The sequence below is a fragment of the Talpa occidentalis genome, unplaced genomic scaffold (genome assembly GCF_014898055.3).
Source record: "Talpa occidentalis isolate TD23 unplaced genomic scaffold, MPIMG_talOcc4v2.1 talOcc4.12, whole genome shotgun sequence".
In the NCBI taxonomy this organism is placed as follows: Eukaryota; Metazoa; Chordata; class Mammalia; order Eulipotyphla; family Talpidae; genus Talpa; species Talpa occidentalis.
The window spans coordinates 3,972,473-4,026,258 of record NW_023601212.1 but is presented as its reverse complement, the minus strand read 5'-3'; the positions used below and the strand labels follow the sequence as shown (position 1 = coordinate 4,026,258).

The 53,786-nt window shown below is 43.1% G+C and overlaps 5 protein-coding genes across 5 annotated transcripts; all 5 read left to right on the top strand.

Annotated features, from left to right (window-relative positions):
* Positions 1-566: 566 nt before the first annotated feature.
* Positions 567-5,899, top strand: LOC119240303 (olfactory receptor 7A10-like). Its single transcript, XM_054692923.1, has 2 exons — positions 567-598; positions 4,948-5,899. The coding sequence occupies exons 1-2, from the start codon at positions 567-569 to the stop codon at positions 5,897-5,899; spliced, it is 984 nt and encodes a 327-aa protein (XP_054548898.1).
* A 6,054-nt stretch (positions 5,900-11,953) lies between these two features.
* On the top strand, positions 11,954-15,570 carry LOC119240302 (olfactory receptor 7A10-like). Its single transcript, XM_054692922.1, has 2 exons — positions 11,954-11,982; positions 14,619-15,570. Exons 1-2 carry the CDS (start codon positions 11,954-11,956, stop codon positions 15,568-15,570), a joined length of 981 nt encoding a protein of 326 aa, XP_054548897.1.
* Positions 15,571-26,781: 11,211 nt separating this feature from the next.
* On the top strand, positions 26,782-27,714 carry LOC119240301 (olfactory receptor 7A5-like; the record flags this gene model as incomplete). The annotated part of the gene is made up of 1 exon (XM_037504657.2): positions 26,782-27,714. A coding segment is annotated over one exon (933 nt), but the record flags the coding sequence as incomplete, so codon positions are not given.
* A 4,794-nt stretch (positions 27,715-32,508) lies between these two features.
* LOC119240300 (olfactory receptor 7A10-like) lies at positions 32,509-39,641 on the top strand. The gene is made up of 2 exons (XM_037504656.2): positions 32,509-32,601; positions 38,690-39,641. Exons 1-2 carry the CDS (start codon positions 32,570-32,572, stop codon positions 39,639-39,641), a joined length of 984 nt encoding a protein of 327 aa, XP_037360553.1. The 5' UTR covers positions 32,509-32,569.
* A 6,781-nt stretch (positions 39,642-46,422) lies between these two features.
* On the top strand, positions 46,423-53,594 carry LOC119240299 (olfactory receptor 7A10-like). Its single transcript, XM_037504653.1, has 3 exons — positions 46,423-46,453; positions 49,311-49,440; positions 52,643-53,594. Exons 1-3 carry the CDS (start codon positions 46,423-46,425, stop codon positions 53,592-53,594), a joined length of 1,113 nt encoding a protein of 370 aa, XP_037360550.1.
* The last annotated feature ends 192 nt before the right edge of the window (positions 53,595-53,786 follow it).

Below are 53,786 nucleotides of genomic sequence, written 5' to 3'. Positions count from 1 at the left end.
TGAAGGTTTTATATAGAGGGCTCGTTTCTCTGCTTTTTGAGAGAGGAATAGCACTACTGGACATATTGGGGGGGTCTTTGCCCCCACCACACTTGTGCCTTGATGATCTAGGGTATCAAGTCAAGATGGGCTCCTCAGCACAGACATTTGGAGAACCTGAACACAGAGTTAGAATAAGGCGCTGGGTGGCTACAGCTCTGGAAGGTGCAGGAGTTCATGATAAAGGAGTAACAAAAATGGATGCACTTGAGATCTGATTTTTCTCCTGGGATCAGAGAATCATTAAGAAACTTTCCTCTGTCCAGTCCAGTGTCCACAGGGAAATCATGAGCTCAGAGCTTGGAGCAGGAGAGTGAGGTGTGGCTAATGAGACCGCGTGGAGGGCGGTAAATACCCTGTCTCCCTCGGTCCCTCAGACTGTCCAACCCGGGACCGGAGAGGACATGATTCCTGTCTGTGGAGCCCGAGCTCTGCCCAGGGACCAGCCCGTGGCGCCCTCCTGAGATCCTGTCTGGGACACAGCCCAGATCCATCTTCAAGCGTCCAGGAGGGACTCCGACGGCTACATGGAGAAGCCCCCCTCGCAGCCCCCACCCAGGTGAGTCTCAGAGCCCAGCAGGCACTTGGGACAGATCCAGGGAAAATGCAAACTGAGTTCTGCCTCAGGTCACAGGGATCAAACCAGGCCCAGGGACAAGAGGTTCCCCTGTTCTCTTGCTTGACTGACTTGTCAATTTATAACTAATTTACTCAATTTGTGACTAAGAACTGCCCACTGCTCTCAACAATACGGAGATGGTGCTGACAGTGAAGAGACAGGAAGGAAAATCTGTTAGGATGAGACTGAAGGAGGAGTCGGAGGCTTAATGTGGTTTCCAGCAATATTAGGACAGAGACAAGAAGGTTTGACGCTAAGGCAGCAGGAAAATAAAGTATTAAATGCGATGGGGTCGGCACTGAAGTGAGGGGCTCAGTTTTAGGATGGGGTGTGTGAGCAGGTGATCTGTATTAGAAATATCCAGACTAATGGAGGCAGATGACCTCACAGAGCAGCTGAGGAGAGGAACAGTGTAGTGTGTCCACTATATTAGGTGCTCACAGAAGTAATACTTCTTCTTCAGTGTCAGTTGGGGGAGACTAAAGAGTTTAACTTTGCAACCACTCTATTCCTGGCAAATCTGCATAGTTTTCCTTGTTAGAATTTTGCTTTTTCAATTATAAATTGTGCTCATTCCTACAATTTATTCACTTAGGGCCTGCATTTTTATTCTGGTCTTGATTTCAAATATTCAAACAGAATTGGAGTTTTTCAAAATAAGTGTTTTGCACTTAATTCTCCCACATATACATAGGCTTTTGGATGAAATGTTTAAAAGTTTTCCAATTGTGTGGGCCTCTGTTAATCTATTGTGTTCCACTATGTACTGAAACATGGGCTGTATCTTGCATTCTTACTGGTAATAATATTTAACACGCACTGTGTTCATGTCACATCTGTTTTCCCTCATTACTGTCTCCTCACTTTTGTGATTTGATTTAATTGACATGAAACAATGTTAAAGTTGCAGAAAAACATGTTGATTTCATATATTTATATATTGAAATACAATTACCGCTGGAGCACTAGCTGACACCTCCATCAATACACACAATTAATAATTATTTTTGTCACAAAATTATTAAGAAATAATCTCCTGATAACTTTGAATGTCATATGAAAATACCGTTGACTATGTACAATGCAGTAGATTCCACAATCTCAGTCATTCACCAGTTTCAAGTTTGTGTCCTGAAACAGCCTCTTCTGAATTCCCCAACCTGGTCCATGGAAGCTATTTAAGTCTGTTCTAGGACCACACACAGAAGTCATGTCCAGTGTTTGTAGTTCTCTGACTTGTGTCACGTGGCACAACGTTCTTAGGTGCTCGGGTTGTCACAAGGGCAGGGTGTCCTTCCTTCTCTTAACTGGATATTATTTGATATTTTATTATATAGAATGTGTTTTATAGCAACATGGTATCTTGTGCGTGTATTACACATTATATGTTTTACATAATCCATGTATATTCATTTGGACAATTAAGAGCAATTGTATACACGTATTGTGAATATATATTTTATATCTATACATGTACACATTATTTTCTTTATTCTCCCACTAAGAGACTCACAGGTTATTTCTAAATTTTGGCTCAATAAGCAAGGGGGAGTGGATAGCTTTTCAATGTCCTGTGTTCATTTCCTTTGTACATGTATAAACACATCACGGGGGAGTCTAACTTTGCTATTTTGAGGCGTCTCTGTTCTCTTACCCACGGTGGCTGAAGTGGTCTATTAGCCACTGACAGCACCCCAGAGTTCTCTGTGCCCCACTCCCACTGGTCATCTCCCTGGAGCTCTGTCAGCAGCTGTGAGGTGACAGCCCCTGGTTCAGATTTGCATTTCCCTGGTGAGTGATCCTCAGGTGCTTGCTGACCATCTAGGTGTCTCCTCTGTAAAATACATATTTGGGTGCTCTCTGCCATTTGCATAGGCAATGACTTCCTGTGTGACATTAAAAAGCAGGAGGCCACACGTGGTGTTACATAAACGGAAAAGCTTCTGCATACAAGAGAGACAAAGGGATGATGGGCAGCCAATTTGTTCCTGAAAAAAGCCCCCACCTTCCATCTCCTGGATCACATTCTTCTATATTCAAGTGACAATATCAATCTATTTGTCAAGCATTTTGCAATCCATTTTTATCTAGAGAAAATTGATAGGTTTGGATCAGCATTTTTCAGTGCTTTGGAAAAAGTGTCATTTCCATTTTTCATGTCCAAGCTTTGTTCAATTTACATTTAAGAGAACAACGTGGATGTGATTAAGTTCTTGTTATATCTTTTCTTCACAAAGTCTTAGATTTTTCCTCCATTGTGCTTAATGCATTCATGCTGATTCCGGTGTATTTATCCAGGCTTTATTTTTCCTTCTACTCAATCTATTGTATGGATTACAATTCCTTGGCATAGTTTCTATATGATGGAATCACAAAAGTGAGCAAACTAGCTGCAGTCCCTGCTCATGTGGATGTTACGTTATGACAGAGAGGGTTGAGCACAAGGAATAGCGCATGTGGGATATGATGGTCTCAGGAATAAACAACACGGAGGAAAGGGACAGACTGTCGGGGCACAAGCAGGATTTTATGGAATATTGTCTGGGGAGGCCACTGCTTGTTGGACAAGGAGCAAAACAAGGACCAGTTTATCTGTGTCAAAGAGAGATCAAAACCTAAAGCCCAAGGAAAACAAAAGAATCAATTCCACAGAAACAAAAGCCAGAGAAGGGACAATCTCACTCACTCTGCATCATGTCATAGCATGTGGTCACATAAGGGGGAAAAGGTAGAAAACAACACTCAGATCAGGATCCCACTGTCAACCCCATCACAGGCGAGTGGCGTGACAGCGGGTCAGTTGGCCTGGGGGCCCTGGTGTCCAAGGAACTGTTCTCCACCTGGCCTGGCTCTTCAGTTGGGGCCTCACTCACATGAGGTCTTCCCCTCATTAGTGAGAACTCACCTTTTAAACACTTCTCTCCTGTATGCCTTGGATGCCAGATACTCTGAGGTTGCCTAAAGTCACACCTGCCTTTTACTCTGCGATGTGGCTTACCTACCTACACATACATGCAGAAACGACACACACACGTACACACGCACACACAACTGATGGAAGAGAACTGTCATTGTCCAGTGTATTCAGACAATGCACTCGGACATTTTCCTACATGCTTTAATTATTCTCTTGTACTTCATTCATGTAAACTCAGGTCTGACCCCTGATGGATGTGAGTTTCAGGATATGGAAATTCCTCTTGCGTGTTCTCCACAACTATATTAGCATGTTCCTGTCTTTCTCAACTTGTCATTATTTTTTGTGAGACCATATTCTTCATCTAGCTCATGCAATATGTATTTATTTTTCTACTATTCCCATCTAAACTAAGTCAGGGTTGGGTGTCAGAGTATAGTGAATACATTAATTTCACACTTAAATATCATGCATTGATTCTTGGAAACTGCAACTCTAAGTGAAGTATATTGCAAAGCAAACTGTATCATGTACTTCTCATGCATATATTGTTGCCACGTGATGTCTCCTTCATAGATAAATCCTGCTGCCTCAGATTATTTTGTTCAAAGTCTGTTAATTGGAAGTGATTATACAAGCTTCCTCTTGATTCTAACTCTTCATCCAACTACATAATTTTACCTAACAATAGTAAGCACCATATGAAATATTATTTTCTGAGACCACACACATACTTCACAGAAAACTTGCTAGGGGATAGGATTTTTCTCTTTTTTTAAAAAATAAAATACTTATTTATGATGTATGCATAGAAGAACTAGGGTGCAGGCCAAAGTTGCAGTGGGTGAGGGCACTCACCAGAGACAGAATGGGGGCAGGACAGGCAGATCCACTGAAATACACTGCTGAGGGGAGCAGTGGGAAGATAAGAGAGGTCTGCTGTGCCATGTGGATCACTCCCTGGCCAGGGATCATACTCAGGCTGTCCCAGTGGTAGCTGTGAGACTTAGCCCCTAGGCCACCAGGGACACCCAAGGGCTAGAATTTTTCAAAGTCGGTCTCACTGCTTTTTTCCATGATTCCAACAATATTTGGAAAAGCAATTGATCAAATGTATTTAAAATAAAATATTAGGAAATTTTCAGATACAATTTTGACTTAGAAATATGTTTACATAAAATGTTAACAATGGTTAATTATTTTCAGTATCAGGGGAAGGTCACTTAATAGCCTTGAAAATTTTGGGTAACGGGCTCTAGCTCTAAGAAATGAAATTCATTAATGTATTTCAAATGAAATCACCCCATTTAAACTCATTCCATGATTGCTCTGCTGTGGTTAAGTTGACATCACTTCTGTCTCCATCCCCCAGGCTCACCAGTGACCTGGCGCCAGGAAACCAAACCCACCCCACAGCGTTCATCCTCCTGGGGCTCTCAGAAGAGGCCTCGCTGCAGCCCCTCCTCTTCGGGGCATTCTTGTCCACGTATTTGGTCACATTCACTGGGAATCTCCTCATCATCCTGGCCATTGTCACGGACCCCCGCCTGCACACCCCCATGTACTTCTTCCTCGCCAACCTGTCCTTTGCCGACATCTGCTTCACCTCCACCACCGTCCCCAAGATGCTGCTGAACATCCAGACACAGAACAAAGCCATAACCTACGCGGGCTGTCTCAGCCAGATGTTTTTCTTCTTACTCTTTGCAGGAGTGGACACCTTCCTCTTGACAGCCATGGCCTATGACCGGTTTGTGGCCATCTGCCATCCCCTGCACTACATGGTCATCATGAACCCCCAGTTCTGCAGCCTCCTGCTTCTTGCATCCTGGGTGTTAAGTCTTCTGCATGCTCTATTGCACAGCTTAATGGTTTTGCGACTGTCCTTTTGCTCACAGCAGCAAATCCCTCACTTCTTCTGTGACCTGGACCAGATGATCCAGCTTGCCTGTTCTGACACCTTCCTCAATGAGCTGGTGATATATTTAGCAGCAGGTGTTGTGGTGCTCATTCCTCTGAGTGGCATCCTTTACTCTTACTCTAAGATTGTATCCTCTGTTTTGAAAATCTCCTCAGCAAGCGGCAGGTACAAAGCCTTCTCTACCTGCGGGTCTCACCTCTCCGTGGTCTCCCTGTTCTACGGGACAGCGCTCGGTGTGTACTTCAGCTCTGATGCTACCCACGAATCCGGGGACAGTGCAGTTGCCTCGGTGATGTACACAGTGGTCACCCCCATGCTGAACCCCTTCATCTACAGTCTCAGAAACAAGGACATAAAGCAGGCCCTGGGGAGGCTCTTCAGCTGCAGAGCAACCCCAACGTGATGGGGGCCGCTTCCTCAGATTGTCTGGTCGGGAGCAGCAGGGTCACAGTCCATGGACTAAGTCATGATCCTGTCCTCAGTCAGTCAGAGATAATCTGTGCTTGTCTTATGTACACAGTTTGACATTAGTTTTTTATATATTATATATTATAATTTTTTTATATATTACAAATATCTTCTGTATTTCCTAAATTATTTTTAACTTTTCTGAATACTGGGTTTAGTATTCAGAAAAGTATAGTGTGAATGAATTTTTCTTTAGTAAAATGTTTAAAACAGGAAAGTGGTTACTTACAAAGTAATACAAAGAAAGGGAGGGGAAATATGTACAACTGTATCCTGTAAAAACAGCAATTTACGGATTATCTGCAGAATAGCTGTGTCATGTCAAAGCATCCATGAGTGTCCAGGGCTAATACTCCGCTGTCCCTACTTCTGTAACTTCCTTCCTGCCTTTCAGTGCTTTGTTGTTGACCCATAATATTCCTGCTCATGTCATTTTGCTCAGGGCTTTATGTTTCATTTTTTCTTTCTTGTAGAAGAACTCCTGTCAGTGTTTATTGTCAGGCAGGCAGACCTGGCAGCAATCAACTCCATGGGCTTCTCTCTCTGGGGAATCTTTCATTCACATTCATAATGGAATAATTCTGCAGGGTGGAGTGTTCTTGGCGGGAAGTCCTTGTGTTTAGGATCATGAGCACTTCCTTCCTCTCCTGTCCTGGTGGGTGACTGGGGAAACGTCCGAGGAAGCCTCCGTTGGATGTCTGCGAATTCTCTTTTCTACAGGCCGCTGTGAATTCTTTTTTCTCATTTTTTATACTTTAACAGAGGGGTATTGGGATGTCAGTCTTTTCGCTTGGGTGTTATCTATACTTCCTGGATATGTACGGTTATTTCACTCTTTACGTTTAGAAAATTCTCAGGTATGATTTTTTTATTATTTAAAAAAAAATAAAATAAATAAAAAAGTGTCCCTCTCCCTTCTTTATTCATCCTGTGGATCATCCACTATGCTTACGTAGCCACTTCTATTTGAGTCTGACATTCTTTGTAGCGTATCCTTATTTTTCCTATGTCGGCCTTATTTCTTCTGTTTTCCTCATTGGGTGATTTCTATATTTGGATCCTCTATTTCTGAATTTTTTTTTGTTTGCCACTTAAATTCTATTTAAAACATTTTTTTATATTTGTGTTTGTTCACATTCAGAGACTCTTGTGTTCCTTTGATATTGTCCATCTCTTTGTCCATCTCTCTGGTTCTTTATCTTCTTTCTCAGGTCTCGCAGCGGCCTGTCTGCCCTGAGTCACCTCCCATAACTCACGGGTGTATGTAATGTTGTTGCTCCACGTCGCTGAGACTCCTCTGCTTCTCTCTCCTGTCTTTATGAGCCAGAACTTCTGTTCTGCTACTGTTTTCCCTTTTTGTGCACAGCTGTTCCTGGGTTTCTGAGTATTGATGTCACCTCATTTCCGGGTGTACAGCTGGGTTGCTGGGGGTTAGTTTGTTTCTCTTCTAGTTTACCTTGGAGTGAGGTGGGCAGTGGGGAGTCTGGGGCAGAGTGTTGTCTCCGTTTGTTGAGACGTGAACTCTGTCACCTCCACCTCCTCCCCTCTCTCTCACAGCAAGGTCCAACTGGTCATCAGTTGTCCTCACCTCCCGCCCAACTCCCTCTGGTCGTTCCTGCCACGGAATGAGTCTCCTAGTGATGGAGCTGGGTCTAGTCCACAGGGTTCCACCTCTGGACTCAGTTGTCCTTGATATGAAGGGGGCACCTACATGGGCTGTGTGCCCATTGCACAGCTGTGGGCACAGGCATTGACCACAGGCAACGACCACCACAGCCACCAGCCCTGCTGTCCACTGAGGGACCCGGGTTGCAAATGCTGCAAGTCTGCTTCAGCCGTTGCAAAGAAGTGCTGTGTTCACTGCTCCATCATCCTTTCCCTGCTCTGGATCCATTATGAAGCCATCTGGGCTCCCCTGAAAACTCTAATCTCCTCACTCTGGTAGAGCGTGGAGATTTCCTTTCCTTTGCTGGTGACTGAGCTCACAGGGCCCCGGGCCGGGAGAGGAAACACTTATGTAATGTTGGTGAAAGGGAAACATAACACAACATCTGTTATGGAAGCAGTATGGAAATTCCTCAAACTTTTAAGACTATGAATTCCCTGTGTTCCAACTGTCTCACTTCTGAGTATTTACCTGGAATATACGTACAAAAACACTAATTCCTAGATTTGTGTGCCACCCATGTCACTGCAGTAGTATTTACTACAGTCAAGAGGCAGAAACAATCCAGGTGATGGACAACTGGACAAAAGATGTGGTATATATAGATAATGGAATATTATTTGGTATTATAAAGATAAGATTGTGCATTTGCAATAACAGAAGGATAACAAAACAATTATCCTTACTGAAATAAGCAAGCAGAGGAAGTCAAATACCATATGATTAAAGTAATATGTGACAAAGAAAACAAATAGGGGCTTCTCTGGTGGCACAAGGGGTTAAGCACCACACTATGAAGCTGTCCGCAGACTCTGCAGCACGAGTTCAATTCCAGGCCAGCCAGGGAGCACCCCACATGGCGCAGCAGACCTCTCCTGTCTCTCTCTCTGCTCCCCTCAGCAGTGTATTTCAGTCAGTCTGCCTGTTCTGCTCCCCACTCTGTGTCTGGTGAATCCTCTCACCCCCCCACACCTCTGGCCTATACCCCAGTTCTTGTATGCATAAATAAATAAATCTTTAAGGAAAAGTCTAAAAAGCAAAGAGAAAAATAAAGAGATCTGGTCAATAAAATGAAATATGCTTTTGGACTTTATAAGAACAATCATTGACTACCAGAGAGATGGGGAAAGGGAGGTGGTTAAATCAGAAGTCAGAGGACAGCGGTATAATGAAAGATAAAGTTAAACATTTAGTAGTGAACTTTATGTCGCATATACTTATGTTGAATAAAAGTGATGCATATCTGAAATTTATATAATGTTGTTTTGCAAGGTTACTTCAATTAAAAAAATTAAAAGATAAACTCAAAGGAAGTGGAAAGAATTTAATGGGAGTGTCTCCTTTAATAAACAGCTTTGTATTAAAATTAAGATATGTTTCAAAGTAAATAATGAAGTATTTTGAATTATAAAATAAAATGTAAAATTACTGAATGAGAGAAGCCATAAGGAATAGGCACACCCACTGCATGGTGCCTTTACACATAACTCACAAAAGATTACACAAGCTTCAACTGCCTTCTTATATTATTATTTTTTTTAATGATGGCCCTCAGTCTTTTCTGGTGTCTAATAGTGTGGATGAGACTGAAAGGGGACTGGGAGGCTTAACACGGTTCCAGCAACGTTAGGACAGAGCCAAGAAGGTCTGGAGTTGAGGCAGCAGGAAATAAAGTGTTTAATGTGAAGGGGGTGACCATAGTGGACGGGGTGGTGAGCAGGGCATCTGTGTTGGAGAGATCCAAATTAATGGAGGCAGTTGACCTCACAGCACGGCTGAGGAGAGGAACAGTGTGTAGTGTTCCCTCATAGTAGGTGCTCACAGAAGTCATCCTTTTTCTTGAATGTCAGTTGGGGGAGAGTAAAGAGTTTTACTATACAACCCACCCCTCCAATATTGGCAAATCTTCATAGTTTTGCTTGTTAGTATTATGCTGCTTTCCGTTAAAATTGTGCTCATTCTGACAGTTTATTTACTTCCTAGGCCCTGAATTTTTATTTTGGTTTGTGATTCAAATATTCAAATAGAACTGAAGTTTTTCAAAGTAAGTGCTTTGACCCAATTCTCCCATATACACATAGATTGTTGGACAAAATGTTTGAAAGTTTTCAATTTTGTGTGGGCCTCAGTCGAACCTATCATGTCCCATTATGCATTTTAAACATCAGCAGTTTCTTGCATTCTTAGTAGTAATAACGTATTGTACACATTGTGTGCATGTCACTTCTGTTTTTCCTCATTATTATCTCTCCTCAGCTCTGTGGTTTGATCTGTTGTTTTTTCACTGAGATTTAATTGACATGAAACAGTGTGTAAGCTGTAGAAAAACATACTATTTGATATATTAATATATTGCAGTATGATTACCACTGTAGAGCTAGCTAACACCTCTATCAATACACACAATTAATATTAATTTTTGTCACAAAACCATTAAGAAATCACTCTCAATATTTGAAGGTAATAAGGAAGAACTGTCACAATGCAGTATATTTCCAGAACCTTATTCATCCAGCATTCATCATTCAAGTTTGAATCCTGAAACAACTTCTTCCAAATTCCCCACCCTGGCCTGCATAACCAATTTAAGTCTATTTTAGGACCACACACATTAGTGATAGCCCATATTTCTCGTTCTTTCACTTCCATCATGCAGCAGAATGTTTTCAGGTGTCGTGTTGTTGCAAAGGCAGGGTGTCCTGCTTTCTCTTGACTGGATATTATTTGGTATTTTATTATATAGAATGTGAGTAATAACACATTATTCTGTGTATTACACATTGTATGTTTTACACAAACCATGTACATTTATTATGACATTAAGTGTAAACATAAATATTGAGAGAGCACATCTGCATTTTAGATCTATACGCACACTATTTTTTCATTCATCCACTGATTTACTCATATCAGTAAGCAAGGGGGTGCAGAGAGCTGTTTGACGTATGTTTTCATGCCTTTGTACATGTATGAACAGATCATGGGGGAGTCTATGTTTGCTATTTTGAGGCACCTTAATTTGCTTATCCACCGTGGCTGGAGCGGTGTATTAGCCACCGACAGCACCCCAGGGTTCTCTGCACCCCACTCCCAGTGCTGACCTTTGGTCATCTCCCTGGAGCTCTGTCAGCAGCTGTGAGGTGAGGCTCCTGGTTCCGATTTGCATTTCCCTGGTGAGTGACCCTGAGCACCCCCTCATGTGCTTGCTGCCCATCCAGGTGTCTCCTCTGGAAAACACATACTTAGGCGCTCTCTGGTATTTGCATAGGCAATGACTTCCTTGTGACATGAAAAAGCAGGAAGCCACACGTGGTGCTACACACACTGAAAAGCTTCTGCATACAAGAGAGACAAAGGGACGATGGGCAGCCAATTTGTTCCTAAAAACATCCCCCACCTTCCCCTCTCTTGGATCACATTCTTCTGTGTTCAAAGGACAATATCAATCTATTCCTCTAGCATATGGAATCCATTGTTGTTTCTCTAGGGAGAAATGAGAGCTTTGGATCTGCAGTTTCCACTGCTTTGGAAAGAGTGTGATTCCTATTTTCATTTTCAAGTCTTTGCCAATTTACTTTTTAGAGAACCAGTGGATGTGATTAAGTTCTTGTTATAACTATTCTTCCAAAGTCTTAGATTCTGCTCCATTGTGCTTAATGCATTCATGTTGACCCCGGTGTACATAACCAGGATTTATTTTTCCCATTATTCCATTTATTGTATGGATTACAATTTCTTGGCATAGTTTCTATACGATGAAATCACAAAAGTGAGCAAACTAGCTGCAGTCCCTGCTCATGTGGATGTCACATTATGACAGAGAGGGTTGAGCACAAGGAAATAGCGCATGTGGGATATGATGGTCTCAGGAATAAACAACACGGAGGAAAGGGACAGACTGTTGGGGCACAAGCAGGATTTTATGGAATATTGTCTGGGGAGGCCACTGCTTGTTGGACGAGGAGCAAAACAAGGGCCAGTTTTTCTGTGTCAAAGAGAGATCAAAACCTAAAGCCCAAGGAAAGCAAATGAAGTGATTCCACAAAAACAAAAAAACAGAGGAGGGACCAGCTCACTCACTCTGCATCATGTACAGTGTGTGGTCACATAAGGGGGAACAGGTAGAAAACACTCAGATCAGGAATCCACTGTCAATCCCACCACAGGTGAGTGGAGTGACTGCGGGTCCGTCGGCCTGGGGGCCCTGGTGTCCAAGGAACTGTTCTCCACCCAGCCTGGCCCTTCAGTTGGGGCCTCACTCACATGGTCTCTCCCTCGTTAGCAAGAACTGACCTTTCAAATACTTCTCTCCTGTATGCGATGATGCCAGATTCTTCTTACTGTGGCCTAAAGTAACTCTGTTTTTTTCTCTGTGATGTAGCTTACCTACGACACACACACGTACACACGTACACACAACTGATGGAAGAGAACTGTAAATCAATGTCCACGGTGTGTTCAGACAATGCACTCAGACATTTTCCTATGGGCTTTACTTGTTCTATTCTACTTCATTCATGTAAACCCTGGCCTGACCCCCTAATGATGTGAGTCTCAGGACATGAAATTTCCTTTTCTGTGTTTTCCATAAGTATTTTAGCATTTCCCTGTTTGTGTTTCTGAACTTGTCATTATTTTTCAGTCCATATTCTTTATATAGCTCATTAAATACATATTTATTTTCTACTATTCCCAACTAAACTAACATTAGGACGGGGTGTCAAGTATACAGAATACATTAATTTCTCACTTAATATCACGGCTAGATTCTTGGAAACTGCACCTTTAAGTGAAATGATATATACAAAACAAGCTATTATAAGTTAGTTGATAACACAAGAATTAAATTTCCTATGGCAGATTTCTGGTCACAGACACATCACCAAACTTGTATATAAAGACCCTGACACTTCTAATACTAAACACTATTTGTAATCATTCATGTATATATTTACCTCCAAGTCAGCTCATTCCAGTCAGAGCTGAGGGCACTGAGGCCTGCCAAGAGGCAGGCGGTGCAAAGGAACTGACCCTGACAGGAGCTGTTCGGATGCAGGGCAGTGGACTGCAGGTGGGAGTGCAGCCCGGTCCAGCCATTGCAGAGAGCAGTGAGGATGCATCTCAAATCAATAAACATGGATTTGCTATTTGACCCAGTAATTCCACTCCTAGGGATCTGTCCACAAAATTCAAAAACCTAATTGGAAAGAAAACTTGCACTCCCATGTTTATTGCAGCACTGTACATTATAGCTGAAACATCCTAACACATGAGCAGATCAAGATGCAATATATACACACAATGGAATACTACTCAGCAATCAAAAAGATAAACTGATGCCATTTTGACAACATGGATGGAGCTTGGTATCATAATGCTAACTGAAATAAGTCACGAGAACAATAAATACCCAGTGGTGTGACTAATATGTGGAACATAAAACAACTAAATTAAAAGATTAAGGCTGTTGAAAACTAATCCTTGATGGCTGACTACAGAATGGAAACACCAAGGGAGGAGGCTGGGGGAAGGGAAGAACAGAGAGAAGGAAGCACAATGCTCTGGGGTGGTGGAACACAGGTGAGGTGGTGTGGGTGCCTATGGTTGCAATACCTGGTGGGGGTTCCCCAATACTACCTCAGTAAAAATTTTAACTGAATAAATAAGGATACAACAGCCAAGGTTCTTTGTTTTCAGGTAACCAGTTTCTTAAAATGCAGAGGAAATAGCAACTTACTTTACAACAATTATAGAGAGCTGATTCTTTCAAAAGTACAACACTTTTTTTTTTTTCCTTGTCCTCAGTGATTTCTAACTGTCAGCTCTGCCTCGATGCACAGGACAATATGCCCTAATTGTGGATCAGAAAGTGTGAGTGTGGCTGAAATAAGGGAAGTAACCCTTATTGTAGGTAAAGAGAAGACAAGGAGACATCGATCCCAAGTTGAAGCTGTCTTCTACAATCAAACATACAGAATCTAAATAAAATGTGACAGAAATAAATTATAGTTTAAGGAGGAATTAAATTATGGATAATTTAAACATGTAATGCATAATAGTCACACTTAGGCACAGCATAGGTAACACACTCTGCCCACTAGAAGATCAGCAAAGGGACAATGTCATGCACAGGAACTTCACAAAAGAGCAGGATTTCGGGGCCTCCTGCTAACTCTTTAATCTCACCCTCAATCTGGAGTCCCCCTCCCGTCACACCCCTACTTCTGTGTTCTGTAACGATGCCCGGAACGTTCCTGTAGTGACATCTTTTTCTGGCTATTTCCCCAAACCCAAATGAATGATCGTCTCATGGATATATGGTGGCCACATGATATGTTCTTCATAGATCTTTCTCGCTGCCTTCAGATGTTTTTGTTCAAAGCCTCCGAAACAGAAGTGGTTATACAAGTTTCCTCTAGATTCCATCTCTTCATTGAACTGCATTATTTTACTTAACAATAATAATCACCATATGAAATATTATTTACTGAGACCACAGAGTGGGGAGGAGGACAGGCAGATCTACTCAGTACACAGCTGTGGTCTCTAGTGCCTTGTGGGTCAGCAACCTGGTTGGAGATCAAACTCAGGCTGCCAGGGTGGTGCACAGAGTCTGAAACTCTAGGCCACCAGGGAGGCCCTAGTGGTAGAATTATTCAGAGTCAGACTCACTGCTTTTTCTCCATGATCCCAAAAATATTTGGAAAAGCAATTGATCAAATGTATTTAAAAGAAAATCACACGACATTTTCAAAGAAAATTTTGACTTGGAAAAATGTTTGTATTAGATGTAAGACTGGCTAATTATTTTCAGCATCAAGGGAAGGTGAGTCATTAATAGCACTGAAAATTTCAGGGAACAGGCACTAGCTCTCTAACATGAAATTTATTAAGTGAAAATGTTTTAAATAAAATCACCCCATTTAAACTCATTGCTTGATTGCTCTGCTGTGGTTAAGTTGACAACACTTCTGTCTCCATCCCCCAGGCTCACCAGCGACCTGGCGCCAGGAAACCAAACCCACCCCACAGCGTTCACCCTCCTGGGGCTCTCAGAAGAGGCCTCGCTGCAGCCCCTCCTCTTCTGGGCATTCTTGTCCATGTACTTGGTCACGGTCACTGGGAATCTCCTCATCATCCTGGCCATCGTCACGGACCCCCGCCTGCACACCCCCATGTACTTCTTCCTCTCCAACCTGTCCTTTGCCGACATCGGCTTCACCTCCACCACCGTCCCCAAGATGCTGCTGAACATCCAGACACAGAACAAAGCCATAACCTACGCGGGCTGCCACAGCCAGGTGTTTCTCTTCTTCCTCTTTGCAGGACTGGACAACTTCCTCTTGACAGTCATGGCCTACGACCGGTTTGTGGCCATCTGCCATCCCCTGCACTACATGGTCTTCATGAACCCCAGGTTCTGTGGCCTCCTGCTTCTTGCATCTTGGGTGTTAAGTCTTCTGGATTCTCTATTACACAGCTTAATGGTTTTGCGACTGTCCTTTTGCTCACAGCTGCAAATCCCTCACTTCTTCTGTGACCTGGACCAGGTGATCCAGCTTGCCTGTTCTGACACCTTCCTCAATGAGCTGGTGATATATTTAGCATCGGGGATTCTGGGGGTCATTCCTCTCAGTGGCATCCTTTTCTCCTACTCTAAGATTGTGTCCTCTGTTTTGAAAATCTCCTCAGCGAGCGGCAGGTACAAAGCCTTCTCCACCTGCGGGTCTCACCTCTCCGTGGTCTCCCTGTTCTACGGGACGGGGCTCGGCGTGTACCTCAGCTCTGCCGCTAACCATGACTCCAGGGACAGTGCAATCGCCTCAGTGATGTACACGGTGGTCACCCCCATGCTGAACCCCTTCATCTACAGTCTCAGAAACAGGGACATAAAGCAGGCCCTGTGGAGTCTCTTCAGCTGCAGAGCAACCCCAACGTGACGGGGGCCGCTTCCTCAGATTGTCTGGTCGGGAGCAGCAGGGCTCACAGTCCATGGACTAAGACATGATCTTGTCCTCAGTTAGTCAGAGATAATCTGTGCTTTGTCTTATGTACACAGTTTAACATCAGTTTTTTTATATATTATAAATATTTTTTCTGTATTTCCTAAACTATTTATTTATGTTTTGGTGGGACCCTCGCCAGTGGCTGGGGACCGAACTGGCTCTGCAGAGGCTGCGGGCAGCCTCGCAACCCAGAGCTCAACTGCTGTGCCACCAAGGGAGGCCCTATTTCCTAAATTATTTTAACTGGTATGAATATTGGGAAGTATTCAAAAAAGAATCTGCATGACTTTTTCTTTAGTGAAATGTTTAAAACAGGAAATTGGGTACTTACAAAATAATAGAAAGATGGAGGAAAATATACACAACTCTATTGGGAAAAAATAAGCAATTTATGGATTATCTGCAGAAGAATCTTGCGATATCACAGTACCCATGTGTGTCCAGGGCTAATATTCACTGTCCCTACTGCTGTCCTTTACTTCCTTCCTTTCAATGTTTTATTGTTGACCCATAATATTCCTGTTCATGTCATTTTCTCAGGGTTTGTTTCATTTTTTTTTTTCTTGTAGAAGAACACTGTCAGTTTTTATGGTGAGGCAGGCAGACCTGATGGGGATCAACTCCATTGGCTTCTCTGGGGAAGCTTTTATTAACATTCATAATTGAATAATTTTGCAGAATAGAGTATTCTTGGCGGGAAGTCTTTGTGTTTAGGATTATGAGCACTTCCTTCCTCTCCTTACCAGGAGGGTGACTGGGGGAAAATCAGAGGAAAGCCTAACTTGGACGCCTTTGCAAATCCTCTTTCATTCAGGCCTCCTGTACATCTTCTCTTTTTTTCTGATTTTTTCTGATTTAACAGTGGGGTGTCGTGGTGTAGGTCATTTTCACTTTGAAAGTTGAGTGTTGTCTGCACTTCCTGGATATTTGTGCTTATTTCACTCTTGGTTTGGAAAATTCTCAGCTGTGGTTTTTTGAAGTGTCACTCCTCTCTTCTCTGTTCACCTTCCGGATTATCCACGTCTATGGAGTCTGACATTTTTGTAGTGTTTCCTTATTTTTCCTGTGTCTGAGTCTCATTTTTCTCTGTTTTCCTAATTGGGTCATGTATATATTGAGATCCTCCATTTCTGAAGTTATTTTATTGGCCCGTTTAATTCTATTTAACACACTTTCTATACTTGTGGTCATTCACATTCAGACAGTCTTTTGAGTTCTCTTAATCTTGTCCAGCTCTTTGGTGAAGACTCTCTGGTTCTTTCATCTTCGTTCAAACGTCCTGCAGATGCCTCTCTGCATTTGAGTTATTTTCCCATAACTCACGGGTGTATTTACTGTTGTTGCTCCACGTCACTGACACTCCTCTGCTTCTCTCTCCTGTATTAACAAACCAGAACTTCTGTTCTGCTACTTTTTTTTGCTCTTGTGCTCAGATGTTCTTTGAATTCTAAGTAATTATGTCACCTCATTTCCAGGTTTGTAGTTGGGGTGCTGTGGTGAGATTGTTTCTCTTCTAGTTTTCCTTGGCTTCAGGTGAAGGTGGTGGGGAGTCTGGGGCTTAAATATTGTCTCAGTTTGCTGAGACGTGAACTCTGTCACCTCCACCTCCTCCCTCTCTCTCACAGCAAGGTCCAATGGGCCTTCAGTTGTCCTCACCTCCCACCCCACCACTGTCTGGTACTTCTTGCCACAGACTGAGTCTCCTGTTGCCTGGAGAAGGGTGAGGACAATCTATGGAATCAGGTGGCCCTGATATTTATGAGGCACCTACATGGGCTGTGTGCCCATTGCACAGCTGTGGCCACAGGCAGTGACCACAGGCAATGACACCATAGCTACCAGCACTGCTGTCCACTGAGGGACCTGGGTTGCAAATGCTTCAAGTCTGCTTGATACGTTGCAAAGAAGTTTTGTGTTCTCTGTCCCACTGTCCTTTCTCTGCTCTGGGATTCATTATGAAGCCATCTGGGATCTGACTGAAAACTGATAGAAAACTCTGCTTGAAAACTCACGCTGGTAGAGGGTGGAGATTTCCTTTCCTGTGCTGGTCACTGAGCTCACAGGATCCCAGGCAGAAGAGGAAACAATATACAGTATTGGTGGAATGTAAACTTGTGCATCTGTTATGGAAAGCTGTAAGGAAATTCCTCAAATATTGAAGAATATAAGTTTCCTATGAAGCAAATGTCTTACTTCTGAGTGTTTAGCTGGAAAATACACACAAAAAGCACTCATTCCAAGAGGTGTTTTCCATCCATGTTCACTGCAATGGTTCTTACAACAGCCAAGAGGTAGAGAAAACCCAAGTGTCCGCTGATTGACAAATGTCCAAAAAGATGTGGTATATATAGATAGTGGAATACTATTTATATTTGGAAGAACAAAAGGGTAACAACAGAATGATCCTTTCTGAAACAAGCCAAACAGAGAAAGTCAAATACCATGTGATTTCACTTGTGTGTAATAAAGAAAACAAATAAACCGATCATGTCCATAAAACAAAGTACACTTTTGGACTATATAAGCGCAATTAGTGGCTCACAGGAAGATGGGAGAAGGGAGGTGGTTCAATCAGAAATGAGGACGATGGTATAATGAAAGATAAATTTAAACTTTTATTAGTGAACTTAATGGCACATATACATTAATATTAATCATGCATAACTAAAATTTATATAAAATTATAATGCAAGGTTACTTCAGTGTAAAAAATGGAAAGGTAAAGTCACAGGAAATGGAAGGAATTTAATGCAAGTGTCTCCTTTAATAAATGGCATTGTATTAAAATTAACTTCTGTTTCAAGGGAGAAAAACACATATAAATTGGATTATAAATCAAACAGGAGAAATCACAACAGACTCAGTAGAAATGGAGAGATAATCAGAGATTACTATGAACACTCTTATGCAAACAAACTCAACAACCTAGAAGAGATGGACTAATTACCAGACGATATAATCATCCAAAGCTGAACAAAGATGCAATAGAACAACTAAACAGAGCAATTACAAGAAGCAAAATTGAGGAAGTAATGAAAGCCCTCCCCAAAAACAAAAGCCCAGGCCCAGACAGCTTCACAAATGAATTCTACCAAATGTTCAGCAATGAATTAGTGTCTATCCTACATAAAATCTTTCAAAAAAATGAAAAAGAAGGAATACTACCAAATACATTCTATGAAGCCAACATTACACTAATACCAAAAACAAACAAAACAGCACAAAAAAAGAAAATTACAGGCCAATCTCCCTAATGAATACTGATGCAAAAATCCTCAACAAAATCCTTGCCAACAGAATCCAACAATGCATCAAAGGGACAGTACACCACGCTCATGTGGGATTCATCCCAGGGGCACAAGGATAGTTCAACACATGAAAATCAATCAGTATAATCCAACACATCAACAAAAAGAAAAATAAAAACCATACGATCATATCAATAGATACTGAGAAAGCATTCGACAAAGTCTAACAACCACTTATGATGACGGCCCTTGAAATTCTCGGGATAGAAGGAACATACCTTAACATGATAAAAGCCATAGACGACAAACCCACTGCCAATATTATTCTCAATGGTGAAAAACTGAAGGCCTTTCCCTTAAGATCAGGAACAAGACAAGGACGTCCTCTCTCACCACTGCTCTTCAATATAATACTGGAGGTCCTAGTCAGGGCAATAGAACAAGAGAAAGACATACAAGGAATCCAGATAGGGAAAGAAGAAGTAAAACTATCACTATTTGAAGACTATATGATAATATACACAGAGAACCTTAAAAACTCCACAGAAAAACTATTCAAAATAATCAAGCAGTTGAGTAAATTAGCAGGATACAAATCAACATGCAAAAATCAGTAGCCTTCCTATACACAAAAACAATCAATCAGAAGAAGAAGAAATCAAGAAAACCATCCCTTTTATAATCGAAAGATGACTCTCTCTAAAAACACACAATAATCAATTGAAAATGAAAAAAAAAGACTTTGTGGTAAGACCGAAAACCATAACACACATAGGGGAGAACGCTGCAATAGAAATTTCAGATGTGTTCGTGGAATCATCCCCAGCAGCAGGAGGAACAAAGGAGAACATAAATAACTGGGCCTATAGCAACCCGAATGCTCTGTACAGCCCAAGAAAATAGCACTACAGCAACAAGACACCTGCTTAAGGGGAGGGTGCATCTGAACAGCATAATTCCGAAAATTACAGACATAGGAAGAACCTGGGCTGTTGAGGTCCTTCCTCTCCTGTTGCACAACAACAGAGACAGACGGGTCCAGTTCACTGTGAGGTGCACAGCTGGTTGGGAGACATCTGCATGGAGAGAGAGGCTGTCAGGCCAAGCCCAGGGTGCCATTGGATTGTCTGATGTCACATCCAGTTATTTCCCAGAACATGCCTAACTTGCAAGAGGACCTGCTGGGGTGTGAAAACATCCTACTGTGTTGTGTGGCAACAAAGTGGACACTGAGGACAAGAAAGTTAAGGTAAGTCTATTGTCTTCCGAGGAGACGAGACGTCACAGGTCACCACAAGCCCTTCCTCTGGCTGCTAGAAGAGCAATGGGTGACCCTCACTTGGAGTTCCTGTAGGTGCCTGCTCCTGCCTCCCCGGGGGCTGTCTCGGACCCTGCTTTGGCAGTGAAGTCTGGGCACGATTCAGAGGTTGCTCAGACAACTGCTGCTCGGATGACGTGGTGACCTGTGAGGATGGGGACACCTGGTGTCAGGAGTGGACTGCTGTGGGCAGCACCTCATGGTGGAAGCAGTGAAGCGTGTTAGCAGCTCCCTGTGCTCTAAGCAGGACACGTGCTTAGTCTCGGGGGTCAATGGAGGCGCACGGGCTTCAGAGTGAGTGCGGCAGTTACCAAAATCTTCACTCTTGGACCCTGCACATTTAGCTGGTTAGGAACACAGTCGTTTCCTTCTGGAGTTTCAAACATAAGGCTGCTGCAGTCACATCACAGTAAAAACAAAGAAGAAATTCCTATTTGCTTTTGCAAAAGTGCCATGACAACAAGGAGTGTGGTTGCTAAAGTTTTATATAGAGGACTCAGTTCTCAGCTTTACGAGAGAGGAACAGCACTACTGGACATATGATGGGGGTCTGTGTCCCCAACACATTTGTGCCTTGATGATCCAGGGCATCGTGTCAAGTTGGGATCCTCAGCACAGATTTTTAATTTTTTTTTTATTTTATCTATTTTTTACATCATTTTTCCTTTTTTGCACAATGTTTGCATTTTCATCTTGATTATAGTCCCCATGCAATTAGCAGCACATTTTGAAAACATGAACACGGAATTAGAACAGGGTGCTGGGTGGTTACAACATGAAGGACGGAGAGTAACAAAACGGGATGCACTTGACATCTAATCTAGTCTCTCGGGATCAGAGAATCATTAACAGACTTTCCTTTTGCCCAATCCAGTGTCCACAGGGAACTCATGGGCTCAGAGCTTGGAGCAGGTGAGTGAGGTGTGACTAATGAGACCGCGTGGAGGGCAGTAAATATCTTGTCTCCCTCGGTCCCTCAGACTGTCCAACCCGGGACCGGAGAGGACATGATTCCTGTCTGTGGAGCCCGACCTCTGCCCAGGGACCAGCCCTTGGCGCCCTCCTGAGATCCTGTCTGTGACACAGCCCAGATCCATTCAAGCGTCCAGGAGGGACTAGACGGCTACATGGAGAAGCCCCCCTCACAGCCCCCACCCAGGTGAGTCTCAGAGCCCAGCAGGCACTTGTGACAGATCCAGAGAAAATGAAAACTGAGAAGTTCTGCCTCAGGTCACAGAGACCAAACCAGGCCCAGGGACAAGAGGTTCCCTTGTTCTCTTGCTTGACTGACTCACCAATTTATAATTAATTTACTTATTTTTTGATCAAAACTGTCCACTGCTCTCAACAATACAGAGATGGTGCTGAGAGTAAAGAGTCAGGAAGGAAAATCTGTTAGGATGAGACTGAAGGAGGAGTGGAGGCTTAATGTGGTTCCAGCAAAGTTAGGACAGAGACAAGAAGGTTTGGAGTTGAGGGAACAGGAAATAAAGTACTAAATACGAAGGGGATGACGGGAGTGGACGGGGTGATGAGCAGGGCATCTGTGTTGGAGAGATCCAAACTAATGGAGGCAGATGACCTCACAGAGCAGCTGAGGAGAGGAACAGTGTGTAGTGTTCCCTCACAGTAGATGCTCACAGAAGTCATCCTTTTTTTAAATGTCTGTTGGGGGAGACTGAAGATTTTAACTTCACAACCACTCTAGCACTGTCAAATCCCATACCTTTGCTTGTTAGAATTTTGCTTCTTCCAATTACAAATTGTTCTCATTCTTACAGTTTATTTACTTACAGCCTGAGCTTTTATCTGGTTTTCTTTCAAATATTGAAACCAAATAGGAGCTTTTCACAATAAATACTTGGCAGTTAATTCTCCCATATATGCAGAGATTGTTGTACAAAATGTTTGAAAGTTTTCAATTTGTGTGTGGGCCTCAGTCGATCCTTTGTGTCCCATGATGTATGTTAAACACAGGCTGTTCTTGCAGTCTGAGTAGTACTAAGCTCTCATACACATTGTGTTCATGTCACATCTGTGTTTCCTCATTACTGTGTCTCTTCACATTTGTGATGTGATCTGTTGTATTTTCATTGATATTTAGTTGACATGAAACAATGTGAAAGTTGGAGACAAACATGTTGACTGGATATATAAATCTACTGCAATGTGATGACCACTGCAGCACTAGCTGACACCTCCTCAATAAACACAATTAATATTTATTTTTGTCAGAAAATGATTAAGAAATAATCTCTTCACAACTGGGAAGGTTGCAGGAAAGCACTGCTGACTGTCACATGCAGTGGATTTGTAGAAACTTGTTCATTCAGCAGCTTCCAATGTGTGTCCTGAAACAACTTTTTACAACTGTCCCACCCCGGGTCCCTGTAACCAATTCAGTCTGTTCCAGGACCGCACCCAGAAGTGATAGCAGTATCTGTAGTTCCTCGACTTCTATCACGTAGCAGAATGTTCTTAGGTGCCTGTGTGGTGCCTTCTTTCTCTTGACTGGATATCATGTGATATTTTACTATATAGAATGTGTATTGTAACAACACCATATCCTGTGTGTGTGTTACTCATTCCATGTTTTACACGATCCATGTATATTCATTTGGACAGTAAGAGCAATCGTGTACACATATAATACAGCGCATATATTTTTATATCAACATATGTACACACTATGTCTTTTATTTGTCCATGATGGACTTGTAGGTTATTTCTACATTTTGCTCACTAAGCAAGGGGCTGCGGACAGCTTTTCAAAGTCCTGTGTTCATTTCCTTTGCACATGTATGAACAGATCACAGGGGAGTCTAACTTTGCTATTGTGAGGCGCCTCTGTTCTCTTACCCACTGTGCCTGAAGCGGTGTATTAGCCACCGACAGCACCCCAGGGCTCTCTGCACCCCACTCCCACTGTTGACCTTTGGTCATCTCCCTGGAGCTCTGTCAGCAGCTGTGAGGTGAGGCTCCTGGTTCCGATTTGCATTTCCCTGGTGAGTGACCCTGAGCACCCCCTCATGTGCTTGCTGCCCATCCAGGTGTCTCCTCTGGAAAACACATACTTAGGCGCTCTCTGGTATTTGCATAGGCAATGACTTCCTTGTGACATGAAAAAGCAGGAAGCCACACGTGGTGCTACACACACTGAAAAGCTTCTGCATACAAGAGAGACAAAGGGACGATGGACAGCCAATTTGTTCATAAAAACAGCCCCCACTTTCCCATCTCCTGGGTCACATTCTTCTGTATTCAAAGGACAATCTCGATCTATTCCTCAAGCATATGGAATCCATTGTTGTTTCTCTATGGAGAAATGAGCGCTTTGGATCTGCAGTTTCCACTGCTTTGGAAAGAGTGTGATTCCTCTTTTCATTTTCAAGTCTTTGCCAATTTACTTTTTAGAGAACCAGTGGATGTGATTAAGTTCTTGTTATGACTATTCTTCCAAAGTCTTAGATTCTGCTACATTGTGCTTAATGCATTCATGTTGATTCTATTATATTTAACCAGGCTTTATTTTTCTGGGTATTCCATTTATGTATGGATTACAATTCCTTGACACAGTTTCTATATGATGAAGTCACAAAAGTGAGCAAACTAGCTGGTGTCCCTGCTCATGTGGATGTTACGTTATGACAGAGAGGGTTGAGCACACGGAAATAGCGCATGTGGGATATGATGGTCTCAGGAATAAACAACACGGAGGAAAGGGACAGACTGTTGGGGCACGAGCAGGACTGTATGGAATATTGTCTGGGGAGGACACTGCTTGTTGGACCAGGAGCAAAACAAGGACCAGTTTATCTGTGTCAAAGAGAGATCAAAATATAAAGCCCAAGGAAATCATAGAATCAATTTCACAAAAACAAAAACCAGAGGAGGGACAATCTCACTCACTCTGCATCATGTCACAGCGTGTGGTCACATAAGGGGGAACAGGTACAAAAACAACACTCAGATCAGGAGCCCACTGTCAACCCCAGTACAGGCGAGTGGAGTGACAGCGGGCCCGTCAGCCTGGGGGCCCTGGTGTCCAAGGAACTGTTCTCCACCCGGCCTGGCCCTTCAGTTGGGGCCTCACTCACCTGGTCTCTCCCTCGTTAGCAAGAACTGACCTTTCAAATACTTCTCTCCTGTATGCAATGATGCCAGATTCTTCTTACTGTGGCCTAAAGTCAGACCTGCCTTTACTCTGTGATGAACCTTATCTACCCACACACACACACAGAAATGACACACACACATACACACGTGTACACAACTGATGGAACAGTCAATCAATGTCCATGGTGTGTTCAGACAGTGCACTGGATATTTTCCTGCAGGCTTTACTTGTTTTGTTCTACTTCACTCATGTAAACTCAGGTCTGACCCCCTAATGGAGGTGAGTCTCAGGATATGAAAATTCCTCTTGCGTTTCTCCACAACTAGTTTGGCATTTTCCTGTCTGTCTTTCTCAACTTGTCATTATTTTTGTGAGGCCATATTCTTCATCTAGCTCATGCAATATGCATTTATTTATCTACTATTCCCAACTAAACTAAGTCAGGGTGGGGTGTCAGAGTATAGTGAATACATTAATTTCAAACTTAAATACCATGCATAGATTCTTGGAAACTGGAAGTTTAAGTGAAATGATATATTGCAAAGCACCTGTATCATTAGTTCATCAAAATAAACACGGATTAAATTTCCTATGGCAGACTTCTGGTCAAAGAAACATCACCAAACTTCTAAATAAAGACCCTGATGCTTCTTTTATTAAACACTATTTTTATTCATCATCTTTTCATTTATCTGCCAATCAGCTTTTTCCAGTCAGGAATACAAAGTAACGAAATTAACAGAGTAAGAGAAACTGTGAAACTGACCCCTGACAGCTGACTACAGAACTGAACCACCAAAGGGGGAGCCGGGGAGGGGGAAGGGGAAGAACAAGGCGGGAAGGAAGCACAAGGGTCTGGGGTGGTGGAATATGGGTGAGTGGGGGTGGGTGCACTAAGGTGCCACTATCTGGTGGGGGTTCCCCAATACTACCTCATTTACAAATGAATACATGACTAAATAAATATGGACACAGGAAAAGGTTCTTTGATCTTAGGTATCTAGTGTCTTAAAATGCAGAGGAAATAACTTTCCTTACAACAATTCTGGATAGGTGGCTCTTTGCAAAGTAAAACACTTCCTATTTTCCTTGTCCTTAGTGATTTGATTCCAATTCTCAGCTCTGCCTCAATGCACAGGTCAAAATGTCCTAAGCGTGGATCAGAAAGTGTGTGACTGGAGGAAATAAGGGAAATAAGCCTTATTACAGGTAAGGGAAACACAGATTACACACCTCGCCCAAGTGGAAGCTATTTTCCATAATCAAACATTCAGAATTCAGAAGAGATATGAGGGAAAGAAATTATAGTCTATGGCGGGATTAAATTAGGGCTCATTTATGCATGTAACACATAATGCTCACACTTAGGCACAGCACACGTAACACAATCTACACACTAGAAGATCAGCAAATGTACAATGTCATGTGTAGGAACTTCAACAGCAGCAGGATGTCGGGGCCTGCTGCCCACTCTCTCATCTCACCCCAAACCTAAAGCACCCACTCCGGTCACATCCCTACTTCGTGGATCTGTAACTGTGCCCAAAACACTCCTAGATTCCATCTTTGTCTGGCTATTTCCCCAAACCCAAATGTTCTTCTCAAGCGTATATTGTTGCCGTGTGATGTCTCCTTCATAGATAAATCCTGCTGCCTTCAGATATTTTTGTTCAAAGTCTGTTCATTGGAAGTGATTATACAAGATTCCTCTTGATTCTAACTCTTCATCCCACTACATTATTTTACCTAACAATAGTAATCACCATATGAAATATTATTTTCCCGAGACCACACACATACTTAGAAGAAAACATGCTTGGGGCTCGGAGTTTTCCTTTTTTTAAAAAATTATTTATTTATTACGCACGCATAGAAGAACAAGGAAGCAGGCCAAAGATGCAGTGGGTGAGGCACTCACCATAGACAGAGTGGGGGGCAGGTCAGGCAGATCTACTGAAATCCACTGCTGACGGGAGCAGTGTGGAGACAGGAGAGGTCTGCTGTGCCATGTGGGTCGCTCCCTGGCCGGGGATCATACTCAGGCAGTCCCAGTGGTGACCCTGAGACTTAGCCCCTGTGCCACCAGGGACACCCAAGGGCTAGGATTTTTCAAAGTCAGTCTCACTGTTTTTTCTCCATGATTCCAACAATATTTGTATAATGCAATGGGTCAAATGTATTTAAAAGAAAGTATTAGGACATTTTCAAAGAAAATTTTGACTTGGAAATATGTTTACATTAGATGTAAGAATGGCTAATTATTTTCAGTTTCAGGAGAAGGTGAGTCACTTAACAGCCTTGAAAATTTCGGGTAACAGGTACTAGCTCTAAGACATGAAATTGATTAACTGAATGTATTTAAAATAAAATCACCCCATTTAACCTCATTTCTTGATTGCTCTGCTGTGGTGAAGTTGACATCACTTCTGTCTCCATCCCCCAGGCTCACCAGCGACCTGGCGCCAGGAAACCAAACCCACCCCACAGCGTTCACCCTCCTGGGGCTCTCAGAAGAGGCCTCGCTGCAGCCCCTCCTCTTCTGGGCATTCTTGGCCATGTACTTGGTCACGGTCACTGGGAATCTCCTCATCATCCTGGCCATCGTCACGGACCCCCACCTGCACACCCCCATGTACTTCTTCCTCGCCAACCTGTCCTTTGCCGACATCTGCTTCACCTCCACCACCGTCCCCAAGATGCTGCTGAACATCCAGACACAGAACAAAGCCATAACCTATGCGGGCTGTCTCAGCCAGGTATTTCTCTTCTTCCTCTTTGCAGGACTGGACAACTTCCTCCTGACAGCCATGGCCTATGACCGGTTTGTGGCCATCTGCCATCCCCTGCACTACATGGTCACCATGAACCCCCAGTTCTGTGGCCTCCTGCTTCTTGCATGCTGGGTGTTAAGTCTTCTGCATTCTCTATTACACAGCTTAATGGTTTTGCGACTGTCCTTTTGCTCACAGCTGGAAATCCCTCACTTCTTCTGTGAACTGAACCAGGTGATCCAGCTTGCCTGTTCTGACACCTTCCTCAATGAGCTGGTGATATATTTAGCAACAGGGATTCTGGGGATCATTCCTCTCAGTGGCATCCTTTACTCTTACTCTAAGATTGTATCCTCTGTTTTGAAAATCTCCTCAGCGAGCGGCAGGTACAAAGCCTTCTCCACCTGCGGGTCTCACCTCTGCGTGGTCTCCCTGTTCTACGGGACGGCGCTGGGTGTATACTTCAGCTCTGCTGCTACCCAGGACTCCAGGGACAGTGCAATCGCCTCGGTGATGTACACGGTGGTCACCCCCATGCTGAACCCCTTCATCTACAGTCTCAGAAACAAGGACATAAAGCAGGCCCTGAGGAGGCTCTTCAGCTGCAGAGCAACCCCAACGTGACGGGGGCCGTTTCCTCAGATTGTCTGGTCGGGAGCAGCGGGGCTCACAGTACTTCCTGGTTATTTGTGCTTATTTTACTCTTTAGGTTGGAAAATTCTCACGTATGATTTTTTTGAAAAGTGTATCTCCTTCTCTATTTACCTTCTGGCTTATCCACTGTCGTTATGTGTCCACTTCTCACCGAGGCTGGGATTTTTGGTAGCATTTCCTCATTTTTCCTGTGTCTGTGTCTCATTTTCTTTACTGAGCTTTCCTTATTGAGTGATTTATAGATTTGGATCCTCATTTCTGAATTATTTTGTTTGCCAGTTTAATTCTATTTAAAGCACTTTCTATATTTGTTTTGTGAACATGCAGAGACTCTTTTGTGTTCTCTTAATACTGTCCATCTCTTTGGTGAGGCGCTCCGATGTTCCTCTATCTTCTCTCTACTGCCTTGCAGCTGCCTGTCTGAGTCACCTCCCATAACGCATTGTTGTATTAATATTGTTTCATAGACTTCACCGAACTCCTGTGTTTCTCTCTCCTGTCTATATGAAGCAGAACTTCTGTTCTGCTACTTTTTTCCCTTCTTGTGCACAGCTGTTCCTTGGTTTCTAAGTATTTATGTCACCTCATTTCCAGGTGTACAGCTGGGGTGCTGGGGGTAGTTTGATTGTTTCTTTTCTAGATTTCCTTGGTTTGAGGTGGAGGCAGCTGTGGGGCTGGGGATTAAATGTTGTCTCAGTTTGTTGAGACGTGAACTCTGTCACCTCCACCTCCTCCCCTCTCTCTCCACAGAGGCACCAATTGGTCTTCAGTTGTCCTCACCTCCCTCCCAACATCCCTCTCGTTGCTCCTGCCACGGATTGCTTCTCCTGGTGACTGGAGCTGGGTCTAGTCCACAGGGTTCCATCTTGGATTCAGCTGGCATTGATATGAAGGGGGGACCTTCGTGGGCTGTGTGCCCATTGCACCGCTGTGGCTGCAGGCAGCGACCACAGGCAATGACCACCACAGGCACCAGTACTGCTGTCTACTGAGGGACTCGGCTTGCAAATGCTGTAAGTCTGCTTGACATTTTGCAAACAAGTGCTGTGTTCTCTGTCCCACCCGTCCTTTCTCTGTCCTGGGATCCATTATGAAGCCATCTGGGCTCTCCTGAAAACTCTGATCTCCTCACTCTGGTAGAGGCTGGAGATTTCCTGTTCTGTGCTGGTCACTGAGCTCACAGGGTCCCCGCTGGGAGAGAAAACACTTATGTAATGTTGGTGGAAGGGAAACTTGTGCATCTGTTATGGAAGCAGTATGGAAATCCCTCAAAATTTAAAAATATAAGTTCCCTGTGATCCATTTGTCTCCTTGTGAGTATTCAGTTGGAAAATACACCCATAAACACTAATTCCAAGTGGTGTGTGTCACCTGTGTTCACTGCAATGGTATTTACAATAGCAAAGAGGTAGAATCAATCCAAATGACTGACAACTGGACAAAAAGAAATGGTACATATAGATAATGGAATACTATTTGGATATTAAAAGATGAAATTATACCATTTGCAACAACACAAGGGAAACAACAGAATTATCTTTACTGAAATAAGCCAAGCAGAGAAAGTCAAATACCATATGATTTCACTCACATGTGATAAAGAAAACAAATTAACAGATCATGTCCATAAAACAAAATATACTTTTGGACTATATAAGAAAAATTAGTGGCTAATAGAAAGATTGGGGAAGGGAGGTGGTTAAATCAGAAACAGAGGACAATGGTATCATGAAAGATAAATTTGAACTTTTAGCAGTGAACTAAATGTTGCATATACTCATGTTATTAATAATCATGTATACCAGAAATACATGTAAGGTTATAATGCAACATTACTTCAATTTAACAATTAAAAACTGAACTCAAGAGAAATGGAAAGAATTTAATGGGAGTGTCTCCTTTAATTAATAGCTTTGTATTACAATTAATTTACATTTCAAAGTGAATAATGAGGCTATGATGCACTTTAACATATAAGGAAAAATTACTGATTTAAAGTAGGAATATAACAATAAAATTTATAAAAAAAAATAAATAAATAAATTATCTTAAACAGAAAAAAAAAAAAAATAAAGTAGCAATAAGAAATTTAGCATACATGCGGCAGGGGTCCCGTTATACAGAATACACAGGAGATTAGCGAGATTCAACTGCTTTCTTAAATTATGTTTTAAAAAGATGGCCATACGTCTGTTTTCTTACATGTAGCATTGTGGGAACAACAAACCAATATTCAGATGGATGTTTTCAGAAATAAATGCCTGTAAATAGTGTTCATTATTTTAGGATGAGTTCCATTTATGTCCAGTTTTTAGGGTTTTCAGGATACGTGGATGTCGGCTCTCACTGAAACAATCAGCCCGTTCAGTTAATGTGGCAGGACATAAACACAAACATATCAGCTGCCTTCCTATATATACACAATAGTTAGAGGATGAAAAAGTTAGAAATGATCCAATTTACAATCACACCAAACAAATGAAAGTTAAATACCTAGTTAGCAAACTTAACAAAGGCTGTGAAGGGACTGAATTAAGAAAACTATAAGATTCTGTCAAAGAAATAAAAATGATACAAAGAAATGGAAAGTTATTTCTTGCGAATGGATTGGAAGAATCAATGTGGCCACAATGAACATCCTCCACAAAGCAGCCTACAGAGTCAACACATCACCTGAAATTTTCAGTGGCACATTTTAAGAAATAAAACATACATTATTGAACTTTATATATAACCAGAAAAGACCCTGGATAGCAAAGCAACTCTGACAAAAAAAGATCAAATGTCTCTATTACAATAGCAGATTTCAAACTATACTATAAAGTTATGATAATTAAAACAATACTGGATAAATAAAATGGTCAGAAACTATAACAGACACAGAGACCAATGGGATAGAATCAAACCCCAGAAATAAACCAGACTTACAGGAACAGTTAATCTACAAATGTGAGCCAAGAACATACACCAGAGCAAGGAGCCTCTTCAGTAAATGGTTTGGGAAAACTGGACGCACACGCAGAAGAGTGAAACTAGATGACTCTCCCTCAAAACACAGAAAAATCAATTCAAAATGAATAAAACTTTGATGTAAGACCCAAAACTGTAACACATATGAGAAAACTTGGGGAAACTCTCTGCAATAAAAAATTCAGATGTGTTTGTGGATTCATCTCCAGCAGCAAGGGAAACAAAGGAGAATATAAATACTTGGGTCTATATCAGCCAAAATGCTCCGTATAGTAAAAGAAAACAGCACTACAGCACTAAGACTGCCTTAGGGAAGGTAATATCTGTACATCATCATTCTGACCATTAAAGAAATACAAAGACACTGGGCTGTTGAGTTTCTTCCTCTCCTGTTCCACACCCATGGAGACGTGTCAAGTCCAACGTGAGGTGCCCAGCTGGTTAGGGGACATCTGGTGGACGGAGAGAGGCTGTTAGTCCAAGCCCAGAGTGCCATTAGGTGGCCTGATGTAACACTGAGTTATTTCCCAGAATGTGCCTAACTTGCATAGACCTGGTACCTGGTACGGGTGTGAGAACATCCCTGTTGAGTTGTGTGGCCACACAGTGGACATTAAAGACAGGAAAGTTAAGGAAAGTCGATCGTCTCCTGAAGAACTTTCAGTACTGAGACGAGTCTATCACAGGTCACTACAAGCCCTTCTCTGGCTGCTAGAAACCAACTGGAGACCCTCACTTGGACATCCTTGTCATGCCTGCTCTGCCTCCTCATGGGCCCTGCATTGGCTTTCATGGACCCTGCATTGGCTGTGAAATACGGGCATGATTTAGAGGTTGTTCAGACAACTGAAAACTGCAGGTGGGGATGAGGACGGTCACCTGAGAGGACGGTGATGCCCGTGACAGGAGAGGACTTCTGTTGGAGCTGCCCCCGAGCTGGCAGTGCTGTGGGGTGTTAGCACTTCTTGGTGCTGCTAAGCTTGACATGTGTTCTTGGGGGGCTGAGGAGGTGCACGGGCTTCATAGTGAGGGTGGCAGTTACAAAATGTTTACTCTTTGGCCCTGCATATTTAGCTGGTTAGGACACAGTCGTTTCCTTCTGGAGTTTCAAACATAAGGCTGCTGCAGTCACATGACAGTAAAAATAAAGAAGAAATTTCTATTTGCTTTTGCAAAGTGCCATGACAACTAGGAGTGTGGAGTCTAAGGTTTTATATAGAGGGCTCGGTTCTCAGCTTTACAAGAGAGGAACAGCACTACTGGGCATATGATGGGGGGGTCTGTGCCCTGAACACATTTGTGCCTTGATGATCCAGGGCACCGAGTCAAGTTGGGATCCTCAGCACAGATTTTTAATTTTTTTTAGTTTATCTATTTTTTACAATATTTTTCCTTTCTTGCACAATGTTTGCATTTTCATCTTGATTATAGTCCCCATGCAATTCCCAGCACCTTTGAAAGCATGAACACAGAATTAGGACAGGGTGCTGGGTGGTTACAACATGAAGGCCGGGGAGTAACAAAACTGGATACACTTGACATCTAATCTAGTCTCTCGGGATCAGAGAATCATTAACAAACTTTCCTTTTGCCCAGTCCAGTGTCCACAGGGAAATCATGGGCTCAGAGCTTGGAGCAGGAGAGTGAGGTGTGGCTAATGAGACCGCGTGGAGGGCGGTAAATATCCTGTCTCCCTCGGTCCCTCAGACTGTCCAACCCGGGACCGGAGAGGACATGATTCCTGTCTGTGGAGCCCGTTCTGCCCAGGGACCAGCCCTTGACGTCCTCCTGAAATCCTGTCTGTGACACAGCCCAGATCCATCCTCAAGCATCCAGGAGGCACTCAGAGGGCTACATGGAGAAGCCCCCCTCACAGCATCCACCCAGGTGAGTCTCAGAGCCCAGCAGGCACTTGGGACAGATCCAGAGAAAATGAAAACTGAGAAGTTCTGCCTCAGGTCACAGAGATCAAAACAGGCCCAGGGACAAGAGGTTCCCTTGTTCTCTTGCTTGACTGACTCATCACTTTATAATTAATTTACTTAATTTGTGACTCAAAAGTGTCCACTGCTCTCAACAATACAGAGATGGTGCTGACAGTGAAGAGACAGGAAGGAAAATCTGTTAGGATGAGACTGAAGGGGGAGTGGGAGGCTTAACGTGGTTCCAGCAACGTTAGGACAGATCCAGGAAGGTCTGGAGTTGAGGCAGCAGGAAATAAAGTGTTTAATGCGAAGCGGATGACGGGAGTGGACGGGGTGATGAGCAGGGTGTCTGTGTTGGAGAGATCCAGAGTAATGGGGGCGGATGACCTCACAGAGCAGCTGAGGAGGGGAACAGTGTGTAGTGTTCCCTCATAGTAGGTGCTCACAGAAGTCATCCTTTTTCTTTAATATCAGTTGGGGGAGACTAAAGAGTTTTACTTCACAACCACTCTAGCACGGGCAAATCCGCATAGCTTTGCTTGTTGGAATTTTGCTTTTTTCAATTACAAATTGTTTTCATTCTTACAATTTACTTACTTACAACCTGAGCTTTTATTTTGTTTTTTCTTTGAAATATGAAATAGAATGAGAGTTTTTCACAATAAATACTTGGCAGTTAATTCTCCCATATATGTAGATTGTTGTGTAAAATGTTTGAAAGTTTTCCATTTGTGTGTGGGCCTCAGTCGATTCTTTGTGTCCCACTCTGTATGTTAAACACAGGCTGTTTTTGCAGTCTTAGTAGTACTAAACCTATTTTACACATTGTGTTCATTTCACATCTGTGTTTCCTCATTACTATGTCTCTTCACATTTGTGATGTGATCTGTTGTATTTTCATTGATATTTAGTTGACATGAAACAGTGTGCAAGTTGGACACAAACATGTTGATTGGATATAGTAATCAATTGCAATATGATGACCACTGCAGCACTAGCTGACACCTCCTCAATAAACACAATTAATATTTATTTTTGTCACAAATCGTTTAAGAAATAATCTCTTCACAACTGGGAAGGTTGCAGGGAAGCACTGCTGACTGTCACATGCAGTGGATGTGCAGAACCTTGTTCATTCAGCAGCTTCCAATGTGTGTCCTGAAACAACTTTTTACAACTGTCCCACCCCGGTCCCTGTAACCAATTCAAGTCTGTTTCAGGACCGCACAGAAGTGATAGCAGTATCTGTAGTTCCTCGACTTCTATCACGTAGCAGAATGTTCTTAGGTGCCTGTGTGGTGGCAAAAGCACGGTTGCCTTCTTTCTCTTGACTGGATATCATGTGATATTTTACTATATGGAATGTGTATTATAACAACACCATATCCTGTGTGTGTGTGTTGCTCATTACATGTTTTACATAATCCATGTATATTCATTTGGACAGTAAGAGCAATCGTGTACGCATATAATATAGCACATATATTTTTTATATCTTCTTATGTACACATTATGTTTTTTATTTGTCCATAATAAACTTATGTATTATTTCTACATTTTGCTCACTAAGCAAGGGGGTGTGGATAGCTTTTCAATGTCCTGTGTTCATTTCCTTTGTACATGTATGAACACATCATGGGGGAGTCTAACTTTGCTATTTTGAGCACCTCTGTTCTCTTACCCACTGTGCCTAAAGCGGTGTATGAGCCCATCAACAGCACCCCAGGGTTCTCTGCGCCCCACCCCTGTGCTGATCTCCCTGGGAGCTCTGTCAGCAGCTGTGAGGTGACAGCCCCTGGTTTGGATTTGCATTTCCCTGGTGAGTGACCCTGAGCACCCCATCATGTGCTTGCTGCCCATCTAGGTGTCTCCTCTGGAAAACACATATTTAGGCGCTCTCTGGTATTTGCATAGACAATGACTTCCTTGTGACATGAAAAGCAGGAAGCCACACGTGGTGCTACATACACTGAAAAGCTTCTGCATACAAGAGAGACAAAGGGACGCTGGGCAGCCAATTTGTTCCTAAAAACAGCCCCCACCTTCCCCTCTCCTGGGTCACATTCTTCTATATTCAAATGACAATATCAACCTATTCCTCAAGCCTATGGAATCCATTGTTGTTTCTCTAGGGAGAAATGAGAGCTTTGGATCTGCAGTTTCCACTGATTTGGAAAGAATGTGATTTCCTATTTTCATTTTCAAGTCTTTGCCAATTTACTTTTTATAGAACCAGTGGATGTGATTAAGTTCTTGTTATGACTATTCTTCCAAAGTCTTAGATTTGTGCTCCATTGTGCTTAATGCACTCATGTTGACCCCGGTGTATGTGACGAGGCTTTATTTTTCCCGCTATTCCATTTATTTTACGAATTACAGTTACTTGACATAGTTCTGTATGATGAAGTCACAAAAGTGAGCAAACTAGCTGCAGTTCCTGCTCATGTGGATGTTACGTTATGATAGAGAGGCCTGAACAAAAGGAAACAGCATTTATTCTCAGGAATAAATAACATGGAGGAAAGGGACAGACTGCTGTGGCACCAGCAATAAACATGGATCTGCCATATGACCCAGTAATTCAACTCCGAGGCATCTGTCCCAAAATTCAAAAATTAATTTGAAATAAAACTTGCACTCCTGTGTTTATTGCAGCACTACATATTATAGCTGAAACATCTGAACATATGAATAGAGCAAGAAGATGTAGTATATACACACAGTGGAACACTACTTAGCCATCAAGAAGATAAACATATGCCATTCGTGGCAACATGGATGGAACTGAAATCATAATGCTAACTGAAAATGTGTTTTGAGAATGTTAAATATCAGATGATGTGATCACTATGTGGGATATAAAGTAACTAAATGAATAGATAAGCTGGGAATCTGACCCTTGATGGCTGACCACAGAACTGAAACACCAAGCAGGGAGGCCGGGGTCAGGGGAAACAACAAAGAGGGAAGGAAGCATAGCAGTATGCGGTGGTGGAATATGGGTGAGTGGGTGTGGGTGCACTATGGTGGCAATACCTGGCGGGGGTACCCCAATATTCCTTCAGTTACAAATAGATATTAATAAATAAGGATACAGGGCAAGGCTCTCCATAGTGATTTCCAATTCTCAGCTCTGCCTCAATGCAGAGGACACAATGCCCTAAGCGCAGATCAGAAAGTGTGTGTGTGGCTGAAATAAGGGAAATAACCCTTATTACAGGTAAAGAGAAGCACAGATGAGACATCTGTCCCAGTGAAGCTGTCTTCTGTAATCAAACATTCAGAATTTAGCTGAAATGGAGGGAAAACATTGTATTTTATATAAGGATTCAATGATGGATCATTTATGCATGTAATACATAATGTTCACACTTAGGCACAGCACATGTAACATAATCTACATCTAGATCAGCAAATGTACAACGTCATGTGCAGGGACCTCACTCGGCAGCAGGATGTCGGGGCCTCCTGCCCACTCTCTCCTCTCACCCCCAAACTGGAGCACACCCCTCCTGTCACACCCCTGCTTCTGGGATCTGTAACTGTACCAGGAATGCTCCTGTACTGACATCTTTTTCTGGCTATTTCCCCAAACCCAAATGTTCTTCTCATGCATATATTGTTGCCATGTGATATCTCCATTATATAAAAAAAATCCTGTGACTTCACATTTTTTGTTCAAAGTCTCCTAATGGGAATTGATTATACAACTTTCCTCTAGATTCTACCTCTTCATCCAACTACATTATTTTACTTAACAATAATAATCACCATATAATATATCATCTTCCGAGATGACACACATACTTAGAAGAAAACTTGTTTGGGGCTTGGATTTAAAAAAAATATATTTATTTATTATTTATGCATAGAATAACTGGGGTGCAGGCCAGAGGTGCAGGGAGTGAGAGGACTCACTAGAGACAAGAATGGGAAGCAAGACATGTTGACCTACTGAAATCCACTGCTTCGGGGAGCAGCGGGGAGACAGGAGAGCTCTGCCGCACCTGTGGGTCAGCTCCTTGGCTGGGGATCAAACTCAGGCAGCCCTGCTGGGAGCTCTGAGACTTAACCCCTTGGACACTAGCAAGGCCCTAGGGCTAGAATTTTTCAATGTCAGTCTCACTGCTTTTTCTCCATGATTCCAACAATATTTGGATAATGTAATTGGTCCAATGTATTTAAAAGAAAATATTAGGACATTTTCAAAGAAAATTTTGACTTGGAAAAATGTTTGAATTAGATGAAAGAATGGCTAATTATTTTCAGCATCAAGAGAAGGTGAGTCATGAATAGCCCAGAAAATTTCAGGTAACATGGGCCTCCCTGATGGTGCAGGGAGTTAAGCACAGCACTGTCAAGCTATCCATGTCCACCTCAGCATGAGTTTGATCCCTGGCCAGGGAGCTACCCTGTTGCTACCACAAGGCGCAACAGACCTCTCCTGTCTCGCCCACTGCTTCCCTCAGCAGTGTATTTCAGTCAGTCTGCCTATTATACGCCCCACTCTGTCTTTGGTGAATCTTCTCACTCCCCGCATCTCTGGCCTGTACCCCAGCACTTATATCCATAAATATATAAATCTTTAAAAAAAAGAAAATTTCAGATAACAGGCACTACCTCTATAAGATGAAATATATTAACTGAATGTATTTAAAATAAAATCATGCCATTTAACTCATTTATTTTTTTTAATATTTGAAATTTTTTATTCATTTTTTATATATTTTTACATCATCCTTCATTTTTTTAATGCATGCTTTCTCATCTCAGTTACAGTCCCCATGAAATTCCCGCCACCAATTCACCCGTGTCCCATCACCATAGTCCCTTGTGCTCTTCCCACACATTTTGATCCAACTCCCTTTTCCCCTCCTTCAGGATGTCTCTGGTTTATAGTTGCTTATTCATTTTGATTTTCACTTCATTATAGTAACTTTTTCCTCCTGATCCCTTATTTGTATCCTTATTTGTATTCACTTCCTCCTGTAAGTGAGACCAGTCTGTATTTTTCTTTTTCTTTCTGGCTTATTTCGCTGAGCATGATCCTTTCCAGCTCCATCCATTTTGCTACAAATGGCACGAGTTTATCTTTTTTGATTGCTGAGTAATATTCCATTGTGTATATGCACCACATCTTCTTGATCCAGTTGTCTATTTTGGGGCATTTGGTTCTTTCCATATCTTACATATTGTAAACAGTGCTGCAATAAACATAGGGGTGCATATGTCCTTTGGAATAATATTTTTGAGTCCTTTGGGTAGATACCTAGGAGTGGAATTGCTGGATCCTATGGAAGCCCCATCTTTAGCAGGTTGAGGAACCTCCACACAGCTCTCCATAGTGGCTGGACAAGTCTGCACTCCCACCACCAGTGCAGGAGAGTTCCTTTAACAAAAACAAAGTGACAGCTTACTGGGAGAAAATTTTTGCACACAATGCTGATGATAAGGGATAAATCATAAAGATGTACAAAGAGCTGAGGAAACTCAACAAAAATAGAGTAAACAACCCAGTCAAAAAATGGTCAGAAGGGCCTCCCCTGGTGGTGCAGCGGTTGAGCGCTGGGCTGTGAAGCTGCCCACAGCCTCTGCAGCGCCGGTTCGATCCCCAGTCGCCGGCAAGGGTCCCACATGGCGTGACAGACCTCTCCTGCCGCGCCCGCTGCTCCCCTCAGCAGTGTATTTCATTAGTCTGCCTGTTCTGTTCCCTGCTCTGGCTCTGGTGAATTCTCTCACCCTCCTGCGCTTCTGACTGTATTCAGTGCTTGTATAAATAAATAAATCTTTAAAAAAAAATGGGCAGAAGAGCTAAAAACACACTTCTCCAAAGAGGAAATGCAAATAGCCAGCAGGCATATGAAAAAATGTTCAACATCGCTAGTAATCAGGGAAATGCAAATCAAACCACAATGAGCCACCATCTTACAATAAGAGGCACATATTAGAAAAACTAGCAACAACAAATGCTGGTGAGGATGTGGAGATAAACTCATTGCTCGATGCTCTGCTGTGGTGAAGTTGACATCACTTCTGTCTCCACCCCCCAGGCTCACCAGTGACCTGGCGCCAGGAAACCAAACCCACGCCACAGCGTTCACCCTCCTGGGGCTCTCAGAAGAGGCCTCGCTGCAGCCCCTCCTCTTCTGGGCATTCTTGGCCATGTACTTGGTCACGGTCACTGGGAATCTCCTCATCATCCTGGCCATCGTCACGGACCCCCACCTGCACACCCCCATGTACTTCTTCCTCGCCAACCTGTCCTTTGCCGACATCGGCTTCACCTCCACCACCGTCCCCAAGATGCTGCTGAACATCCAGACGCAGAACAAAGCCATAACCTACCCGGGCTGCCTCAGCCAGGTGTTCTTCTTCATAATTTTTGCAAGTGTGGACAACTTCCTCTTGACAGCCATGGCCTACGATCGGTTTGTGGCCATCTGCCATCCCCTGCACTACATGGTCATCATGAACCCCCAGTTCTGTGGCCTCCTGCTTCTTGCGTCCTGGGTGTTAAGTCTTCTGTATGCTCTATTACACAGCTTACTGGTTTTGCGACTGTCCTTTTGCTCACAGCTGCAAATCCCTCACTTCTTCTGTGACCTGGACCAGGTGATCCAGCTTGCCTGTTCTGACACCTTCCTCAATGAGCTGGTGATATATTTAGCAGCGGGGACTCTGGGGATCATTCCTCTGAGTGGCATCCTTTTCTCCTACTGTAAGATTGTGTCCTCTGTTTTGAAAATCTCCTCAGCGAGCAGCAGGTACAAAGCCTTCTCCACCTGCGGGTCTCACCTCTCCGTGGTCTCCCTGTTCTACGGGACGGCGCTCGGCGTGTACCTCAGCTCTGCCGCTACCCACGACTCCAGAGACAGTGCAATCGCCTCGGTGATGTACACGGTGGTCACCCCCATGCTGAACCCCTTCATCTACAGTCTCAGAAACAAGGACATAAAGCAGGCCCTGGTGAGGCTCTTCAGATGCAGAGCAACCCCAATGTGACAGGGGCCGCTTCCTCAGATTGTCTGGTCAGGAGCAGCAGGGCTCATGATCCACGGACTAAGTCATGATCCTGTCATCAGTTAGTCAGAGATAATCTGTGGTTTGCCTTAGGAACAGAGTTTGACATCACTCTTTTATACATTATTAATATGTTTTCTGTATTTCCTTTATTATTTTAAAAAAAAATATTTCATTTTTTTAGGATTTATTTATTTATGCATACAAGAGTTGGGGTACAGGCCAGAGATGTGGGGCATGAGAGGATTTACCAGAGACAGAGCTAGGAACAGAACAGGCAGACTGACAAAATATGCTGCTGAGGGGAGCAGCGGGCGAGACAGGAGAGGTTTTCACCATGTGAGTTCCTCCCTGGCCGGCCAGGATCGAACTCATATTGTAGAGGCTGCGGATTGCTTCACAGGGCGGTGTTTAACCCCTTGTGCCACCAAGGAGGCCTTCCTTAATTATTTTTATTGGTCTGAATACCGCTTCAGTATTAAGAAAAACACAGTCTGCGTGAATTTTTCTTTACTAAAATGTTTAAATCAGGAAATTGGGGACTTAGAAAACAATAGAGAGAAATGGAGGAAAGGGCCTCCCCGGTGGCGCAGCGGTTGAGCGCTGGGTTGCGAAGCTGCCCGCGGCCTCTGCAGCACCGGTTCGATGCCCGGCTGCTCCCCGGCCACCAGAGGAGGGTCCCACGTGGCGTGCAGACCTATCCTGCCGCCCGCTGCTCCCCTCAGCAGTGTCCTTCGGTCCTTCTGCCTGCTCTGCTCCCCGCTCTGGCTCTGGTGAATTCTCTCACCCTCCCGCGCTTCTGACTGTACCCAGTGCATGGATAAACAAAACAAACAAACAAAACAAATAAAGAAAGAAAGAAAACATGCCTCTATAAAAAAAAAAAAAAGAAATGGAGGAAAAATGCATAACTGTATCAGTAAAAACAAGTAATTTAATGATGATCTGCAGAAAAGTCTTACCATATCACAGCATCCATGGGGGTCCAGGGCTAATACTCAGCTGTGTCTACTTTTGTCCTTTACGTTTTCCTTTCAGTGCTTTGTTGTTGACTCATAATTCTCCTGTTCATGTCATTTTTCTCAGGGCTTTGTGTTTCATTTTTTCTTTCTTGTACAAGAACCCTTGTTGACTTTTATGGTGAGGCATAAAGCCTCACCTGAACATGATAACCTCCATTAGCTTCTCTGGGAAAGCTTTCATTCACATTCATAAAGGAATAATTCTGTAGGACAGAGTGTTCCTGGCTGGAAGTCTTTCAGGATTATGAGCACTTCCTTCCTCTCCTTTCCTGGAGGGTGACTGGGGAAACATCTGAGGAAGCCTACTTTGGATGTCTGCGAATTCTTCTTTCTACAGGCCGCTGTGAATTCTTCTCTTTTTTCTCATTTTTTATACTTTGACAGTGAGGTATCAGGGAGTATGTCATTTTCACTTTGAATTTTGGGTGTTATGTATACTTTCTGGATATTTGTGCTTATTTCACTCTTCAGGTTGGAAAATTCTCAGGTATGATTTTTTAAAAAGCGTCCCTCCTTCTCTGTTCACCTTCTGGGTTATCCACTGTCGTTATGTGTCCACTTCTCACTGAGGCTGAGATTTGTGGCAGCATTTCCTTATTTTTCCTGTGTCTGTGTCTATTTCTCTCTGTTTTCCTTATTGGGTGATTTATAGAATTGGATCCTCATTTCTGAATTTATTTTGTTTGCATTTTAATTCTATTTAAAACACTTCCTGTATCTGTCTTTGTGAACATGCAGAGACTCTTCTGTGTTTTCTCAATATTGTCCATCTCTTTGGTGAGGCACTCCCATGTTCCTTTATCTTCTTTCTACTGCCTTGCAGCTGCCTGTCTGCCCTGAGTCACCTCCCATAACTCACCGGTGTATTTAATATTGTTTCATTGACTTCGCCGAGACTCCTCTGCTTCTCTCTCCTGTCTTTATGAGCCAGAACTTCTGTTCTGCTACTTATTTTATCCTTCTTTTGCTCAGATGTTCCTTGATTTCTAAGTATTTATGTCACCTCATTTCCAGGTGTACAGCTGGGGTGCTGTGGGTTAGGTTGATTGTTTCTCTTCTAGATTTCCTTGGCTTGAGGTGGAGGCAGTTGTGGGTCTGGGAATTAAATGTTGTCTTAGTTTGTTGAGACGTGAACTCTGTCACCTCCACTTACTCCCCTCTCTCTCCACAGAAGCTCCAATTGGTCTTCAGTGTCCTCACCTCCCTCCCGACCTCCATCTGGTACCTCCTGTCATGGATTGAGTCTCCTGGTGACTGGAGCTGGGTCTAGTCCACAGGGTTCCATTTCTCTGGGCTCAGCTGGCCTGGATATGAAGGGGGTACCTATGTGGGCTGCGTGCCCATTGCACAGCTGTGGGCACAGGCAATGACCACAGGCAATGACCACAGGTAATGATCATAGGCAATGACCACCACAGCCATCAGCACTGCTGTCCACTGAAGGACCCAGGTTGCAAATGCTGCAAGTCTGCTTGACACTGCCAAGAAGTGTTGTGTTCTCTGTCTACCCATCCTTTGCTCTGCTCTGGGATCCATTATGAAGCCATCCGGGATCCCCTGAAAACTCTGATCTCCTCACTCTGGTAGAGGGTGCAGATTTCCTTTCCTGTGCTGGTCACTGAGCTCACAGGGTCCCCGTCGGAAGAAGAAATACTTATGTAATGTTAGTAGAAGGGAACCTTGTGCATCTGTAATGGAAGCAGTGTGGAAATCCCTCAAAATTTGAAGAATATAAGTTCCCTGTGATCGAATTATCTCATTGTGAGTATTCAGATGAAAAATACACCCATAAACACTAATTCAAAGAGGTGCGTGTCACCCATGTTCACTGCAATGGTATTTACAATAGTCAAGAGGTAGAATCAATCCAAGTGATCGACAACTGGACAAAAAAATGTGGTATATGTATATAATGGAATACTATTTGGATATTAAAAAGATGAAATTGCACCATTTGCAACAACAGAAGGGAAACAACAGAATTTCCCTTACTGAAATAAGCCAAGCAGAGAAAGTCAAATACCATATGATTTCACTCACATGTGATAAAGGAAACAAATTAACAGATCATGTCCATTAAAAAATATGTATTTTTGGACTACATAAGAAAAATTAGTGGCTAACAGAAAGATTGGGGAAGGGAGGTAGTTAAGAAGGAAACAGAGGACAATGGTATAATGAAAGATAAATTTGAACTTATAGTCGTGAACTAAATGTCACATACACTCATGTGGATTAATAATCAAGTATACCAGAAATATATATAAGTTATAATGCAACATTACTTCAGTATAAAAAATTAAAAGCTAAACTCAAAAGAAATGGAGGGCCTCCCTGGTGGCGCAAGCAGTTGAGCGCCACACTGTGAAGCTGTCCGCAGCCTCTGCAGGGTGGGTTTGATCCCGGCTGGCTGTCAAGAATCCCACATGGCGCAGCAGACCTCTCCTGTCTCGCTCGCTGCTCCCCTCAGCAGTGTATTTCATCAGTCTGCGTGTTCTGTTCCCCGCTCTGTCTCAGGTGAATCCTCTTACCCACCCACGCATCTGGCCTGTACCCTGGTTCTTGTATAAATAAATCTTTAAAAAAACAGAAATGGAGAGAATTTAATGGGAGTGTCTCCTTTAATTAATAGCTTTGTATTAAAATTAATTTACATTTTAAAGTGAATAATGAAGCTATGATGCATTATAAAATATAATGTAAAATTACTGACTTAGAGCAGCAATAAGAAATTTAGCATAGGGGCCTCCCTGGTGGCGCAGAGGTTGAGCACTGGGCTGCGAAGCTGCCCGCAGCCTCTGCAACGCCTGTTCGATACCCGGCTGCCAGTGAGGGTCCCACATGGCACGACAGACCTCTCCTGCCACACCCGCTGCTACCCCTCAGCGGTGTATTTCGTCAGTCTGCCTGTTCTGTTCCCACGCTCTGGCTCTGGTAAATTCTCTCACCCACCCACGCTTCTGACTGTACCCAGTACTTTTTATTTATAAATAAATAAATGAATCTTAAAAAAAAAAAGAAATTTAGCATACATAGGGCAGGTGTCCCTTCATACATAATACACAAAAGATTACCAAGATTCAATTGCTTTCTTAATTTATTTTTTAAAAAGATGGCCTAAAGTCTGTTTTCTTGCGTATAATATTGTGTGAATAATAAACCAATATTCAGATGGATGTTTTCAGAAATAAATGCCTGTAAATAATGTTTATTATTTAGGATGAGTTCCACTGATGTCCAGTTTTTAGGGTTTTCAGGATACATGGATTTTGTATCTAACTGAAACAATAAACCAGTTCAGTAAATGTGGAAGGATAGAAACACAAATATATCAGCTGCCTTCCTATATATAAACAATAGTTAGAGGATGAAAAAGTTAAAAATGATCCAATTTACAACCACACCAAAGAAATAAAAGTTAAATACCCAGTTAGTAAACTTAACGAAGGATGTGAAGAGCTCGTACAAACAAAACTATGAAAGTTATTCCATGCTCATGGATGGGAAGAATAAATGTGGTCACAATGAACATCCTACACAAAGCACTACACAGAGTCAACACAATCACACGAATTTACCAATGGCACACTTTAAGAAATTAAACACACTTTACTGAAATTCATATGGAACCACAAAAGACACAGATAGCAAAACAATTTACAATAAAGGGAAAAATCATTGCAATACCAGACTTCCAACTCTACTATAAAAGTGTAATAATTGAAACAATATGGCATAATGAAAATGGTTGGGAACGACACCAGACACAGTTAACAACGGGATAGAATCAAGGCTCAGATCAACCAGACTTATAGGAAGAGTAAATGTAGAAATTAGGAGCCAAAAATATACACCCGAGCAAGGAAAGCCTCTTCAGTAAATGGCATTGAAAAAAAATGGACACACATGCAAGAGAATGAAACTACATGCCTCTAGCCTACTTCACACAAAATCAATTCAAAAGGAATAAAAATTTGATGTAAGAACCAAAACCATAACACACATAGAAGAAAACATGGGCAAAACACTCTTGAATATAAATTTCAGAAATGTGGATTTTTTTTTTTTTGTGGATTTTTCGCCAGCAGCAAGGCAAACAAAGGAGAATATAAATAATTGGGACTATATCAACCAAAGTGCTTCTGTCCAGTACAAGAAAATATCACTATAGCAATAAGACAGCCTACTAAAGGGAGGATATATTTACACAGCATAATTCTGACAAAGTCATACAAAGAACCTGGGCTGTTGATGTCCATCCTCTCCTGTTCCACACCCACAGAGACGTGCCAACCCAGCTGGTGAGGAGACATCTGGCGGACGGAGAGAGGCTGTTAGGCCAAGCCCCGTGTGCCATTAGATTGTCTGATGTAACATCAAGTTATTTCCCAGAATGTGCCTAACTTGCAAGGAGACCTGGTACGGGGGCTGTGAAAATATCCCTGTTGAGCTGTGTGGCAACAAATGGACATTAAGGACAGGAAAGTGAAGAAAAATCAATTGTCTCCAAAAGAATTTTCAGTACTGAGGCGAGTCGTCACAGGTCACCACAAGCCCTTTTCTGGCTGCCAGAAGAACAACCCAAGACCCTCACTTGGAGTTCGTTGTGGTGCCTGTGCCTGCCTCAGTGGGGGCTCATGGATGGGAAGCCTGCTTTGGCAGTGAAGTCTGGTCACTATTTAGAGGTTGCTCAGAAAACTGCTGCTCGGGATGACAAAGTGATGCCCAGTGTCAGGAGTCAACTTTCGTAGCCAACTGCTCTGTGCTGTCAGTGGCACAGCATGTTAGCACTTTCCTGTGCTGCTGAACAGGACACCTGCCTAATCTTTGGGGGGCCAAGGAGATGCACTGGCTTCAGGGTTCATTTGACAGTTACAAAAATCTTCACTCTTTGGCCCTGCATATTTAGCTGGTTAGGAACACAGTCGTTTCCTTCTGGAGTCTCAAACATAAGGCTGCTGCTCTCACATCACAACAACAACAAAAAAAAGAAATTCCTATTTGCTTTTGTAAAAGTTACATGAAAACAAGGAGGGTGGCTGCAAAGGTTGTTGTTTTTTTTTTTTTTTTTTGTGGGACCCTCGCCAGCGGCCGGGGAACAAACTGGCACTGCAGAGGCTGTGGGAAGCCTCGCAGCCCAGCACTCAACCGCTGCGCCACCAGAGGAGGCCCTGCAAAGGTTTTATATAGAGGAACTCGTTCTCTGCTTTGAGAGAGGAAAAGCACTATTGGGCATATGTGGGGGGTCTGTGGCCCCACCGCATTTGTGCCTTGATGATCCAGGACAACAAGCCAAGACGGGCTCCTCAGGCAAAGACATTTGGAAAACTTGGACACAGAGTGAGAATAAGGTGCTGGGTGGTTACAGCTCTGGAAGGTGCAGGAATTCATGAAAAGGGAGTAACAACAGCTGGATGCACTTGACATCTAATCTAGTCTCTCGGGATCAGAGAATCATTAAGAAACTTTCCTTTTGCCCAATCCAGTGTCCACAGGGAAATCATGAGCTCAGAGCTTGGAGCAGGAGAGTGAGGTGTGGCTAATGAGACCGCGTGGAGGGCGGTAAATATCCTGTCTCCCTCGGTCCCTCAGACTGTCCAACCCGGGACCGGAGAGGACATGATTCCTGTCTGTGGAGCCCGACCTCTGCCCAGGAACCAGCCCTTGGCGCCCTCCTGAGATCCTGTCTGGGACACAGCCCAGATCCATCCTCAAGCGTCCAGGAGGGACTCAGACGCTCCATGGAGAAGCCCCCTCACAGCCCCCACCCAGGTGAGTCTCAGAGCCCAGCAGGCACTTGGGACAGATCCAGGGAAAATGCAAACTGAGAAGTTCTGCCTCAGGTCACAGAGATCAAACCAGGCCCAGGCACAAGAGGTTCCCTTGTTCTCTTGCTTGACTGACTCTTCAATTCATAATTAAATTTACTTAATTTGTGACTCAAAACTGCCCACTGCTCTCAACAATACAGAGATGGTGCTGACAGTGAAGAGAAAGGAAGGAAAACCTGTTAGGATGAGACTGAAGGGGGAGTGGGAGGCTTAAATGGTTCCAGCAAAGTCAGGACCCAGCCAAGAAGGTTCGGAATTGAGGCAGCAGGAAATAAAGTGTTAGATGTGAAGGGGATGAAGGAAGTGTGTGGGTGCGTGAGCAGGGCATCTGTGGTGGAGCCATCCAGACTCAGGGAGGGAGATGACTCTCCACAGCAGTTGTTGAGGTGAACATTTTGTGGCCCTTCCCTCATGTTAGGTGCTCCCGGAAGTAACACGTTTTATTTAATGTCCATCAGTTGAGGGATCGAAAGAGTTTTACTTTACAACCACGCTGTTACTGACAAATCTGCATAGTAGTTTTGCTTGTCAGTATTTTACTTTTTTCAATTATAAGTTGACTGCCCTCATTCTGACAGTTTATTTACTTACTGTGGCTTGAGTTTCCATTCTGGCTTGTGATTCAAATAATCACACAGAATTGGAGTTTTTGAAAATAAATGTTTTGCACTAATTCTTCCACACACGTACAGCTAGTTGGGCAAAATGTTTGAAATTTTTCAATTTTCTGTGGGCCTCAGTCAGTCTTACAGTGCCCTACTATGTATTTTAAACATAGGCAGTTTTTTTGCATTCTTGGTAGTAATAAGCTATAATATTCCCTGTGTACATATGTCACATCTGTTTTTCCTCATTACTGTCTCCTCACTTTTGTGATTTGATCTGCTGTTTTTTTCATTGAGATTTTATTGACATGAAACAGTGTGTAAGCTGGTGAAAAACATGTTGATTTGATATTTACATTTTGCAGTATGATGACCCCCGTAGCACGAGCTAACACCTCCATCAATACACACAATTATCATTTACTTTTGTCACAAAATGATTAGGAAATAATCTGTAGGCAACTTTGAAGGTTATTATGAATTACTGTTGACTATGTCACAATGCAGGTGATTTCCAGAACTGGATTCATCCAGCAGCTTCAAGTGTGTATATTCAAACAGCGCCTCCCAAATTCCCCAAGCCGTTCTGCAGAACCAATTTAAGTCTGTTTTACGACCACACACATCAGTGATATCCAGGATTTGTAGTTCTCTGACTTCAACCACATAGCAGAATCTTCTTAGGTGCTTCTGTGGTCACAAAAGACAGGGTGTCCTTCTTTCTGTCCACTGGGTATTATTTGACATTTTATCATATAGAATGTGCACTTTAACAACACACTATCCTGGGTGTGTATTACTCATTACATATTTTACATAACCCATGTATATTTATTATGGACAATTAAGAGCAATCATATACATACATTATGCATATATATTTTATGTCTATATATGTACACATTATTTTTTTTATTCATCCAATCAGGGACTTGTAGGTAATTTCTAAATTTTAGCTCACAAATAAGGGGGTGCAGATAGCTTTTTTATGTCCTGTTTTCATTGCCTTTGTACATGTATGAACAGATCACAGTGGAGTCTAACTTTGCTATTTTGATGCGTCTCTGTTCTCTTACCCACTGTGCCTGAAGCGGTGTATTAGCCCACCGACAGCACCCCAGGGTTCTCTGTGCCCCACTCCCAGTGCTGACCTTTGGTCATCTCTCTGGGAGCTCTGGCAGCAGCTGTGAGGTGACAGCTCCTGGTTCCGATTTGCATTTCCCTGGTGAGTGATCCTGAGCACCCCCTCATGTGCTTGCTGACCATCTAGGTGTCTCCTCTGGAAAACACATACTTAGGTGCTCTCTGGTATTTGCATAGGCAATGACTTCCTTGTGACATGAAAAAGCAAGAAGCCACATGTGGTGCTACATAAACTGAAAAGCTTCTGCTACAAGAGAGACAAAGGGACAATGGGCAGCCAATTTGTTCCTAAAAACAACCCCCACCTTCCCATCTCCTGGATCACATTCTTCTGTATTCAAAGGACAATCTCGATCTATTCCTCAAGCATATGGAATCCATTGTTGTTTCTCTAGGGAGAAATGAGAGCTTTGGATCTGCATTTTTCAGTGCTTTGTAAAAAGTGTCATTTCCTATTTTTTCATTTTCAACTCTGCCATTTTACGTTTTAGAGAACCAATGGATGTGATTAAGTTCTTGTTATATCTTTTCTTAACAAAGCCTTAGATATATGCTCCATTGTGCTTAATGCATTCAATGCTGATCCCACTATATTTATCCAGGCTCTGTTTTTCTTGCTATTCCATTTATTTTATGAATTACAATTCCTTGACATAGTTTCTATATGATGATCCCAAAAATGAGCAAACTAGCTGGTGACCCTGCTCATGTGGATGTTACATGATGACAGAGAGGGTTGAGCACAAGGAAATAGTGCATGTGGGATATGATGGTCTCAGGAGTAAACAACACGGAGGAAAGGGACAGACTGTTGGGGCACAAAGAGGATTGTATGGAATATTGTCTGGGGAGGACACTGCTTGTTGGACAAGGAGCAAAACAAGGACCAGTTTATCTGTGTCAAAGGGAGATCAAAATATAAACCCAAGGAAATCAAAGAATCAATTCCACAAAAACGAAAAAGCAGATGAGGGACAATCTCAGACACTACTGCATCATGGAACAGTATGTGCTCATCTAAGGGGGAACAGGTACAAAAATAACACTCAGATCAGGATCCCACTGTCAACCCCATCACAGGCAAGTGGAGTGACAGCGTGTCCGTCGGCCTGGGGGCCCTGGTGTCCAAGGAACTGTTCTCCACCCGGCCTGGCTCTTCAGTTGGGGCCTCACTCACATGGTCTCTCCCTCATTAGCAAGAAGTGACTTTTAAATACTTCTCTCCTGTATGTAGTGATGCCAGATTCTTCTTACTGTGGCCTAAAGTAACCTGCCTTTTTCTCTGTGATGTAGCTTACCTACGACACACGCACATACACACGTACACACAACTGAAGGAAGAGAACTGTAAATCAATGTCCACGGTGTGTTCAAACAATGCACTCAGACGTTTTCCTGCGCGCTTTACATGTTCTGTTCTACTTCATTCATGTAAACCCAGGTCTGACCCCCAAATGGTTGTGAGTCTCAGGATATGAAAATTCCCTTTGCGTGTTCTCCACAAGTATTTTAGTATTTTCCTGTCTTTCTTTCTCAGCTTGTCTTTATTTTTGTGACACCGTATTGTTTATATAGCTCATGCAATATGTATTTGTTTGGCTACTATTCCCAACTAAACTAAGTCAGGGTAGGGTGTCAGAGTATAGTGAATACATTAATTTCTCACTTAATATCACGCATAGATTCTTGGAAACTGAAACTTTAAGTGAAATGATATATCGCAAAACCAAATGTATCATAAGCTGGGCGATATACTTAAGAATTAAATTTCCTATGGCAGATATTTGGTCAGAGAAACATCACCAACTTCTCAATAAATAAAGACCCTGACATTTGTAGTATTAAAAACTATTGATTTCATCATCTATTCATTAGTCTCCTAAACAGCCTATTTCAGTCAGAATTGAAGATAACTGGGGCCTGCCAAGAAGCAGATGGTGCAAAGGAACTGACCCTCACAGGATGCTGTTCAGATGCAGGGCAGTGGGCCAAACTTGCTGCGGGTGGGAGTGCAGCCTGGTCCAGCCCTCACAGAGAGCAGTGAGGACGTGTCTCAAACAGTAAACATGGGTCTCCCACCATGACCCAGTAATTATTCTCTCAGGCGTTCGTCCAAAAAATTCAAAAAACTAATTTGAAAGAACACTTGCATGCCCAGGTTTACTGCAGCACTGTATATTATAGCTGAAACATCCTAACATATGAGCAGATCAAGAAGATGTAGTATATACACGCCATGGATACTACTCAGCAATCAAAAATACAAACTTAAGCCATTTTGACTACATGGATGGAACTTGATCTCATAGTGCTAACTGAAATAAGTCATCAGAATGTTAAATATCCTTGGTGTGTCTGATATGTGGAATATAAAGTAACTAACAGATGAAGACAAGGTTAGAAACTAGCCCTGGACAGCTGACGACAGAGCTGAGACACCAAGGGCGGAGGCCACCTGTGGGGAAGGGGAAGAACAAGGTGGGATGGAAGCCCAGTGGTCTGTGGTGGTGGAATAGGGGTGAGTAGGTGTCTGCACACTACGGTGGCAATACCTGGTAGGGGCTCCCCAATACTACCTCAGTTACAAATCTTCAGTTACAAATCTTAACTGAATAAATAAATAAGGATACAACAGCCAAGGTTCTTTGTGTTTAGGTATCCAGTGTCTTAAAACGCAAAGAAAATAACTTTACAACAATCTGAAGAGCTGATTCTTGGAAAAGTAAATCACTTCTTATTTTCAGTGTCTGTAATGATTTCCAATTCTCAGCTCTGCCTCAATGCACAGGACAAAATGCCCCAAGCGTGGATCAGAAAGTATGTATGTGGCTAATAGAAGGGAAAGAACCTTATAACAGCTACAGAGAAGCACAGATTAGACATCTGTCCCAATGAAGCTGCCTTCTATTATAAAACGGTCAGAATTTAGATGAAATGTGAGGAAAAGAAATTATAGTTTAAGGAGGGATTAAATTACGGAAAACTTATTTAAGAAACCATTCAGCTTTTTTTTTCCTAAGATTTATTTATTTATATAGAAGAGCTGGGGTACAGGCCAGAGGTGTAGGGGTGAGAGGACTCACCAGTGGAAGAGTGGGGAACAGAATAGGCAGACTGACTGAAATACACTGCTGAGGGGAGCAGCAGAGGAGACAGGAGAGGTCTGCCACGCCATGTGGGAATCTCCCTGGCCGGCCAGGAATCGAAGCCATGCTGCAGAGGCTGAGGACAGCTTCACAAGGCTGCCCTCAACCCACTACACCACCAGGGAGGCCCAAATTATGGATGACTTATACATGTAATACATAATATTCACACTTAGGCAGAGCACATGTAACAGTCTACCCACTAGAAGATCAGCAAATGTACAATGTCATGCACAGGAACTTCACAAGACAGAAGGATTTTGGGGCCTCCTGCTAACTCTCTAATCTCACCCCCAACCTGGAGTGTAACACAACTAATTCTGGGATCTGTAACTACGCCAGGAACACTCCTGTAATGACATGTTTTTCTGGCTATTTCCCCAAACCCAAATGTACTTCTCATGCACATATTGTCGCCACATGATACGTCGTTCATAGATAAATCCGCTGCCTTCAATTTATTTTTCCCAAAGTCTCCTAATTGGAAGAGATTATAGAGCTCTCCTCTAGATTCTACCTCTTACTACACCTGCATTATTTTACTTAACAGTAATACTCACCATATGAAATATTATTTACTGAGACCATACACATATTAGAAGAAAATTGTTTGGGGCTAGCATTTTTCTTTTTTAAAGAAAATATATTCATCTGGTATTTATGCATAGAACAACTGGGGAGCAGGCCAGAGGTGCAGGGGGAGAGAAGATTCACCAGAGACAGAGTGGGGAGAAGGACAGGCAGTTCTACTCAAATACACTGATGAGGGGAACAGTGGGAAACAGGGGAGGTCTCCGGGGACATGTGGGTGAGCTCCCTGGCCGGGGATCAAACTCAGGCTGTCCTGGTGGTAGTGCTGAGTCTTAACCTCTAGGCCACCCGGGAGGCCCTAGGACTAGGATTTTTCAGAGTCAGTCTCACTGCTTTTTCTCCATGATTCCAACAATATTTGGATAATATAATTGGTCAAACATATTTAAAGAAAATCACACAATATAGTCAAAGAAAATTTTGACTTGGAAAAATGTTTGCATTACAGGTAAGAATGGCTAATTACTCTCAGCATCAAGAGAAGGTGGGTCATGAAGAGCCTTGAAAAGTTCAGGAAAAGGCACCAGATCTATAACATCAAACTTATTAACTGCATGTATTTAAAACAAAGTCACCCCATTTAAACTCATTCCTTGACTGCTCTGCTGTGGTGAAGTTGACATCACTTCTGTCTCCATCCCCCAGGCTCACCAGCGACCGGGCGCCAGGAAACCAAACCCACCCCACAGCGTTCACCCTCCTGGGGCTCTCAGAAGAGGCCTCGCTGCAGCCCCTCCTCTTCTGGGCATTCTTGTCCATGTACTTGGTCACGGTCACTGGGAATCTCCTCATCATCCTGGCCATCGTCACGGACCCCCACCTGCACACCCCCATGTACTTCTTCCTCTCCAACCTGTCCTTTGCCGACATCGGCTTCACCTCCACCACCGTCCCCAAGATGCTGCTCAACATCCAGACACGAAACAAAGTCATAACCTACGCGGGCTGTCTCAGCCAGGTGTTTTTCTACATGCACTTTGGAGGACTGGACAACTTCCTCCTGACAGCCATGGCCTATGATCGGTTTGTGGCCATCTGCCATCCCCTGCACTACATGGTCATCATGAACCCCCAGTTCTGTGGCCTCCTGCTTCTTGCAAGCTGGGGGTTAAGTCTTCTGCATGCTCTGTTACACAGCTTAATGATTTTGCGACTGTCCTTCTGCTCACAGCTGCAAATCCCTCACTTCTTTTGTGACCTGAACCAGGTGATCCAGCTTGCCTGTTCTGACACCTTCCTCAATGAGCTGGTGATGTATTTAGCAGCGGGGATTCTGGGGATGATTCCTCTCAGTGGCATCCTTTTCTCTTACTCTAAGATTGTGTCCTCTGTTTTGAAAATCTCCTCAGCGAGCGGCAGGTACAAAGCCTTCTCCACCTGCGGGTCTCACCTCTCCGTGGTCTCCCTGTTCTACGGGACGGCACTCGGCGTGTACCTCAGCTCTGCTGCTACCCAGGACTCCAGGGACAGTGCAATCGCCTCGGTGATGTACATGGTGGTCACCCCCATGCTGAACCCCTTCATCTACAGTCTCAGAAACAAGGACATAAAGCAGGCCCTGGGGAGACTCTTCAGCTGCAGAGCAACCCCAACGTGACAGGGGCCGCTTCCTCAGATTGTCTGGTCGGGAGCAGCAGGGCTCACAGTCCATGGACTGAGTCATGATCCTGTCCTCAGCTAGTCAGAGATAATCTGTGGTTTCTCTTATGTACAGAGTTTGATATCAGTGTTTTTTACATTACAAATATGTTTTCTGTATTTTCTTAATTATTTTTTACTGGTCTGAGTA

Excerpts from the sequence above, each read along its gene's own strand:
- LOC119240303 (XM_054692923.1), top strand. The coding sequence starts at position 567 with ATGGAGAAGCCCCCCTCGCAGCCCCCACCCAG. Across the intron at positions 599-4,947 it reads CCCTCGCAGCCCCCACCCAG|GCTCACCAGTGACCTGGCGC; the intron begins GTGAGTCTCAGA and ends TCCATCCCCCAG.
- LOC119240302 (XM_054692922.1), top strand. The coding sequence starts at position 11,954 with ATGCCAGATTCTTCTTACTGTGGCCTAAA. Across the intron at positions 11,983-14,618 it reads TCTTCTTACTGTGGCCTAAA|GCTCACCAGCGACCTGGCGC; the intron begins GTAACTCTGTTT and ends TCCATCCCCCAG.
- LOC119240300 (XM_037504656.2), top strand. The coding sequence starts at position 32,570 with ATGGAGAAGCCCCCCTCACAGCATCCACCCAG. Across the intron at positions 32,602-38,689 it reads CCCTCACAGCATCCACCCAG|GCTCACCAGTGACCTGGCGC; the intron begins GTGAGTCTCAGA and ends TCCACCCCCCAG.
- LOC119240299 (XM_037504653.1), top strand. The coding sequence starts at position 46,423 with ATGGAGAAGCCCCCTCACAGCCCCCACCCAG. Across the intron at positions 46,454-49,310 it reads CCCTCACAGCCCCCACCCAG|ATCAGGATCCCACTGTCAAC; the intron begins GTGAGTCTCAGA and ends AATAACACTCAG. Across the intron at positions 49,441-52,642 it reads GTTGGGGCCTCACTCACATG|GCTCACCAGCGACCGGGCGC; the intron begins GTCTCTCCCTCA and ends TCCATCCCCCAG.